The sequence below is a fragment of the Gallinula chloropus genome, assembly GCF_964237585.1.
Source record: "Gallinula chloropus genome assembly, chromosome: 23".
In the NCBI taxonomy this organism is placed as follows: Eukaryota; Metazoa; Chordata; class Aves; order Gruiformes; family Rallidae; genus Gallinula; species Gallinula chloropus.
Genome location: NC_140108.1, coordinates 7,778,920 through 7,836,163, shown reverse-complemented (window position 1 = coordinate 7,836,163; position 57,244 = coordinate 7,778,920). Strand labels below are relative to the sequence as shown.

At 45.7% G+C, this 57,244-nt stretch overlaps 3 protein-coding genes across 3 annotated transcripts; 2 read left to right on the top strand and 1 right to left on the bottom strand.

Moving 5' to 3' along the window:
• Nucleotides 1-29,523: 29,523 nt before the first annotated feature.
• On the bottom strand, nucleotides 29,524-30,867 carry B3GALT6 (beta-1,3-galactosyltransferase 6; the record flags this gene model as incomplete). The annotated part of the gene is made up of 1 exon (XM_084274750.1): nucleotides 29,524-30,867. One exon carries the CDS (start codon nucleotides 30,865-30,867, stop codon nucleotides 29,824-29,826), a length of 1,044 nt encoding a protein of 347 aa, XP_084130876.1. The 3' UTR covers nucleotides 29,524-29,823.
• Nucleotides 30,868-31,993: 1,126 nt separating this feature from the next.
• Nucleotides 31,994-47,959, top strand: SDF4 (stromal cell derived factor 4). The gene is made up of 7 exons (XM_084274726.1): nucleotides 31,994-32,085; nucleotides 32,757-33,124; nucleotides 39,975-40,111; nucleotides 40,584-40,697; nucleotides 44,308-44,466; nucleotides 45,547-45,722; nucleotides 46,460-47,959. Exons 2-7 carry the CDS (start codon nucleotides 32,817-32,819, stop codon nucleotides 46,634-46,636), a joined length of 1,071 nt encoding a protein of 356 aa, XP_084130852.1. The 5' UTR covers nucleotides 31,994-32,085; nucleotides 32,757-32,816; the 3' UTR covers nucleotides 46,637-47,959.
• A 3,486-nt stretch (nucleotides 47,960-51,445) lies between these two features.
• TNFRSF4 (TNF receptor superfamily member 4) lies at nucleotides 51,446-56,894 on the top strand (the record flags this gene model as incomplete). Its single annotated transcript, XM_084274499.1, has 6 exons — nucleotides 51,446-51,587; nucleotides 53,861-53,983; nucleotides 54,388-54,489; nucleotides 54,875-54,970; nucleotides 55,987-56,112; nucleotides 56,824-56,894. 6 exons carry the CDS (start codon nucleotides 51,446-51,448, stop codon nucleotides 56,892-56,894), a joined length of 660 nt encoding a protein of 219 aa, XP_084130625.1.
• Nucleotides 56,895-57,244: the final 350 nt, after the last annotated feature.

The following is a 57,244-nucleotide window of genomic DNA, read 5'->3' as shown; positions in this document are numbered from 1 at the left end:
GGTAAGAAAGTACAAGCTCTGTTTTAACTGTTCCCACCATCCAGCAGGCACAATCAGGTGTCAGGGCATTACCAGAGACAACTGCTCTGCAGAGCTCACCAGCCAGGGAGTTGGACCTTCCAAGGCTAGTGTGGCACCAAACCACTGGCACGAAGAAATACACTGGCAGTGCCAGAAAGGAGAGGCTGGGCAGCTGTCCCTTTAGGACTAGGAGCCCTGGTGCCATTCCACGTGAAGTATTTTCCTTGCCCACACAAACACACTGATGACATTACCACCAGCTATTAGCAGTGCCTTAATGTGCTTGGGGAGAGACTAGGGATAGGAAAGCCCAGGCTGGTGTCTTTCTCTGGAGACCACACACGTGCTGTATTTATGAACCAAAGAAACAAAAACTGAGTTGTCTCTCTCTTATAAAAAAAATAATACCTGAATAACAGAACTGTGTGGTCTGGCAGTGCCTCCCTATCCATTACTTAACTTACTGGAGAAACAAACACAACCTTCTTTAGTTTTTATCACTTTGCTCACATTTCTCTCCTGCTTCAGCTTTTGAGAGAAATCCCTGGAGTAAGCCTTCAAAAGCAGCGCTGCCTTGTGACCAGTGATTGCAACAGTCCAGGTTCAAGTGGGACTGATAAAGGGCAGGACACAGTTTCAGTGCTTCCCAGGTGGCCCTCAGCTTCTGGAGAAGTTAGGTTAGCTCCAGGTGCCTTATCCTGCCCTGGCAGGGTGTTGAAATAGATGACCCCTTGCAATAACTTCCTTCCTAACCTGCTCTGAGCCTAAAGAAACCCTTTTGAATGCAACTTGTGTGTTTCTGTGGGCCAGCCAGCCTAAAAGAATTCTTTTGAAAGCAATTTGGCTTCCTCCAAGGTGTCCTTCCCCACCCCAAGGGCATTCACTTGCAGTGGGATGAAGGGTGCCTGACTGCTGTAGTTAGCCAGCTTCCTTCTGGCAGCCTTTAACAGGAAATACCAAGGGGGTTTGAAAGGTCAGCAGGCAGGGTTTGGGGATTCACCAGCCTTTATCAAAGGGCAATGAAAACTTGGCTCTTCAGCCTGGTTCCTGCAGTGCTGGTGTTCCAGCAGTCTGGGGGGAGCAGAAGCTGAGGAAGGGGAAGTTCAGGGCTTTATGATGGTTCTGGTTCTCGGTGGGTCAGCCTCTCGGGTATCTACTCTGGCTTTGCATGTGGGGACAACAGGTGTCCACAGGGGCTGCTTTTCATTTCCAGTCTTATGTTAGTACCCTCAGCTGGGGCCTTTAGGATAGAGTCACCCCTTTAAAATTCTAGGGAGGAACTGAGCCATGAGTGGTGTGTTCAGCATCACTCGGGCAGTGAGTGACAGCTGTAGGGTTTGTCTGATCGATCTCTGTGCCATCCTTGAACAGGGTACGTTAAGAAAGCAGAGCCTGTCTGCCCAGGAGCATGTCTGAGTAGTGGTAAGCCCCAGGATGCTGGGTGCCTGCCAGCAGAGCACCAGCAACCCGCAGCTGGCAGCCTTACTAATGTGTCTTTACACAGCCTGTGCTTTGCTGCTGGCTTTGTCTCAGCAGACAGGGTGCATCCTTGCAAATAAGGTGGGTGATATGTCCAGCTTCACCCTGGAGAAGAAAGCCAAGCTCAAGGTCATCTCCAAGTGCCCAGTATGCCTCCTGCCAAGGTGTCTTCTCCATGCACGGGGGCAAAAGCCACTTCCCCAGCTTCCAGCAGCACTGGGCACTGGGAGGACTGGGAGGACTCAGCCACAGGCTCTGTCACAGGGACAATCCTAAATGCTTTTATTTTTATTTTTTAGTTGACCTTGATCAGATTTTGCAAGAGAGGTTTTAATTAGCCCTGCTCACCTCTCCAAAGCTTGTCTGGCTGTGGAAAAGCGAGCTAAAAGATTTGGGAAGCTCAGTGCAGTGCCAGCCAACGTGCTGCTCACGAAACGAGCTGCTTAGGCCAGCACTGGCACCTCTATAAAGGAAAGCTGGTCCCTTTGAGGTCCAGGTCTATCTGCTTTTATCACTCTGCAGACTCTTGGGTTTAACTCCCTGGCATTTACTTACAGCTGTTTGGTACCTCCCCAAGAGAGGCAGTCCTTTTCATCAGCCCGTACACAGATGGATGGATGCATGCAGCTATGCAATGTTCTTGAGAGCTTGGGGTCTGGAGAAGCTCCCCAAAATTTGGAGAATCTTCTGACCTGAGCTGCACATGTCTGCAAAAATAAAGTGGAAAGCTTATGAAAGCTGGAAAGATTCCTGCAACGTATCCAGTATTTCTCCTTTTGTTCCATCTGTAAAATACCTAAGAATGAACATTTCCAAGCTTAGGTCTCCAGTGTGAAGGTCTTCAGAAAAATGAGAATAAAAAACTGTGGCTGAAAGTACCTCACTTCAGAGCAGTTCTAAGAATTTCTGAGGAATTAAAACCAAAATAATCTCTGAAACCCATTGTAACTCCCAGGAAGTGTCCCAGCAAGGCTCCTCTTACTCCTTTTAGCTGCATTTAAAATCTCTCATGTCTGGTTGGTTTCTGAGAATAGCTCTTCTGAATTTTTCGAGCTGAAGTCAGTATGAACAGAAGTGAAATGAAATCTGCCATGTGGAAATCCCAGTCTGGTAGAAAGCGAAGATACACTCCAAAAGACCTCTGTCCTGCAGACATCAGCAAATTAAAGTGAATCCACAGAAAAATGTGCAACTTCAGATCAATAGTAGCTGTGTGTGAAACACTGAGCTGAAAGGTTTGTCTGGGATGTCAGATACCATGGGGGTGACATAAGAAGACGCCAGGAAGAGAGCTGATTCCTTGGAGACTGCCTGGGGCCAGCTACAATTCCCACTGAAAGAAGATTAAGAGTGCAGAGACACTGTCATTTTTGGCCCATGGCTTGTGATTCCAAGAGTGCTGAAGTCAAAGTGCCAGAAATCTGATAGTCTGGAATGTGCACTAAAATAAATATTTCCTTGTAGGTATTTCTTTTGTCTGGGGGTTCCCAGTCAGGTTGACAGGCCTACCAGCCAGCTGCCTGCTGCGGGTCTCTCCGGGTTCTCACTGCCAGTCTTCTACCATGGATTTTGAGGCTTATTTGATGAACTCTTGGTCTCCTGCTCCTTGAATAGGGAGAAAGGATGAGTAATGGGACTTGGGCTGGTCACTGGCACACTGTAGACCGTTGTCTCCAACAGACAGGACCGTTGTAGAACCACAGGATGAAGGCTGGAAGGCACCCCAGAACCTGTCGGCCCAGCCCACACACAGAGCAGGACCAGCTTCTCCTACACAGAACTCAGCTCAACCTGAGCCTGACTTCCTACGCTGTGGCAGCAGCCAGCAGTAGAAGCCATAGCTAAGTAACGTTACCCCTTTCTGGTTTAAAGCAATTTCTAGCAGCTTGGAGCTCCTGTTTGGTGGGAAGAACACCAGCCAGCCACACAGGCAGCAGACACAACACCAGAGCCATTACATGGTGCTCCAGGCCATTACTGTGCAGTCCTTGAGATGTGTTTTTGTTCTGATAATGTGAGTTCCCTTGTGCAAAGCTCCTGGCTCAGTGTTTGGCCAGTGGTCGTGGTTTCTGTATCAGTACCATCCCTAACTAAATTTTAAGGTTCATTTCAACTCGTATCTCTTTTTACATTACCCAATGACCACATAAGACTTTTCTGCTTTTTTCCCTGCTAGATGCTATAACCACTTTCTAGACATTCCTGATTACTGAATGCTGGATATGGCTATAGCCTTCCTCTTCAGAAACAGGCTGTCACTTGAGCTAAGAGGCCATCAGATTTAAGTAGCAGCAGTCAGGGTTTATGAATCCTGATGGGCAGTTCTGATGCTCTCCAGCCATGGAGTGACATGGGAATAGTTAACTCAGTGTTCAGTCCAAGTTCCTCTATTGTCATTTCCACCACTAAATGGAATGCATGTTCTGTATCTTGATTGGGAAACGATTTGTTGGGATATGAAGGCTGGAGGTCTGTGAGAGGAGAGCCAGTCACTAGCCCTGCGGTGTTTTTGGACAGGATCCACTTGGCCTTGTCCTCCAAGTTGTGGAGTGAATGTGTCACAGCTTTCATTTTTCAGAAATATTTCATGATTGGCAAGGGAGACTGGTCAGCAGATCTTGCTAAACAAATGTGTTATGAAATCCACACACATCTTGCAAACTTGGATGATGAAAAGGGAGCTCTGCACACTCAGATGCACTGAGCACTGAAAAGTTGTACTGGGAGGAGGGACAGGAGGCCTGGAAACAATGTGATGGGGAAATGGGCAACTGCAGTGATGGGCTATAGGAGGAACTGTATGGTGTGTATAACCTATGGCCTCTATACATGGTTTCTGGCTTGCATATGTGGTCCATGTTCTTCATGCTGGCTAGCTCTGCTGTCATTGTTTGGTAAGGTTTAGGAGGAATAGACCTCAGATCAATCTGCTTGTGCTAACTTCTCCTTTCCAACAGCAGTGCTACACCCCATACAGCTCTTTTGGTTAGTGGTTTCCTCAGAGGTGGTTTTAGTGCTGGGTTTTAGCTCCTTGTAATCTAAACTCTGCGATCTTGAAAGCCTTTGACTTGTTTGATTCCAAGATCCAAAGTATAGAAAAATCTCTTGCATTCCCAGAGCTCCTTTCACAGCAAGTAGTGGTAGCAGCTGAAAACTCTGACCACTGCTGGGGCTCAGCCTTTACGTGCAGCACAGCAGATCTTCTCTGTGAAGTCCAAGTACGTGTCCAGGTGCTTTACTGGCTCAGGGCTCCTCATCCTGCAGGATGGAGCTTTGAAACAAGGGAAGGGTTTATTGCCTGGGAATTTCAGTGGTATGGGTGTAATTAACACAAACAAAGGGGAAAACTTTCTTAATCAGAAGCTCTGAAACTATGTTAGTTATTGTTTAGTGTTAGTTGTGTGTGGGGCAGAACCCAGTGGGTCTGGGCAGCTGATGGCAGTCTCTGCCACATGGGACAGAGCAGTGCAGCTTTGCTTGGTAGTGCTATGCTGGAGTTGTGCACTGCCACAAAGCAGAACCTCTGACTTTTAAAAGTAAAAGCAAAACAAAGTGTTGTTCATGTTCATCCAGCTCTTGGTCTGAACACTGAGCTGAGTGCTGCAGCGCTCGCTCTGCGTGAGGGGTTCAGCCCCATCCCTCGCCTCCTGACTGGTATTTTTGGGCTGTTGCTTGTGTTGGCCAAAAGCAAAGGGGGAAGGCAGGTGTGGCTTCTGCCACACAGTGACAGCTGCAGATTTATCACGTGCTGGGTTTCCTTCTCAAACAAACAAGAAAAGCCTCCAGCAGCCTGTGGTCACGATGAGCAGGGTGACCTGTGGCAGGAGCTACTCCTTTGCCAGCTGATGTATTAGTGACAGGGGTTTTAAAGACACAAGTGGCTTTTCTGTAGAGATGGTTTCATATCCTGGAGGGGAAAGGAGATGTAGGAGGAGATAAAGATTTCAGCCTTTATTTTTCCAGCTCTAACTCTTCTTGGCACTTTGTGCAGCTGTATCTCACTGTCCCTGAGACCTGTAGAGGTGTCAGTCCTCTGGAGGTTTCTGTGGCATCTTAGTACAAGCTGATGTCTTGAAAAGAGCAGGGGTCTTCATCAGATTTTGAGATGGTGGCAGCTAAATCCCAGACAGATAATTTCTTCTGGATACACCCCAGTGGGTTGCTTTTATTTGGTAGGGTTTTCTTTTCCCCAGCAATGAAAAAGAGGGATGTGTGCTATTCCCAGCTCGCAGTCCCATCTATAAAAGTGAATGATACCTGAATCTCATTTACACAGGACTAAGGAAGGCTAATCAAAAGGAAAGAGATGTGTCTGTAGCAGCTCTTTGAGCAGTACAGCTCTGTTGGTGTCAGTCCTTTGCAGCCTACAGGTGCTCTCAGCTTTTACAAACAGAACAGATGGAATATGACCAAATTTTTGAACAAACTTGTGGTTTTATACAAGTGTTCCTTGGCAGACCTCTTGCAGAAAGTAAACAGTTGATATTCGTGCTAGATTATCACCATGCTTTGAAGCAAGCAGGTTAGGGAGCAATTTTAGTAAAATTTCAAGGGGTGAATGCACCCAACTTCAGCCAGTGATTCCTCAATGGAACAGCAGAGAACTCCTCCCACCCATTCCAGACCTGGTTTGTGTAAGAGATGGGAATTCTTGAATCTCTTTTTGAAGATCATGTGAAATTTCCAAGTTTTACATTGTGAGGAAAAGAAGAGGTGATGAATATAACCTATCTGCACTTTGTCAGCATTAGCTTTTATTCAGAGACCAAGGGAAAAAAAAAAACCCTGTGAAATGGAAAATAAACTGGGAGGAGAGTTCAGTGAAGTTTTTGAAACTGCTAAAATAAATAATTCTAGAAGACTTTTCTTTGGAAAACATTACACACACACTGATATATGTCTGTCTTCATCCCTTCTTTGGTAGAAAACTGCTTCATGGGGTGTGACCATGGTTCCTAATATTTATTTGCATCTGTGGATTTACTGAATGGCAGGCACAGAGAAACAATAACGTTTTCTTGTTAGCACTGGCTGCTGTCGTGTGTGCAGCTATGAGCTGTATTTGGTGGCAGCTAAAGGAGTGCAGAGCTCCACTTTCCATCCTGCAGCAGGACTCAGTCCCTGTACGTGGAGCTCAGGTGTCCAGGCACTGCTGCTTGTTGACACACAGAACAGTGTTTGAAACTTGGATTGCTCCCTTGATGATAGAAGGCTTGTCAGTCACTGTTGGGAAGCGGAATTGTGGAGGTTGGTATGGCCTGGGGATACCTCAAAGCAAGCAACAGACACCTCTACTCCACCTAGAACTGGTGCTCCTGTTTGCCTGCCTTTGTGTGAGCTGGTGGTGGCATTGAAAGGAGCTCAGACCATAGTGCAGGCAGTTCCATGGGTGCAGGGGGGCATTCCAGGGGCTGCCTCTTGGTGACGTGAGAACAGGGAGAAATGGAAAAGTGCCCGTTTACCAGGGGCTATTTCATTTGGGAAGTGAATTTAGAGTTGGGGCTGGTGGTGCAGACATCAGTGACAGTCAGAGGAGTAGGAACGCACTCCCTGAGGGTGCATATCACACTGCCAAGGTGAGATGAGAACAGACAAACCTGCTGCACCACAGGCTGGCTGGTTTTAAGGGCAGGGATGCAGCACCAACCACAGCAGTAACACAAAGGGTGTAGAAATGCAATCAGCCTTCTGTTGTGGTGGGAGTCTGGAGGAGGCACTGTGCTTGCAGGCTTAGTGCTTTGGTCTAGCAGGGATCAGACGTGGCTTCTACCCTTCCCCTGTCTTAACTCACACAATGTCTTTGTACATGCTTTCCTCAGTTCCAGGATGTGAATAACCCTTGCTGGCTGATGTGCTTTGAGATCCTGGGAAAAAAGGCACCATAGAAGGATCTGCAGTCCTTATAAAGATGAAGGATGTAGGTAATCAACTGCTAGAAGGGGTAACTCTTCCTATCGTTCTTCTGGTAGTGATTTCCAGCTTTCATGCACCCAATCCAGTTTGTATTTAAGGATAATGCAGCTGTGGCTGGAGTCAAACCAGGTCAAAGCCAAAGCTACAAGCCAACAAATACTGTTTGGGAGCTTGTGTGCTAAAGTGAGCTTGTGCCTTTGCCCATGAGTTTGCATGCTGCCTGTGTGGTTCTGTGGTGGCCTGAGTTATGACTTCAGAAAGGACAGAGAATAAGTAGCTGAGGATGAATAGTGTTATTTTTCCACAGCTCATTAAGTCTCTAATAAGTGACTTGCTGTGTTGCTTTTGGGAGGATGTTCTGTGGTTGCTGAGGAGAAGATGGCTAATGTGTTTATTTGTATGTTGCAGTTTGGAAAATTCCTTAAGTTGTATTTCTTTCTGTTTCAGCTGGAGCTGACTCTGTAGAGCTTGCCAAGGCTGGTGAAAGGGAAGGCAGGCAGCAGGGGGAAAGGGCTTTCCCCTCTCTGTTATCAGGGATATGATCCTTACCTCACCTTGTGTGGTATTCTTACTGCTTTGTACACCACAGACCTCGTCTTTGTCTTCTGACAGGGGAGATAGGAGGGCAGCAGCCTGGCTGGGTTGAAGCCAGCTTCCCTTACTGGTGCTTTCTGGCTGAACTGTTGGACTCCCTTTCTGATAGGGGTGCTACCTGTCAGTCATTGAGAGGGGAACCCTGTCCTGGGGCAGCCACTGCACACGAGTGGGGCAAACCCCACTTTCCTCTTGGACTTACCCAATTGTTACTGTGATCCAGAACGTGGCACTTGTCATTTGGGTCTGACGGTGTTCAGTCTGCCCTCAGGAAAGGAAAGAGTGTAGGAAAGAGCTCTTGAGGTGCTGCTCAGCTTTGTTGTCTTGCCTCCAAGAAAGGTCTGTGCATAGCAAAGTGAGGACAACGTTGCACTGGTAGCAGCAGTCTGTGCTAACTCTGCAAACACAGGAGCACAGCTACCCAGCTGACTGCATCGAGAGGGATGGGGGTTAAAGGATCAGCTCCTGGGCATCTTACTGCTCCTGTGTGTGCTGGATGCCAGTGGGGTAAGTGGGTATGAATCTCTTGCTTGTGAAGAATCTGCACCCTCTCAAAGTGTGAACTTGGGTCCCTGATGAGTTCATTTCCATGTCCTGCTTCTACCAAGTCCTGCCCTGCATGAGAAGCGTAGCCAAACGCAGAGGAAAAAGGAGAGCAGAGGACCCAGGGACACTCAGGTCTCAGCCTGCCTTGGGAAACATTTCACTCAGGGGATCCACTAAGGTTTAGAACAGCACAGCTATGTGTAGGGCTTCCAGTCTCAGGAGTTAGATAAAAACTAACCAGAATGTTCAGGTCCTAAAAGTCTCATGGTTTAAAAGAACTTTGTGTTTAGAGTAGGAACCGTAGGACACAGTCCTGGGCAGCCAGCCCTTGGTAGCTCTGCTTGAGCAGGAGGGTTGTACCAGATGAGCTCCAGAGGTTCTTCCAGTCTCACCCATGCTGTGATCTGTATGTGAAGACCAATGTAAGTCCTGGAGAACACCCACCATCAGTCACTGCAGCACAGAAGAGGAATGATAGCTCCTTCCACAGACACATAATCATCAACAAGCTGACCATAGCCTGAAGATCCAGGTGGAACACTTACAGCTATCTGAGTTCATGCATTTGAGCTAGCAGCCAGAGTAGAAATCATGTAGATGTAGAGAAAGTAGACAGTGTATGACCTCTGAGGCTGCATCCTAGAAAACCCTGCTCCTGTTCAACTGGGAAGAGACACCCTGCTGCTTCTGCCTTATTATTCAGAGCACGGTGCAAATCTCCTTTCTGACAGGACAATGGGAGTTGGGTGATAAAACGATGAACTGCGAGTTTGCTTAGAGGATGCAGTTTTCCAGCACATAAGGGAATGTGATGGTGTTTACCATCAAGGAGGAGATGATCATAGGCCAGTTGGACACAGAGTTTGGTGTCAAAAGATGATGGAGAACTGAGCACCATTTACAGAGGCTTTGAAAGGAATAAACAGGAAAGCAAACGTCAGAGAGGGAAGGAATTTGCCTTCAGAATGGATGGCCTCCAAAGCCATCTGCTCACGGTCTAACCATGATAATGATTTATTGTCTCCTTTGGGCTGACTTGAACATCACTTGACTGCCAAATGCAGCGTATAGACCTGCCTTGCCCCAGGGAACACAGCGTACAAAATACAGACTCACAGGGGATGGGACAACCAGGGAACAGGCACAGGAACGGAGCTGCTTTTGCCAGGGGTGGATCTTTGTCTGCCCCAGGAGGAACCTTCCCCACTTCCACCCGAAGTGGCTTGTAAACCTTCAGCAAGTTATGGGCAAACTGCTGTCAAAACCAAATGGGGGTGCTCATGTGAAAGGCTGCATCCCTCCATCGCTGGGAACTTAAAGCCACATTTAAAGGCACTAAAGACAATTCATTAACTTGCTTGTAACTAATGTTGAAGTTCTAGCAATTTCCCCCATGTGTGTGGCTCTATCAGCAGTAAAAGTCAATTACTGGACACTCATAAACCACGTAGGCACTTCTGACAGGTACCAGGGTATGTTCCTTGGAAGGGAAATGTGGCAGAATAGCAAGGTATTGGGGATTCAGTCTCAACAGAACAGTATTTCCAATTTCTTATTTAACTCTGTGCTTATTACTATAGCTGCCTTCCTAACAGGGAGACAGAAGTTTCTAGAAATGTCTGAGTAAGGGGGCAAGGCATGCATTGAACTGTCATCTTGAGTTCTGTAAATAAGAAGAGACTTTGTACCCCAGTTGTACTCACCTTAACTGGGGAAGCCAACCAGTATCTCATGTTTAGTAGAAACTGGAAAGGTCCAGCAAAGGCTAAGAGGTACAGTCAGAAGCACAGCATTGTATTGTTTAAAGAGAGGTTAAATAAACTATGTTCTGCTTGGGGGGAAAAAACCCAGATTAATGAAGGAAACACAAGGTGTAAAATCATGTAAAGCAGAGAAGGGGAAGAAGGTAGACCCGGTTTCTTGTAAGCTGTGGCAAAGGACTATGCAGACCCCAGTACTAGGCTATTTCCCTGCATTGTCATGTGTTGACAAGAAGATTTCAGAAATGCAGCCAACACCCTCAGAGAACAGAGCGGGACAGGCACGTAAGCCTGGCTTTGCCCAAAGTGAATCAAGATGATATTCATTCCAGGAAATTTGTTTTCATTCACTGGAGAATTTAATTAGCCATGGAAGGAACTCTAATTACGCTTAAGAAAAAAAGTCTGGGGCTACATGTGACTGAGAGCCAGTCTCTTTCTATTGTTTCAAAAGTAAACACTGGAGGCCTGGGCAATTTTTAGACCATCTGAGTTACAACGAAAATAACAAAGATGGGTGAAGTTGATTCAAACTTTCAAAAAAGGCAGCAAGGTATTTCCCATGCACATGGTGCCTGTGTCTCCCAGCAAGGACATGCTAGCCAAGCTACAGCCTCACTGTGTCTGAAAGAAACTGTGATCAGATCATACACTAGTGATTCCTTTGGGACAGCCCCTCAGAACGAGGGTTAAACGTTTCCTGCCTCTATTGAAAGCAGGTATTCCTTGGCTAGCAAATGAGCTGGACCCACAAAATGAGCAGGCAGTGGAGAATTGAGGATGCTGAGAGAGTGCAGCTTGTTACACATTAAAGTGCCTCTTTTGAGTCTTTATAAGGAGATTAAAATACTTTAAATAGAGAAATCAAAGTTTAGGTTCCTCGTCTGTTTTCTTGGCCTCACAACAGTCTTGTCTCATCGCCTACTGTAACCCTTTGAGAATTAATACCTGAGACCCCAGCAGAACAATATTGCATTAGTAATACAGCACAGCACTCCAGCTTGTACCATAAGGCTCACCAACCCTGCCCAGGGCAAGTCGCTTTGCTTTCCTATGCCTTGGTGTTTCCTTCTGTACCTGAGGCAGAAGAAATCCTTGCTTGCCTTACAGATGTGCATGTGAGGCTTAATGGGGCTTGATTAACATTATCAAAGCACTTTGAGATCTTTGATAGGGTAAGAACCTTCCCAAATGCCAAACAGGGCTCTTTCCAGATGAGTTGGGTCTAACTCAATCCCTGTGAGAGCACACAGATGGTATTTCCCTCAGTAATATTGTTGAATTTTGGCTATGAGGAGAGAGAGCTCTTTGGTTCTTGGCTACAGAATCGTGTAAGACAAACATCCTGAGGCTGGTGACCATCTGGAAGACTCTGATTAGTGGTAACATCTGCCTTTAGTCTCTGGTCACCAGATGGCAGAAAACAACTTGGTATACTGTCCAGGAAACCCAGGCTAGCCCAGAAGATCTGTTCTTCTGCTAATAGCTGAAGCAACACTGTGAAGTACACTGCTCTGCAGTGTATGCTGCAGGGAGCTGTGAACGGCCACGGCATCACCCAAGGTGAACAGCCTTGGCATGGGAGAGATGGAAGCTGACCTCAGGGAGACATGGCATAACCTAGAGGGTAGCCCAGCACCCTGAATTTGTCTCTGTATGGTCTGTATCATCATCTTTGTGCTCAGAGTAGTATGGTGTAGTGCAGAGAGGAGGTATACAGGACAATGAGTTCACTGGTAGCAGTGAAACGTGCTTATGCAACGTGCAAACACCACGGGAGGGAAGGACCTCTTACACCTCCTCTTCTCTTCAGGCTGCTGAGTTTCCAGTTAGAGCTCTATAAAGCACTGAGTGCATTAACCTCTGGAGCGAGAGGACATTTGAAAAGCTCTGAGGAGTTAAGAGCGAAGAACAAAAAATAAATGGGAGTGGCTGGGGAAAGTTGAGGTTCAGGCAGAAAGCAAAGGTACTGGGGCATCCTGTGAGGAGATAAATGATGATGAACTCAGGTGCTAGTTTTTGTACCCTGGCTACATTGTGGTTTATTTTACATCCTGTATTCCATTTGGATTAATCACCTTCTTTAGCCAAATGACTAAATGTCAGTAGGAGGTGAAGGGATTTCTCCCTCAGGCTTGGATTTACCAGGCAATGTGTTAGTTATAGATTCCTAAATGACTCTTTTTTTGAGTGCAGGTGGCTTTATACCACTGACATTGTTTGGCTTTGAGAGAACTATTACCAACAGCCGGAGAGCAGAGTTTGGCTTCGATGCCTGACCTCTGGAGCAGCTCAGGTAGGTGTGCAGGGGGGTGTGTGCTTCGTCCTCACCAGACCACACCAGTGAGCTGGGACAACCCACAGCTCCAGCTCCCGCTCCGGCTGGTACCTCTTAGAGCATTTCAGAATCAAATCCAACCTTTCCTGTTTATGGGTTCTCACGCTGAACAGATGCCCCTGTTGGGGGGTAGGTTTCTTCCTAGCTTGATGTGAGTTGTTATGAATCTCTGGGATGTTGTTTCTGAAGTGGCCTGGAGGTTGGTTTGAAATCTGTTCAGGCTGAAGAGCTGCTGAGGAAAGGAAAGCCTTGCTGACCTCTTAGAATTCTCCATGAGAACCCTGCTTAGCAGAGATGCTTCCATCTTAGCTGCAGTTGTGGGACGTGGTGTGCTGAGGTGACTTCCAGGCATGCTGACCAAAAGGGTTGGACTGTTTAATTTTTCTTCACTTGTGGGTTACCTTTATCTTACCTCAGTTTCCAGACCTTGAGTGGGAAAGACACAGGTTTTTTCTCTGGATCTGTTCAGCACCTAATGCAGCAGTGGCTATAATAATAATTAACAGTAACAGACAATACTAAAAGGGAGACAGAGTGGACAAATTAAAGGAATTCTATCAAACTCATGAGATGAAACGTGCCTATTCACAACCTGCCTTCACACAGCCCTTTCTTCTGTCTCAGGTCTTGGAGACCCAGTCCCAAGCTGCGTTCATCAGGTGCCACCTTTGGATCAATTAATGAACACTTGGTTGCATTAATTATCAATTCCATTGGATCAGGCCTTCCAGAGGCAGGTGACAACAACTACAGAGAAATCTGTGTGCCTGTTGAAGGCGGCAGCGTGCGCTGGCAGCTGTGCACTGGCTGCGTAGTTGAGCCGGCCTCAGATCAGGCCAACGCGGCTGGAGTTTTTCCAGGCCCAGAAAACTGATGCGTTATAGCAGACTGGATGGGAGCTGACCACCCACTCTCACTATGCTTTATTTACACAGGAGCAGTGATCCGGATTGCCTCAGCAAGGATACGTGGAGGGAGAGATGCGTACGTTGGCCTCTGACTGTGCTTAGTTAACCTCTTTGTGGCCATTGCTGGGACTTACCCTGCATCTCCGTGTTGGAAGCCCAGGGAAATAACTGCTATGGCAACGCTGATGGGGGAGAAGTGCAACAGATCTGGAGGTTTCATTCTCCTGGACCTGAGCAGCCAGACCTGGGGGTCTCACTGTCTCAGTATGAGACCTGCAGGTGTCAGTGCCACTGGACTTGGACTCTGAACCAGATTTGAACACGAACCCAAAGCCCTGAAGCTAACCTCAGAGCCTGTCTGGGTCTCAGTCAAGAGGAGCGTATTTTGGGGGTGGTTTCTGCTTAGTGCAGTGACCAACCTTCAGTCCTCAGCAACCCTGGTGTGAGCTCTGAAATAAGGCCTCTGACTGCTGGCTCCAGGTGATGCAGCAGGCACTGAAGTCAGGATCTGGTAGCTGCTCCTCGGTGTTCAATCACCACAGCCACCCTGCACATTGAGGGATGTCTTTGGAGACAGAATTGTTGTACTGTGGCCAAAGTCAAACCTCCACATTTTTTTATTCCCCTGCATGTGCTTGTGAGCTGGAACTGAGAGTAAACCTGTTCCCAATTAAAACAGACCTGTGTCCTCACAGGTGAGAAGTGTGCACTACTGGCTGCACAGGGAAACACCTGAGAGGTTTCGTGGCCTTGTTGATCAGGCTGCTGGTTCAGTGCTCAGATCCCTGTCCCCTTACGTTCTTCTTTCTCTTATATTTTGAAATGAGAAGAGTTTATTTCTGTGCTCGCTGCAGAGATGAATCCTATCTAAAAGGAGCTGAATGCTTGATGGTTTACCTGTGGGAAAGTCTTCATTGGCAGCTGTGGGCTTCCCCTGCTTTGCTGCGGTTGGACTGATGCTATCCTGTCCCCTCTTCAATGACAACTCTTCCCACTGCAACACCACCGAAAAAGTGGTTGTTCTCGAGTTGTGTGTGGTGTTGTGGCTCTGGGGTTTTTCTTTGTGGGTTCTTAAAAACCAGCTTGCACATATCAATGTTATTCCATCCTCCTCCTGCCTGCCCGTGTCCCTGTGCAGAGCACACTGCCACAGAGCTGGGGACTCAAAACCACAGATGGGAGTAGGAAATGAATGTATAAATCAGAGAATTACCACGGCGCCCGCTAGCAGTGCCACACCAGACAGAGGACACTGCCTGTCATTGTCTCACCCATAAACCCCACTGGAAAGGGTTTAGGTTTCTGCTGGAAGGTTCTCTGGCTTGGCCCAATCCACCTCTGCAGAAGGTTTGGCTGAGTGGCACTGCAGAATTTGAGAGGGAAAAGGCATGCTAGGCTTGGTGACTGCAAGATGATCCTCTTCCATGCTCGCTGTTATTTTACAGCTCTTGCAAGTAAGTACACAGGAGAAAAAAAATCAATTGGTTTCATTTAATATAGGGGAGCTGCTCAAAATATCAGTCAGGCTGCAAGGTGGATCAATCGCTTCTGCTTCTTGGCAGAGGAAATTCTGAATCAGATACTGGTCTGTTCCCTCAGCACGCAGAACTCCCTCTGTTAACAGATTATTTCTTATCAAAGATAGCCCCCTGGACTAAGCACATGCATGCTTGCCAAATCAATTTTTGCCCAGCATATGGAGTGACAAAATTGGTTGTCTTTTGGTCCTGATTATGAAATTTCATGCATCTCTGGGAGGTTTCGATCCAGCTAAGAAAGCCCTGGAGTCAGCCCTGGTGCCAGCTGCAGCGCGTGGAGAGAGCACAGGGTGAGCTTGATTAAACAGCACGTGATGCAACAGACCATGAAGCCTCTTCTGACAGTACCTAGAGAGCTCAGATCCTTGCTGGGCCAGTACAGGAGTACTGGGAAGCCATTGGAAAAGGAGTTTGTGGGTTCAGACCAGCCTGCAGAGAGCAAATATTTCTTGCTTGCTGGTGGCCTTGGCAAAGCTGCCCTGTTTGGAATGGGCTTTAAGCAGAGGATTATGTCGGCGTTCTTGCGAGGGGCCCTTCCAGCCCCAGAGGGAGAGCAGGGCAGCACCAGAGCTTTGTGCAGGGGTGCCATGTCAGCATGTTGCTGGGAAAAGGGACGGAGGAGAGACAGCAGATGACATCTGCTCCCTCGCTGGCCTGTGCCCTGGGCCAGCAAGGCACAAGTCTTTCAGTCCCCTCAGAAGCTGAGCGATGGGTCAGTTTACCAGCGCTGGTCAGGATGTGCTAAGTCACTTACTGTGGCACTGGGATGTGGGAGGGAGGGAGATGGTGGGGGGGGCTCAGTCCTGCAGGGAGCAGAGCGAGGACCTGAACACTGTCATGTTCACTGAAGCTTTAAATCCTGGAGAGTGCTCAGCCCGTTGCCGGATTAGGCCAGCACACAGACACACAGCATCAGTGCTGACCTGGGATGCGATTCCCTGCTCCGTGATGAATGTCCCAGCCTTCTGTGGGTTGGGCTCAGACTGAGCATTGCTCTAACGTTGTCTTTGTTGGTTTAATTTTCTAATAACATATTTCATCCAGCAATGCAGCCAGACTGGAGCCATAACCCAGCGCAGCAGTTGGCATGAAAACCTCTACTGTATTTCTGACACTGGGGTCTTTTATAGCCAGGGTATGATGGTTTCAGCACCAGCACAATTCCAACTGAGTATTAAATATCCCAATTAGTGCAATTCACAGTTATCGACAACACTGTTTTCTTTCCAGCATTCCCCAAGGACAAGAAAATGTGAACCTGAAGGATTCAGCAAGAGGAGGTGTTCCTCAGCTGGATGCTCCAGAGCTGACTTGGGGCTGGGCAGAAGTAACATGTTGTCTCTCTTAGGCAGCCATGGTAAAACAGACTCAACAGCCCTAAACCCCCATGGAAGAGGGGAACCCGTGTAGCAACAGGCAGTGTAGCAAACAGCAGTAGTTGGCCCTGTGCTTGCAAAGAGCAGAGCTGAGAAGTGAGCAGGCAGCGAGCCCCAACTCCAGCTCATCTGCTCAGCAAAGTCCCTGTTGGCAGCTTTAGCATCCGCACAAGGCCCCCCACAGGCATATATTTTGCCTTTGAGGAAATGAGAGGAAAACTCTGCAAAACAGTCTTTGTAGTCACAGAACGTTTAAGGGAAAAGAAGAAAAAAACCCCATTTTTTTCCAGCCCTGGGTATGAAGCACACGCTGCCAGCAAAACACAAGGCTGACTCCCAAGGGTCAACGATCACCAAATTATTGGTGTATCCCAGTTCCTAGGTTTAATTATTTCTGCTTTCCCCACCTTCTGTTCCTTGCTTGGTAAAGCTGGAGCTGGGAAATGCCTCAGCTGTGGAAAGATGCTGGGTTTCAAGAGTTAAAAAAAGAGACAGTTAAAAAAAATAATCATAACTGCTTTTTAAATAAGCATCACTGTTAGTGCTCCAGTTGTTTACAACTCTCTGTTCCAGCCCATTTCACTGACAAAAGCCAAGCGAAATTAGGGTTTGATGCCTGAAAAGAAATGGAAAGCCATAGGCCTCACATGAAAGGGGAAGCAGGGGAATAAACAACCTCTGATTACATGGAAGGGCTTGTGTGTTTGCTTAAAAAGAAATCAGTGAGTCCCAGGTTGCTTTCAGTCAGGAGGAGAAAGAACACGTTCTGAATAATACCAGGGATGGGGGAGGGCTGCAAAACGTGGCTCTGGTCTTTCCTTTTGCTCCTGAGTAGCAATGTCAGCACCTTCCTTGTGCTCTGGTCAGTTGTGGGGCTGGGAGGCTGAGCTGATGAGCCTGAGGTCACCATCATGCTAACATGGTTATGTCTTCCTGAGACGGCTGGCGTGTGTCAAGCTTGTAGAGACTGAGCCTGGATCTGAAGGATGGGGTGTAACTGTCATCTGGGTGTCCCCACGCCTCAGCTCCCCTCCGAAGCTGCTCCCTAGCACCCACCCTTTCAGTAGAGACACTGCAAGCGTAGGTCAAGCCTGGGAAGTTCTCCAGTAACAGGAGCCCCATTTAGTATCCGAGCTGAATAGAAGCAGGTCTCTTGGGCTCCTGGTGTCCTACCACCTCTAATCCTGCCTGCAAGGACCAGGCTTTCCAACTACCTTTGTACCTGTTGGGTAATATTGCTTGTTGGGTAATATTGCTGAACCTGTCTGTTTTCTGGGCTCTGAATGTCCCTGTTCCCATGTGCTGTGAACTCAGCCTCCTACAATTCCCCAGGGAAGGAATCTGAGCACCTCCAGCCCACTCCTCATGCCTTTTGCTAGGGCTTCTTCAAAACCCTACTTCCCATCCATGAAGGAATCTCTGGTCAATACAAACCCTTGCCTGGGCGTGGAAGGGGAATGCAGTGGGAGGAAAGGAAATTAGGGCCTTTGATCTCCTATTTCATCTGCATGGCTTTGAGAGCCAAGTGCTTTTGAATAAACAAGCTGTCAGAGGTAGGGAGTGAACAGAGCCACATGGGTTGGGTGGGGTGCTCTCTGCACGAGCCGACATGGAACCGATATAAGGCAAGAGATGGGATGTTTCCCAAGTATTCCCCTGCCTTGTGATGTAATCTCTCATTTGTCATGTGCCCTGGCTAAGGCTGATCTCTATGCAGGCCAAGGGTGAGTGGAGGCAGACTTGCTGTCAATCCTAGGATAATTAATGATGGAGGAGACCTCTGGAGGTCTCCAGTCCAGCCTACTGCTCAAAGTGGGGTCAGCTTTGGGGGCAGACTAGGTTACTCCAGGCTTTATCCAGTCTCCATAGCTGGAGACTGCACAACTTCTCCAGACAATCCCTTCCAATGACCATTTGCATGATGAAAAAAAATGCCCAACACCAAATGGAGCAGAGAGCTGATGCTGGTGTGCTATAACCAGCATGAAGTTCCTCTTGTCACAACTGGAATTAAAATCAAGGTCATTTAATTCCATTTAATTTACCCCTACAAGTTCCTCCTCTTCATCTCAGCCCTTCCCCAAACAGGCATCTGTCTCCTCGTGAGTGACCCCAGCGCTTGGGACAAGGGGGACAGGACATCCTTGCCTGGCGGCTGCTTCCAGCCCGTAGCCATACTGATGTGTCTCTTGCCGTCTCTCGCTCTCTGGGCCCGTGCAGCTTCTTCATCACTGCACTTCATTTGTCTCAGGTTTTAGAATTCATTTCGGTGACTCCAGCCCTGATGTCTGAGTCTGGCTGAAAATAGTAACTCAGTCCGATCTTATCTGCAGCTATTAGAGGCTTCAATTATATCCTCCCGGGATGAGCTGTTACTCCCAAGAAATCAGATCTCTGTTATTGTTTTCTTACTCCTCTCCCTGTCCTCATAAACCTTCCAACTATGGGTTTTGCTTTGATGAAGCTTTTCAGGAGCCAGACTGGACTTTGTAGGGGTGTAAGATAATCAGGCATGTCCCTAAGTCCAGCCATGCCTGGATCTCTGAGGCCTCTGATGGCTTTGCTTCACAGCACCCCAAGAAGGGGTAATGTTGTTGTCCATTTACTGAAGGGGAAACTGAGGCACGGAGTGGTTATTGGTTTTATTTTAATAAATGAGTCAGTCAGTCCTTCCTTTATAATGAAAAGTGACCTTCTGCAGACCTTGCAGACCTTAATACAGACCCTGCAGGCTGTATTATCCAACGTTCAGCACCATCTTACTGCTCCTTTGCCCTCCTGGAAGATGGGGTGGGTCTCAGGGTTAAGCAGCTGTCTCTTGCAATCTGAAGGTGTGGAGAGCAGGTGGTCCTCTCCATCACCAGCAGCTCTCCTCCCTTCTGCCAGTGCCTCTTGCTGAGACACCCTTTTGCCATTCAGTCACATCTCCTCAAGGGAATCTCTCCTTTCTCTCTCTCTCTCTTCAGCCTTCCACAGCCACATTAAGCCTCCCATTGTGCTCTGCTGCAGCAGCTGAGTGACCCACCACCCTGAAAATGGTAGAAGAAGGATAAAACCTCATGGAACATCTTACCAGCCAGGAGGTCCTATGAACCCAGAGTTCAGTAGTGGTGAAGACAGCCAGGGTAACTGCCACTCTTCTCATTTAGTGTGCACAGCACCTTCTCTCTGAGAAAATGCCTTCGTGGCCGAAGATTGCCCTGATGTTCTCTGCAGCCCAACTCTGTTTTTAGGCAGGGACACAGCGCAGCATTCACTGAGAAGCCATGTGATGGGGACTGGGAGAGACTAGCTGCAAATTTGGGCAGAGACAGTGGAGAAAGCTGGACACACAAGTGCATGGTGTGTAAACATCTAAGGAACTACAAAAGACACCAAAATCGTCTGGGTTAGTTCCTTGATCTTAGCAGAGCCTGGAGCTCAGCACAGCACATCTCTAGGGGCGGTTTTCCAGCACGAAGAACGTTTGTTTTATTGAGGTCAAGGCATGGAAAGACAGACAAATATATTAGAGGAGATAAGATCAGAATCATTAGACCCAAAACTCCAGTTCTTAGCACCTCGATGGCTGGTATGTTTGCAATCAAGATCTACTATCTCTGGCTGGAGTCCTTCCCTAAAGTAAATACCTAAAGTAAATATTTGTAACTCTTGTGGCTAGGATCTGTTCTGGATAAATGTTGTTGCAGTGTCTTGTGCTATGATGCTTCAAAGCCAACCGGAGCCATTTGGCACTCTTCCAAATCAATTGATCACCAGCAACACCATCAGCCTTTCCCTTTATTTAAGGCAGACAGTGTTATTCATTTTCCAGTCCCCTCTGTTGCCTGTGTACCGTGCACTTTGCACTAGAGGCTCTTTGTGTGGAACTCCTCTGCTTGTCCAGCACCTTAGGTTTCCATACTGCCCATCAGCCCCCTGCCTGGAAAATAAACAGATGCTCTAACAGGACTCATGTTCCCTGGAGCTTGGCTGTCAAGCACAGCAGGGGATGACATGGACCACCAGAAGGTGGGGCTTGTGCCCTTAAATGACTGGATGTTCTCCAGTCTCCTTGCTAAAGCACAGGACAGAGGTGAGTGCCTTGGTGTCCCCAGAGATCAGGGCCAGAGGGCTCATCAAGCAGTGGGCCCAGGGGGGTGGATGTGTGGGGCTTGTGGCTTTTCGAGTTTTCATCAGAACATGATTCAGCATCTCGATTTTTCCACATTTTTTTCCATGTTTCCACTGAAGTTGATAATAAAGTAATAAAAAGATAGAGAGAAGGAGAGGAAGATGTGGGAAGTAGGAGGCGAAGTGTGGGTTTTATGCAACGTTTGTGACCTGGGTATAAAAGCCTCGGGCTAGGACAGCTCAGCAAGCACAGGACCAAGGCAGGGCTGAATCACTCCGTACCCTGAGGATACAGAAATCCTGGCTGATCTGAGCGGGGCCCCAGGCGGTGCTGGAACCACCTCGGGTTGCTGGCTGGACCCGCATCAGGGCTCCGCTCTGCCTGGTGCCTCCAGCGCTCCCGGGGCTGAGCTGCAGTCGGGGCACGGCTGCAGACAGGGTGATCCACAGGGCTTCCCTGGGGATTGGTATACTGAGTGGGTTGCTGTTCTGAGTTAATGAGGGCTTTGGAACCAGACTCGGTGTTCACCTCCCCTGTGGTAACACAGAAGCATTGAGAGCTCATTTATTTTTCCAGAATTTTTAACGCTCCCTAAACTTCAGCATCAAATGCCAGGTGAATGTTTTAATTAAAGATAATGACTAATTAGTTCTGATCTCAGCAAAGACTCACCTGAGAAGCTCCTAGATTCAATCAACGTTGATAACTTTTAATAGGTCTCAGCTTCTATGAATTCTTTAATCAACCCAGAAGTTCAAGGAGGAGTCATACACAGACTCTTATCTTTAAACTGAATTCTTCTTTGAATATTTTGGGGGAGGGTTTCCTGTAGGAAAACTAAATTTGACAACTCAAATAAATTGTATTTTCAGCTGATGAAACCACAGAAAAACTTGATTGAAGTGGGGGCAGGGGCACAGGGATTGGGGAAGGAGGGAGGGAATGTTCGTTTAGTTTTGCTTGTTCTATTAAAAAATGTCCACTTCATTGAAAAGCTATTTCTCTTCCACCTGCCAACCCTTCCCCCATCAACAACAAATCCCTTTGATGTAAAACTTTTGGCCATTTTTACCACAAACAGAGAGAGACAAGACAAAGTCATGCAAAGATTTTGGCACATCGTAGCTGCGGGGTTTTTCCATAACAGGCAGAGCCAGTTGTCTTTCCATAATCCCCATTATTAGCCCCCAAATGGTGTCTAAACTCCCCTATTACACTGATCAAAATGTGGCTCATCATTTTGATGTGCTTTCTCCATTTTTGGGGGCTTCCACAAAGCTTTGTCTAGATGTGTGTTGTGGGGCATTAATTACACACACCATTTGCTGGCTCCATCCTCAGTCATTCCTTCAGAATCACAATTCTGAATTGGAAAACTATTTTTCCCCCCCTTTTCTCCCCGATCGTCCCTTTGAGTCAGTGTTAAACAGCAGATCCTCAGGAGAGAATACAGCCAGACTCCAGCCATAAACAACCGGCTGTCGACTCTGCTGAGCTTGGTGCTTTGAGCCTCGGTTGAAACAAGGAAGAATCCCTTTCTGTGGCACAGACTGACATCTAGTGAGTGGATTGCATAGGGCAAGGAAAGAGGAAAACTGGAGCCATCCAAACGGATCACCTTGCTCCAGAGGTCTGAGCCAATGCCCAACCTGAAAGTTATTGTGAATTATTTGGGGAGGGAAAGTCTTAAACTGTCATAGGAAAAAGGAGTGGGTGCATTATGGGTTTGTGGAAGATTTTTGACTTGGATAAAGAATTATTTAAAAAAAAAATCAAACAAAACCCCCCAGTTTAACTGTCTCAGGGACAGCAGATGGATGATACCCACACAGAGCTGCCCTGTCCCTTTAAAAGGCCTGGGGCTGATCTTCATTTGTAGCTGATTTCCTGCTTTCCAGCTGGTGTCCTGAGGTCAGTGATAAGGTGAGGACCAACCAGCTTTATAAGAGCAGCAAAAGGAGCTCTCTAGGCTTGGTTTTTTTCAGTGTGGAGTGTTTGGGCTGTGGTAATGGGAATCATCCTCTGGAAGCTGTGGGGGGTCAATGGCTTTTGTTCGTGATTTTCCTGGGAGAAAGGTAAGGTGGGTGAGGTGGAGGGCTTGCATTGGCTCCCAGGCAGAGGGGCTCTTGGAAGCTATTAGCCATGCCTTGTTTTTCAAACGAGGAACTGCAAAAAACTGATGGCAGCAACTTCAGCATGAAGGTGCCACATATATGAAAGTGATAAGGGATCTGCTGCCTTAATATTTGTTGGTCTCTGTGGTGTCCCCAAGGGTGCTGAAGGGGGTGGGTTCATCTCTGCTGGAGTGTTTTTAATGTCTAACCACACCATTTGTACCTGACAAGCTCTTTAACTTGATTTACTGCCGGGCTGACTGCTGCAGTGAAAGAGGAGAGGGATGTGTTATTTGGCAATCATAGTGCTTTGTGAAGCTTAATTAGAGCTCAGTACTGCTGCTGCTGGAATGTATGAAACTTTTACACTTAACTAAGGCCTGTGGGCCAGGGTGCAAGCATGGGATCCAGCCCTGCTCCACATGGTCCCTTCTCTTGCCTTAAGAATTCCAGAGCACTGAAATATTCCCTTGCTCTGGTCTCAGCAGATGAGGAATGTCAGGCTCGTGCTTCTCTCCTGAAAACCAACGTGCAGGTCTTTACCCAGCACCAGCCCTGCTGATACAAGGCACAAATCTCACTGCTTGGCTTACCCCAGTTCTGGCTCATCCTATGGGTGTAAATCTGAGTGTTTCTTCCACCTGTAACTTCAATACTCTAGTTCAAGGGAATGAATGGTACTTCAGGATCCTTCCCCTTCTCAGATAGGTCGTTCCAGGTACGCTGTGTCTTCCTCTGTGGAAAGAGCATCAATTATGACACCTAGATACTTGAAAAAGGCTGCTGCATGTCATAGGTTTCTGCATAATGGAAACACGTACATCCAGGTTCAGGGGTTACGTGCACCCCTACTGTGGGTATCTACATAGATCCCAAGATGCCTTTGATTCAAGGGAAGCACCAGCAAAAATTGTGTTGCAATCTTAATTCAACTAACTAACACTTCAACTAACCCTTTATCAGACCTTTGTGGTTTTGTTACCAACGCCCTGGAGAAGTGTTTTTATTCTCATTTCTCTGTGCTCTTCCTCAGCCAAAGCAGTGAGGGAAATCCTGGATGCAGATGTCGCTGAGCAGGTGAGTGAGGAGCTTGCAGAGGGCTGGGTGAGGAGTGGACTGTCCCCTCTCCACTTAGGGACTAGTTGATATGGCCAGCAAGGTATGAAATTTGCCAAAGCTTTCCATGTGTCAGAGGTTACTGATACTGCAAGAACACAGTATTGAAAGGGAAAGTTGCTCTTGATTTTCTAGTCATAGTGTGCTTCATTACAAACACCTCCAAGAAGAATCTGGCTAGGAGATTGAGGAACCCTTGGGGAGAACCAGGATGCTGCCGATCAAAACCAACAGCTTGGTCTAGTCAGAGTCATCTTGTGTTTCTGGGTTCAAATATGTTGGTTTATTTAGCTGAAATCAGAGGTGTTGCTCTGGGCTAGAGCCCAAAATGTTCTGCCAAGGTTTTGGCAGAAGCAGCAGCAGCAAGAACACATCCAAAGAGGATGGAGTAGCTACTTCATCAGCAGGGAGCCAGAGCTATTTAACCCCCTCAAAGCGCTGAAATGATTTGAACAGATGTTGTATTGAAAGTATTTTCAATTCTTTGTCAGAAAGGTGCTAGTATTTTGGGGTTTTTAAGATAAAACAGGATTATAGCCATTGTTGTTTATTGATGTCCCTCTGTTTAAACTACTTTCAGACCACAATCATAGGGGTCGGAAGGGACCTCGAGAGCTCATGGGGTCCAACCCCCTGCCAAAGCAGGTTCAATACACCTTTTAGTCAGAGAAGCATTTCTATTGACTGCATTATGGTTTAAGTCATGGCCCTGTGTTACTACAGGTGTAGAACTGGGATGAGCAGGTATGTGTATTTATGCATACACACGTGACCCAGTGGTATTCCTCCTTGGGCCACTGCTACTTCAAGGTTCTGGCATGTGGCTCAGTCATTACCACTGATGTTAACGAAGCATTTTTGTGTGACTGTGAGACTGAGCCTCTCAGTGGCCTAATAAACAGCCACACTTGTGTCGTTCCTTGTGCAGAACACGTGGTCATCTGTACAGCAAAAGTCTTTTATTAAAAATCACAGCACACAGATCCTTTGGCCCACAGAGGCGTACATGAAAGGACAGAAACACACATACAATAGGCTTAGGCAACTACCAAGAGTTCTCATCATCACTGAGAGCTTCAGGTTTCTATCAGTTTTATTCCTACACTGATGCTGAGCAAATGAACCACATCCCACCCCCAAACAGTGAGGTTATGTGGCTGCAAAGCAATGTGCAATTTCCTTCAGGTGTTTAAGAGATGCTCAGCACAGTACCCCACGCTCGTCCTGCTTCAGAAAGGCACACTTACTACATATCCTTCAGCTTCAGACAGGCTGTAAGTACCAGACTGATCCGATTCCAAGTTTTACTAGACATTACCTAAATAGTCTGTATTAGAAAGTAAAAACTGGCATTATTAGGTTGGCATAAAGTAGTTCCAGTCCCAAGGTAAAAGCGCTTCTTACACAGGTACGTGTAGCAACAGATTGGAGTCTTGCAGGCAGCCTGTGCTAAATGAAATATACAGTAGTGGAGGTGTTGACAGCTTGTCAAGCATACAGCAACACCAAGACCATATTTCAGCTCTGATGCTGGAGCTGAAGAGAAGCTAACAGAAACGCAGTGCTTAATCACCTTCCCATGCTGCTGGGCTTTGAATCAGCTCTGCAAAGCAAACACCTTGGCCCCCAAAACACCAGCGTAAACAGGTATGAAACACAGATTTAAATGCTCTGAAAAGAGGCAGTTTAACTACAGAAAATGTAGCATCTCTCAAAAGTATGACACGCAGAAGCTGTATTTGAGAAACTTGGTGTGAACAAGGCTGGATGTTCAGAAAAGAAAGTGTTCAGCCACAGGAACTGTAATTTCCAAGTTGGGTTTTGTCTTTTCTTTTAAAGCCTTGAACTGGCTATAGAAATCCTTGGCAGCTTGAGGGTTTTTAAATTAGCTTAAAAACTATTAGGAACTGTTAGCTTATTTAGCATGGATCAGTGTTTTAGCTGCTTGCTTTTACACAGTGCAGTGATGGAGTCATCTTGCACACAACCTTAAAAAAAAAATCACTGCGAAATAAAATCAACTTTCTAGTTGAGTTCAAGCCATTGTCAGCTTTAAATAGTTCAGTATCACATCTTAGAGAGGATCGTGGAGAGGACATGTCATGAATGATTCCTCTACAGTACCAGGTCTGTTTGAATGCTAAATGCCTGATTTAAGCATTAGTTTTTAAAAATAACCTGTAAGTGGTAACAAAAAGCTCCATAGTGCTACAGACTGACTCGATGGCGATCCTGCATGGATGCCAACATAAGCTTACAGCCTCCACACAGCTGCCTAACTCAGCGTGTAACACGCCAGCACCTAGAAAAGCTGAGGTGATAATCTTGCCCTGTACTAATACTACTAAAAATGCAAAGTATTCGTGAAGAGAAAAGCTGGAGAGCAGCAGAAAAACCAATTTAAAAAAATAAAAAGCCCAGCATAGCACTTGCCTCTTGCCACTAAATGGCTACAAAAAAAAAAGAAGATAAATCTGTTCCCAGATAATTTTGTTTTCACTGAGGCCACAACAAACTTTGCAGTTTAATGCAGCTGCTATGAAGACCAAAACCTGGTTCTTTCTAAGCAGATTTAAGCATTCTCCCAAATGCAGGACCCACTGAAGTCACACTCTTCCCCCTGGCTTTCAGGAGAGACAAAGATTGCATCATGCTTTTCAAGTAGAAAAAGAACTGTACTGCTTTCTGAGATGATGTTGGGAAATGTGGAACCCAGTCCTGAGAAGGTACAAGAGGTTGCCTTGACTTACTGCTTTAAAATATTCAGTTCATATGTTGTTCACAATGGGCTTTGTATTTTGCTGGAGGAAAAAAATGGGCTTAAAAAAGAATTTTGGCCCCAACCTTTAACCTTGAAAACCTTTGAGACTCGCTCATGCAATACACAGATGTTCCTTATTCAAACACCAACAGGTCTTTCACATGCAAATTCTTTCTACTAAAATATATTTAAAAAAAAAACAGTTAATGTTTTGCTGTGGTTTTCCATACAGGGGGGATGTTTGCTCTCTCCCAAGTGATCCATTTGCTTTTAACATACCAAAATAGAGCCTAGAAACGGCACCACTTGCTTCTGTGGACTTTCCCAGGGAACTGGGACTGGCAGTTAAGTGCTGAATTTGCAGTAAGGGGGGGGGGGGTCTACTAAGAAAACTAAAGCCCCTCACCAAAGGACAAGATCCTGGCAAGCCTTTCACATTGATTTGATTTGCAATTGGAGCAGAAAACGGGTAACTTTAACCAGGGAGGGGTCTAAAGAAGCTGTGTCAGGCTGAGATCCAGCTATCAGGACTGCAAGAGTGGCTGCTGTTGTTTCCAGGCTTCGTGGTGTGGGCAGTGCAGCCAGGCAGGTGATGGGCTGTTGCTGGGTCCTTCTGCACACCATGGTCCTCCTGCTCGTGTAAGAGCCTCTTCAGGGGGATTTCTTAACCTTTCAGTACTGGTATGTGCAATGTCCTCCATGGGGTCAAGTATCAGGTGGAGATCCAGCATTTCCCTGCCATTCATTTTGCCAGCAATGACAAAAGACTCTTCTTTTTTTGGGGGGTGGGGAGGATGGGGGCTGTGGGCAGGGAGAGTCAGTCAGTGATGTAAACAGCTTCCATGAGGACAGTAATTGGTAGAAACGGATAAACTGGACGTTCTTACCAGCTCGAGAGACATGCAGCAGAGTTTTGATCTGCACTTCAGATCCCAGTACTCTAAATAATGGCTTGTACACTGATAAATTCAAGCACTGCTTGGTATGTAATTCTCCTGGACGTTACAGTACCTCCTTAAACAAATTTAAAATGACACTTAGCTATCTTATTTTTCCTATACATAATACATTTTCAATAATTATAAATAAATACTCACATTACAAGCATTTAATCACATATATACACACAATACTAGTGAACCCCAAATGGCAAATAGACATTATTTTTTTTTTTCAAATACCAAACCCAATTTAAATTCCCTTCAACTGTTAGACTCTTGTTTTGGAGTAGCATCCCTTGTTGAAAAGCACACCTGCCTATCTGTCAACCCATAAGCATGCATTAGAATGGACACATGCTGAAATAGCTTCTTCCTTTTCACAGTATCTTATTTTGTTTTAGAAGCAAGTAAAAGATTTGTTCAAATTTTCCAAGTAGAAGATCATCAGTCTCTGCAGAAGACTTTTAATCCTCAGTAATTTAATCAAAACAAGAGTGACAGAAGAAACATACTTGGTTCCTTTGGTATGAATTGCTAGCTACTGGTGAATTTAAAAGCAAAAAGAGAGATGTTGGCAGCTTTTTTTTTAAGAAAAATCTTTAAGATTTGTCTCTTTGCAGGTGGGAAGAGACACTGACCTAAGAAGAAGAAATGCAACTGTATGAAAGTGCAGTGTGCAGCAAACAGTAAAACTGTTAGTAACGCCCTTCAGGCATAAGAGTAAACAGCCTGCTTACACGGAAAGATCTGCAGCTGACAGAGGTTACTGGGAGTCAGCAGCTCTGTGCTAGTACTGGAAAAAACAGTATTTCTGTGTTTTAGAGCACCTGCCACTCAAAAATGTTTGGATTACAGGCTTACCTAAAGGTTGGGAGATAAGCAACGTGGTGAAATTGTGTAAGTGATCTGTTCTGCAGCCAAGAGAGCCCTGTCTGCGTTTACTGCTCAGTGCTGCCTCTGATGCTGACAGGCTCTGTCAGTACGAGGGTTATTTGTAGTGTAGACAGGACTGAGGGACATAAAGCCACTTACTGACATACCACTCCAGCAATTAACTCAGAGCTGCTGTAAAATTATTTTTAGTTCCAATAAAAGGTGCTGTTGGAGAGGAGGAGGGAATGTGCAGAGTCTTGCTTCAGGCACCTAAACGTGACTGCTGGGGGATGAGTCTCAGACTGCAATGTAGCTCCTGAAGAGAGACAAGATTCTCCTCAAACAGGCGTTTGATGGGGGGGGGAAAGGAACAACAAACCCATTTCTCTTCACTACATCCAGAGTTTTCTTTCATAGCTGAGGTACCCATGCTAGGGCAATCTTGTTTGAACCCCAAATTCTTTCCACTGCTCTAATCCTGTTAAATTTATGCTTTACAGAAGTAAATCAGAACAATACAAATCTGAAGCCTGCAACAACTGACCTTGTAGTGAGGTTACTTACTGTTGGGAGGAAATGTTTCTTCATACACAGTGTCTCTGGAGGAAAAGCTAAGAACACCTATGTCTAACTGTAGGCTAGCTTTGTAGTATAACTATTTGCCCCCAAAAGAAAAGATACCTGCCAAATACCATAGCTCATCCACCTTTCTATATATAGACTTACCCCATACCTGCCAGATAAGTTATGTACAAGATGTCTTTAAAACAACAAAAAGCTCAGAGACAAGTTACACAGGTCTAATAATTCCATTCTTCTAAATCAGAGTGCTTGCCAAAGAACACTCGCTCACCCTCCCCTAACACAAACATCCCAGGTAAAACCCTTCCCTTTACTTGATTCCTTGTGTCAGTAACCAGCCCCCTGTTCCCACTGGCAATAGCGACTGATTTGGGGCCCCATTAGACTCTTCAAGCCTTGTCACACCAACACTTGCTCCTTGCCAAGAAATAAAACAGCAGGTGCTAGTTTCACAATCTTAGAGACAGCGTAAAGGCCTGTCATGATCTTTAGCAAATAAATCTTAGGGTCTGTTAAACATCTTCCAGCAACTTCTCATCCACGTTATCTCCCCCAAGTTTTCTGTGCTATCCATATTTTCAATCTATTATTTGCCTTCCATCCTGTCGGATGAGCCTTTCCGTGCTCTTTGTCATCTACTTCCCTTTTTTTTCTATTTTTTTAAAACATTTCAGCATCATGCCACATCAGTAGCTCTTAGGAGTTTCAAGGTTTCATTGATTGTGACATAACGAATCGTGCGCAAGCTTTTGAGTAATTTTCCAGCCCTAGTTACTGGGGATCTCCCCAGGGAACGGTAACCAAGCTCGCAGAGTCCATCACCAATCTGCCTTTTCCTTCCTCAGACTCTCATGGGATGCCATCCTTCCTCTGGCAACACTGCGAAGGAGGCACTCCCCAATCATACATGTAGGAAAGCCTGAGCTTAACCTCCTCCTTACAGAGCTTTCCTTCTTTAGCCAGGGTCTGGTGCTTCTCCAGCATGTCCTCGATGCTTTGCTTATGAGTTACTATGTACTTATTGTTGCAACCCCGTGACTTATACTCAGTGTCAAAGCGAGGGTCGTGCACTCTCTTCACATCGATGGGCGCTAGCCACACCCCCAGGGACACATCTTCACTCTGCCACATGTTCAGGTAGTCCCTGCTAAGGCGCAAGTAGCGCACCAGGTCCGCAGAAATCACATAGCCACCACCCAGGGCGTAGGGCAGGTAGTAGTCACACAGCACCCAGGCGCTCTCCTTCCATTTGCCCCCAGATTTGACTCTACCACGGCCAGAAAAAAAGCCCCAGTAGAGGCGGCGTGGCTCCTTGGCTCTCAGCTCTTCCACGAGCACATCCAGGCGCACGAAGGTGTCGTCGTCGGCCTTCAGGGCGAACTGGAAGTCCAGGTGCAGATCCAGCCAGACGTAGGCGGCCAGGACTTTGGCAGTCAGGTTCTCGTAGGAGTCCCGCAGCTCGGGCAGCAGGAGGAGGTCCCTGTGCCGGCTCTGCTCCAGCTCCAGGCTCCGCAGCTCCTCCGCCCCCAGCCCGCTGGTGCCGATCACGAAGCGGCTCCAGATGTCGTGGTGGGGGGGGCGCCCGGCGGCCGAGAGCCACGTGCTGCGGATGATGCTGCGGCGCTCGCTGTACTTGGGGCCGCTGGTGATGAGCACGGCCAGGAAGGCGGCCTCCTCAGGCGGAGGGGCAGCGGGGCCATGCGGCCCCCTGGCACCCCGGGGCGGCGGCGGGGCGGCGGCAGGCTGGTTGTGCGGGAGCCCGCGGGGGGCCGGCAGAGGCCGCAGGCCCTCGGAGGTGCACTTGGCCAGGTAAAGCAGGACTACGGCGAAGAGGGACAGGCCGCCCAGGCCCAGGGCCGTCTTGTGGCGGCACAGCAGCCGCAGCAGCTTCATGGCCTCGCCGGGCCCAGCTGCCTCACGGCCGGGCCCCGCCTCCGCGGAGGTTTAGGCGGGAACGGTGCCCCGCCCTCCTCGGGGAAGGGGGGGCGGTGGAACAGCCTACGGCCGCCGAGAGGAGACAAGATTCCTGTGGCTCACCGCGCCTCGCCGTCCCTCAGAGGTGGTTTCATGTCTCCTTCCTGCCTTTTCCCCTTCTCCTTGGGGAAGCGGCGCCTCACACCGGGAGGAGGGGCGGCTCCGGCCCTGCCTTCCCGCCGGGCCTCCGGCGCGGGCTCGGAGCGAGCAGCGGCCGCCGCTCCGCTCGCCGCTTGCCGTGTGGGGGGGAGGGGCAGGGGGAGTGGCCGCGCCCCGCACCACCTGACCGCGCACGGCGGCGCCTTGCGGCGGCCATCTTGCAGCAGGGCATGTGAAGCCGAGGCGCCGCCATTTTGGCTCCGGGCGCGCCGCATCGCACCGGGTGTGTTTTGTGTCACGGCGGGGGAAGCCCCCGGCCGGTGCCTCTCCGGCCCGGGGCCGGGCCGCGCCTCGGCTGGCGGTGCCGGGAGCCTGTGGCAGAGTAGGACACGCTGTAGCGCGTTAGCTGGCTGGCTGCTCTGGCGCTCGAAAAGCGGCGTTCTGCGGGCCGCCAGGAAAGGCAGGCGAGGGGCCAGCGCACAGCTGGGGGCGGGCGCACAGCCAGGACCTGACAGGGAAGTAACAACCGCCCCTCGCGCTTGGGGGAGATCTGCTCAATTATTGACCTAGAGACGGAAAAGCACATGAGCAAACACAGCGTCCCACTCCTCCGCACCGGAGGTTCGCCTTCCCCCTTCTCCGGGGCAGCCGGAAGGTCCTGATGGGAACGGTGGGCTGGGCAGGACCTAACAGGGCGGAGGGGGGCGCGGGGGGGGCGGAGCGGGCAGCTCGCCTGCCCTACTCCAAGATGGCGGCGCCGCCACTCAGGCACGCACGGCGTGCTGACGAAGTTCCTACTTAGCGCCGGCCCGGCCTGCGCTCCTCCCTCCCTCCGGCCGCGCCTGCGGGGCGGCAGCGGGCCCGGGGCCTCTCGCACCGCCTGACGCTCTTCCGCGAGGAGCCGCCGCGGCACCGCGCCGGGACGGGGCCAAGGGGCAGCGGGGCCGGGCCCGGCCTCCCCGCGGCCTGTCGCGGTTCTCGCGGGCCGCCTGTCCCGTCCTGTGGGGAAGGGGCGCCGCGGGCGCCCCGCCGCTCCCGGTGAGTGCGTGGGGCCCTTCCTGGAGCGGGGCCGGGCCGGGCAGCCCCGCCCGCGCTTCCCCCGTCCCCGGCAGGCAGTTAGCCGCGGCCGCTCGGTGTGTGGCTGCGGGGCTCGGCTCTGCGCTCCCGTCCGCTGCTCCCCGTGCGCCCCCGGCCCCGCTTTGGGCGTCTGCAGCCGTGTTGGCCTCGGCCGCGGCGCTTCCCGAACCAGAGCTCCCCGGCTTTCCTCTCCTGGGGTCCCCGGGGACCCGCCGTGCCGGCGTGGCCGCTCTGCGCAGCTCGCTGAGCGCGCCGGTGCTGGGGTGGCCGCACAGCCTGGGGCGGGGGTGCTGCCCTTCCCTCCCAGGCCGCTGGGCTGACCTCCCGGGAGGCGTTTGGGCTGCAGCTCTCCGGGCAGCTCCTGCCGTGACACCCGAAGGTGGTTCCTGGAGCAGAACTAGGCAGCTTAAAGGATGCTGCTACCTTCCAAAGCCCCCTGACAGGGCTTGCAGTTGTGCAGATCGAAAAGATTAATCTCTTGTCGTGTGTTTAACGTTTAATGGGATTGTTGAGTTCATTCCCAACGAGTATTTGTGTGTGTAGGAAGTTTAGGCAGTGTTTTGTTAGTGACATGATATTCCAGAGTGTAACTTGTCTGATCTGTGGGTTTTGGTTTTCCTTTTTGTTTTTAGATCATTCAGCCCCTTCACAATAATTCAATCAGACAGTACCTCGAGTCAAAAGGGAAGAAAATGATGTCAAGACAGGCCTTCTTCTGCAGTTTGGGATCTCTCTATTTGTCCCTGTTGTTTGTATTTCTTCTGATGGATGTGTATGCCAGGCCTGCAAATAACTCTGTCCTCAAAGAAAAGCCTGCTGACAGTAAAGATGAGAACGAGATCTTGCCCCCAGATCACTTGAACGGGATCAAAATGGAGATGGATGGACATCTTAACAAAGAATTTCATCAAGAAGTTTTTCTAGGAAAAGAGATGGAAGAGTTTGAGGAAGATTCTGAACCCAGGAAAAATAGGAAGAAGCTCATGGTCATCTTTTCAAAGTAAGTCACGTGCATTGCCAAGAGCAGGGCAGACTTGCTCTGATCTTCAGAGTAGAATTGGGAATTTTCCTGTAATATTTAAAAACTGTGATGATGAGGAGGAGTGCATCATACAGAAAGCACTGTGTTCATGTTGTTAAGGTGTTAACACAGCTGGCTAAACCATTCTCTGGGGTGAGAATGGGTGTGTTGAGAGTCACGATTGGTTTACAGGACTGGTGCTGTGGTCTAGTAAAATCTGTGAGAAAACAGAGTTTCTATTTGGAAACTCCCCTCCCCCCAAGCAAACAACTACTTATCCTCTTGAGATACAACAATTAGTATTAATTACTGTTTCCTGGCTCAGTGAGTAATCAATCACATTTTTATCTTTGATCAAAGAACTAGTGAGGAAGGGCTTCCTTAGTGGTAGGATGCCTGTGCAATGGATTGGGAGGGTGGGAATTTGTTTCCATTGTTTTCTGGCAGTAGTTTGTTCTGTGGCTTTGCTGTAAGTTTAGTTTTGATTGACAGTCATAAGTTTATAGGTATTGTTTGGTCTCACGTTCAGTATGGATTTTGGTTTTGTTTCTGTTGTGATTTCTCCACATAACTGCCAAGGAAAAGCACTGGAAAGACAATAGTGAAGCCAGAAGGGAAGAAAAGGCACAGATGGGTAACAGGGTATGACTGTGGGGAATAAGCAGTTGTTTTCACTTCATAAAACTTGCTAGTAGGTGGCAAGTGTCTAAAATGCGTTTCAAATTAAATGCATGGAAGTTAAAAACAGCCCTGGTCAGGCCCCACCTGGAGTGTTGCGTCCAGTTCTGGGCTCCCTGGGATAAAAAAGACAGGGATCTCCTGGAGAGAGTCCAGAGGAGGGACAGAGATGCTGAAGGGCCTGGAGCATCTCCCCTGTGAGGAAAGGCTGAGGGAGCTGGGGCTGTTCAGCCTGGAGAGAAGGTGTAAAATACTAACTGCACTGCCAGGCACTGGAGCCTTTTCCCTTTTCGAAAGCGCTTGTGCTAGTTAAGGCTCGTGTCAGCTGATGAGCTGTCAGGTGTTTGGAGGCGGGTAAGCAGAGATGAGATGGCAATCAAGACCGGTGTGTGCTCGTAGGCACTAGGTGGCAGAACTGGCTTTGTTTGCAGCTTTGCACTGGAGGGTTAATTTCATCAGGCAGCTTAAATTACATCCGTGCTCTTAATGCTGGCGTGGGGCTGCATGAGTACTTGAGCTGAAATGAGGAGGCTTAACAAAGCTCTTTATTTTCTTCAAACGTTTAATAATAACGTTGGATCCTACAGATGAGGAGGCAAAGGTCAGCTCAGTGCCAGCCCCACCCATGGATGTGCCCGGAGCCCTGGGTAACACTGGGACAAAGGCAGCAAGGACAGGAGGGGAAACACCAAGAAATTCCTCACTGCTCCAGCGAAGGCTGGAAGGACAAGGACAGACAGACAGGCACTCAGTAGTTTTTCCTTCACTGGAGGTCAGGCTGCCAAGGAGAAGATTCAGCCTGAAACCCCACGACCCTGGGGACAGAGTCTGTGCTGGGTGGCAGAAACCAGGGAGTTGCTGTGGGAAAGTGTCTGCAGATGTGTGGGGATGTCAGGGAGGTACAGAATCCCCACTCCCACCTTGTTCAGTGGTCTCAAGTTGTGCCAGGAGAGGTTCAGATTGGGCATTAGGAAAAATTTCTTCACTGAAAGAGTGGTGAGGCATTGGAACAGGCTGCCCAGGGAGGTGGTGGAGTTGCTGTCCCTGGGGGTATTCAAAAAACAGGTAGGCATGGGGCTTCAGGAGGTGGTTTAGTGGTTACAGTGGTGTAGGGATGATGGTTGGACTTGATGATTTTGAAGGTCTTTTCCAACCTTGGTGTTCTGTTTATCTTTTTTCTGGTCATCTTCTGAGTAAAGCTGAAGGAAACAGGCACAGCAGAGTGCCTTTTTGATCTAGAGAACCCTTTACTACTACATCTGCTATTCAGACCACTCACTTCTTTGGTGGGATATATGCAGATACTAAGGTTGTGCTTAGATGCTTTCATTTTCTTTATTGCTCTGTGTTTATTGGAAACATTCAGCTGGTTGTGAGTCAGTTGTCACACACAAATTGCAAAGCCCATGTGTTTCTGCTGGTTTGTTATGAAAGAGGTTGTCTTAGGAAGCTTAAAGCAATTGGATTCAAGATCAGCTTCACTGATACTCTCTGCAAATTGCTTTCTGTCAGATGATCAGATTAGGAATAGAGAAGCATTCTGAGGAATTTTGGTGCTCTCCAAGGCTGAGTGGGAAGAGACACGCTGTGAACTTCTGTGACCAGTTAGTAAAGTCTCAGGCTTCCAGAAGCTTTGGAATTCCTCTGAAGGCATAAAGAGAACATGGTATGTTTTAATGAAGGACAGCTGAGGTTCAGTGGGTGCCAGTATGAGACACTTCAAATTGTGTGTTATTGTCTAGTAGGGTTACTGAAAATAATGTTGAAATGTGGAAGAAAAGCTCCCTGAGCTGAAAGAAAAAGTGTCGCTTTGTAATTCAGTCACTTTTTGCTGGGAGGGCAAGCCTTACTTACTCACAGTGGTACAAGTTAACTGTTACTTCCACTCTGGCCTGTGAAATTAGGCTATGGTGCAGAAAATCCTAGGTGCATCTTTTTAGTTGTCTTTCCCTGCCAGGGGTAAGTGTTCAGGTATCTTCAGGTCAAGAGACTCTGTGAGAGGCGCTTACTTAACATCCTTTCTTCTTGTAACTGCAGAGAAAATCCCCACTTGCTGCAGTTTCCATTTAAATTAGCCTGGAATCTATAGAAAATTCTTTTGCTTTATGGTGGAGTTTACCTTGTGTAGGTGGGTGATGGTGGGAGGGAAGGAAGAAAGATACCGAAAGCAGCCGAGCTCTGATCAGTGCTGGCACTGATTTCACTGCATCAGTGGCTTTGGGTACCAGAATTCAGTGGTGAGCCTTGCTTCAAAGGGCCAGCTGGCTTTTCATTTAAAGGATCTGTACTGAACAAAACTGATGAAGTACTGGAGAATGTCGTGTGTGTGGCTCTCTGTCTGGGTGTTTTTGTGGAGATGGAGTTACCTCTGAGTGTCTGAACTCTGAGTATCCTTGTAACTCGTGCATTTTGGATGGCAGCCCTGGTTGTGATTTGAAGCTTAAAATCTTTGTGTGAGCCAAGTGCCTACCTTGATGGTCATTCATCGGGTCACAGGTTAAACTACAGAGGGGCTTTTAATTGATCTATTCCCTTTGTTTAAAAGTCCTGAATTCAGCTTTTCCTAAAGCAGAACTCATTCTGAATCCCACAGTGTCTCTCAGTGTAGCTCTCCTGGACTTTCCAGCTGGGATTGTTTGTGTTCAGATTGCCCACAGGGCAAGATCCCTGCCCCTTTGGTAGTTTCAGGTTTGTCTCATTTCTTAAACCAGTAGAAATAAACTATGTTTTGTGTTCTGTCTGTGGTGGGAAGATGCTGGTAAGGTCAGCTGATGTTGGACAGCAGCAGGTCGAACAGAGAGTGAGGAGAGGGGGCACTTGAAGCTTTCCTGTTTTGGTATCTTTGGTTTAGATTAGAGACTTGTATTATTCAGTTAAACTTGGTGGTGGTGTATGCCACTGGGAGACTTCAAGTAGTGTGTGAACCATGACTTGTATTTTTCCTAACCTGTACATTTAAATATACATCTAATGAATTTTACATACCTCCAACCACATAAAGTAAAGCTTTGCTGTAGTACCTGTGATTAAAAATGACTTTCTAGATCTGCTTTTTATTATTTAGATGAAACAGAAACCAGCAGGAAAGGGATATGCATTACATGCCTGAGAAAATTGTTTGCTTTAGGCAAGAACACTCCCTTCCCTGCACCCTCTGATACCTCTGGTGGCACTGCAGTGTTGTCATTTAGGAATCTGAAAACCTGAGTGGCTAATGTATCTTGCTAATACTTTCCAATGTGGACGCTTTGAAAGATGACCACAAAAATCTGATTTTTTTTTTAATGGTTTGTGGTTGAGAAACTGGGCTGAAGTGTTTAAAAACCTGTTCTTCCAGGCTTGACACCTATATTTAGTGTAGCTCTTGCTGTAGGCTCTTGTTAAAGAAAAACCTACAATTACCTTACAAAGCAGTGTACTCACTTGTTTCTCACCCAGAGGTAGTACTTAGGCTGTGAAAGGATAACGAAACATAGTTTGGACAGTCAGTGAAGTGTTAACCTTGAACTTGGACATTACAAGGAGCTGGTACCTCTGGTGCTGCCCCTTACTGAGCTGTGTTAATCTAATGGCACTTATCACGTTGCATCGACTATCTCTGGGCTGTATCTGTAACTTTCTCTGGGACAAGACAGATAAGCAGTAAGGTAAGTTGCTCTCTGTAGCTTTTTTCTTTCATATTCAGATTTATGCTAACACTTTTCCCTGCTTTTACAAAAAAAACTTTCTTTGCTGTCAATTCAGGAAGTAGTGCATCACATACCCAAGTTTCTATGAGTGTGAGAAAGCCCTGTCAAGCAGAAAGTTACACTTCTTGGAGAAAAGAGAGTCTCAAAAAGGGTTGGTTTTTTTGAGCTGGTCTAACATGAACTTTGAGAATTTCTGTACACAAATTGCCAAGGAAGGTTTGGGCAAAGTTACAGACTGGACACAGTATTCTTGCTTGGATTTGTCTTGGTTTTGTGCTCTTAAATCCTTTCTTACCAGTACTTGCTCTTTGGCATTGTTTGTGTGGAGTGCAGTAGAATGTACCACTCCTTACTAACACCTGGTGAGTGTCCAGGCCTGTCTGCCTCAGAAAACTGCCCATCACTGAGTTAGAAAATCCATTTTCTATGACTTAGCAGTATTAGGTTGTTCAGCAACATGTAATTAATTATCAGTGCTCATCATTAGTAGTAAAATGTTCTCAGTAGCCCATTAGGGATGAGATAGGAAGCACGGGCAGCCTTGGTTAATTGCCTTGGATGGTGACCCTGCAGCAGGGTCCTATCTTAATGCTTCCTGCAGTTGTAAATCCTCCCCTCAGCAGAGGTGCTGTTGATGGACACTGGAAGGGTTTCAGCTCATCTGGTGCAGTGAATGCCTCTTGGCTTCTGAAAATCTGAGTCACTGGAGAGATTTTTCATGAACTGTGGTAGCAGAACAAAGGTGTACTTTAATGAGATAGATAAATGGGATGTTTGTTACCTTTCTCCCTCCTTACAACGTGATTTAGTTGGAAAGTACAGCTTGGAAGTAGTAAGTTTGGTAGCTTTGATCTGAGGAAACTAGAATGTTAAGTGGTGAGGGGAAAATACTTCGTTTCCTCTTCTCATTTGTGATAGTGCCTATTCCACCTCAAAACCCACGGTGGTTCACCTGGTAGGTGCTGGGTGGTGAGTCGAATGTGAGCATTTTATGTACCTTGCCATTGATACTGAAAAGTTGCTAATACTGAGCCTGTGTGCATGTGTGTTACAGTACTTCAAACCACTGATACTGCCCTTATTCATAATACAGTCAAGTGCTGTAGAAGATTAGGTGCTAGGATTGTTATTTGGCTTAAGCTTTTAACATTTACTTGACATTTAAAGGCAAATCACATATTAAATGACTTGAGTTTCAGTGATAACACTTCAGTTCAGACAGTGATACAAACAGATAAAAAAAGCCAGAATCAAGCTGGGGCTTTTTGTTGTGTTTTTTCTTTCTTTTTTTTTCAATTGAACACAAGTTGTTTTGATGTGCTTTAAATAGAATCTCACCTCCTAAATGTTAGTGATCTCTTTTCAGTTTTAAATGTACAGTTTTTTGAATAAATACTTGATAAACCCCACCCCTTAATGTAACATATCACTGCTTTTGTATTTGTTCTTCAACTGTAATTTTTATATTAACTTCTTTTTAATGAAATAAGTGTTAAATGGAACTGATGGTATGGCAGTATATCTTGGTAGTACATGAAGGAGAAGAGTGGATTGTCCAATTGGATGTGTACTGATAATTTTAGCCAGGTAGAAAACGTTTAGTTCTGTGGCTCAGTAGCACTGAGTACAAGCACATCCTTTGAGAGGGCAGAGTGAATCTGGTAACTTAGAAATCTAATGGAGAGCAAACGCATGCTGGGACCTTTGAAATGTGTGAAGAAGTAAAATCACATCAGTGGTGATGTGTGACCAGACATCAGGGTGTAATGGAGGAAACTTGGCTTGTTTGGGGTGGTTTTTCTGCTTACAAGCACGACAGCCAAAGTATTAAACAGTTTGAAAGTCCTTGCATCCACGTTATGCATGCTGTGGTTTTATTCCTTTTGGTGGTCACAGTAGTTGTGATCTGACCTGGGCAGACACAGGGAGACAGCCCTTCGGTAAACTTCATCGATCTTGGAAGATAAAGGGAAAAGGGGCTTGGAAAGATACATTGAGAGGGACCTGAAGGTTTGAGAGAATGTTAGGGAATAGATTTTTCAAAGTAGTGAGTCTGCTCCAGCTGTGGGGTTGATAATTCTGAGCCAATAAGAAATGAGCTAATATGCCATGAGTGATGTATTCGTGGTTTCTTCCACTTAAATTTACTCAAAACCATAATATAGGAATGAGTTAATTTACAGCAAACTGAAGTATGGCTGAATGTTTTTCACTGAGTAGTAACCCAGATACTGTAGTTGCTTTAATTATGAAATGAATGGCTAACTTCCTACTTGTTTACTCCGGAATTCAAAGAATGGGCAACTTTTCAGAGAGGGTTATAAATAGACTTCTGTTTCCCGTAGCAACCTGTTTGTTACTGCTGAATAAAATAACTACTCTAGAAACCAAAATTAATCACACACTAATCACACCTCCCCCCACCATCCCCGAATCTAAATTTGTGTGCTGTTCATTCCTAGGGTGGATATAAATAATGATAAGAAAATAGGGGCAAAAGAGATGCAGCGCTGGATCATGGAAAAGACAGATGAACATTTCCAGGAGGCTGTGGAAGAGAATAAAATGCACTTCCGAGCTGTGGACCCTGATGGTGATGGTGAGATGAAATGCTTCTTCCAGCTCCTGGTGACGCGTTCAGTCAGTTGAGCAGCTGGCAGGGCTGGCTACGAGCTTCAGATGTGCTGTGGCAGAACCCACCTGTACATGGACTGTGTGTGATCGCAGCAGTTTTGATCCATACAGGATGTAACAGACCAAAGGAGTAACGTGCTGCAGTTGGTGTTCTAGTTCTGTGCTGACTGCTCTGTTCGTTCTCTTGCGGCCCTAGGAAATCGTAACCAGTGAAGTGGCTCTGCCAGGAATGGGGTGAGGATGGTGATGTAAATAGGTTACTTTCACAAGCCCTGTCTAGTCTAAAGAAATATAAAATTGAATCAGAGGGTGGTTGTCATATTGCTATTCATAAAGCTTACTGTGATGGTTACAGCCCTGAACAGAAAGATTCTAGCAAGTACTGTTTTGTGCAATGACCGTGCTGTGTCATGTCTGAGATCTGTGTCTTCTTACAGGCCATGTGTCCTGGGATGAATATAGAATTAAATTTCTGGCAAGCAAGGGCTTTAATGAAAAAGAGGTTGCAGAGAAGATCAAAAACAACGAAGAATTGAAAATAGATGAAGAAAGTAAGTGCAGGCCGTTGGGGTGTGTGTCGGGTTTTCTTTTACTTCCCTAAAACCTGAAAGTCAAAACAGTTCTTAATACAAGGTGGATGTTTTAATTGTTGTTCTGCTTCTGCACAAATGTGGAATGTGTCATAAGGCAAAAATACTCAATTCCTTTCCAACTCAGATCTGCCTCCCAACACTCTTGGTGTAAATCCTGAACACTGAAAAATTGTGGTTGCTTCTCTGTTACTGCCTGTTTGAATATTTTCCAGTTATCTGTTTTGTCTCACCTGTGGTGCCTGTGGACCCTGGGGTGTTTGTTCCTGGGGGAACAAAATGAAAAGGAGCTGCTATACGGGATTCCTGCTGTAAACCAGCGGGGGGGCGAGGGGGTGTATGTGCTACCAGTGTTGTGCTTCAATAAGCACATGCTCAGGCACTGCAAAGCACGGGAGCAATTAACAGCAGGATGTTGCCTAACAATTGTTTCGGGTTTCATCTGTGCTCTCTGTAGAAAGAGATTGATTCTTCAGGTTAGTGAGATTGATCATTTCTTTCTCACCACTTTTGAAACTTTCATTTGAATCTGGCTTGGTGTAAGTCTTAGCAGAGCAACCTCCCTGCTCCCTGCCACCCCATGTAGAAGTGTGTGAATTTACTGTTAGTTAAAGCGCAGAGCCTTAGCCTTTCCTTGCAGGAATTAGTCATTTTAAAGTGGGTTATGTTATATTTTCCGTTTATCAAAAAGCAACTAAAATGCAAATGGGCCTTTAGTATTTTAGGGCAGGGAAAACACCTGTGCAGCGTGTTCACTGGCAGTGTGGTTAACTGCAGTTTACAGGAATGCTCATCAGATAAAAGATGTACTGAATAAGGGAAGTGTATACATAATCATTTTTCTACCTAGGTAACAAGCCCTGTTTGGGAAAATCAACCCAGTTATCTACCGCTTCCTGAGGATGACAGGCAAAGCTTATTTTTACACCCTAGTGCAGTGCCAAAGTACTCTTTTTCAGTCTGTATAATAAAAAATAACTGAAGATGTGGGTTTTGAGGCACGCTCTGAGCCTTGCGCAGCAGCACGCTACGGTCTGGATGCCAGGAGTGGGAACACCACTTTATTTAACTTATGCAAATAGCAACACTTTGAACTGATGACTGACAGTTGAGTTTCATTTAAGACTGAGTAAGAATGGTGGGCAGAGGGAGATTGACTTGTGACTTCTGAGGTTTGAGCTTGGCTTCGCTGGGAAACCATAAGCGATCTGCTTATTCTTTGTTTACTTTTGTCCTTGGCATAACTAAACCTTGTAGCTTACAAACTGCTCTAAGATTCATATTAAGATTTTGAAGGATTTCTTTTCTGTGGTCATTTTTTGGGAAGAGTAGACTTAACTCTTAATTGCAACCAAGATTGTAGATGAGGCTGTTGTTGGTTTTTTTTTTCTCTTTCCCCTCTTGAGCTCAACCACCAAAGGCACGCAGCAGCTATTTACTATTTAAGACTGTTTATTAAATTAGAAAAAAAAAAGTTTATCTGAAGACTTTAGTCTTTCAGAATGTTTTTAAAACTTGTGAGAAGCAAATGCTTCAGGTTTGTGTTTGTTAGTGTGTTTTGCAGAGAGCGGGGTGTGCTACACACAGTATTTTTTCCAGTGTGTCATATAGAAAATGCCTACACCAGAAAAAGCATACACTATACAGGTATCTCTTTTCCTGTTTGGTTATGCTCAGGACCACTAGCTGCACATAATATTCATATTGTGTGTGGCAGGGTGGTTTTTCTTCAAGTCAGATGCGTGATTTTAGTGGAAACTCGTGTGCAGATTCTGAGTCTCAGTTGAGTTTAGGAAAACTGAACTTAAGTGCTTGTTTGTGAGGTGTAAGATGAAATGAAAAGCGATTTTTATGCCAGTATATGTATTTGTACATGTGTCCTTCACCTTGCAGCAAAATTTTTTTCCCTTAGAAAAATATAGTGCCAACTAAAACAAATGCCAGGTTTAGGTCTGAAGTCAGAATGGCTTCTGGTATAGAATAGACAGGGTAGCTAAAAGGAGTAATAAGTACTTGTATCCTGGAGTAACTGAAAAGTGACAGCTTATCTTGGTGCTTAGTTTGCTATCTGTTTGTGATGTTTCCAAACTTTCTTTTGTAGAGCTACACTCCTAAATGTCTCCTAGTTCCAACAAAACACATTATTTTTAGCCTGAAATATACTGGATGATGTTATCTGAATTTAAGGATGCAAATTCTCTCTGTGTTGGTGATTCTTTTAAATTTTTAGCTTTTCACATGATGAAAGGAGAGGAGCAGGGGTAAGGCAGAAGTGTCTTCACAGCTTTCCTAGTCCTCTTCTAGCCTTTCCAGCTAGATGCTCTGTAAAGAATAGCCGTACATTAAAGTGTATTGTTGTTTTCTGTAAAAGCCAGGCTTTGATTTTTCTTTTTTATATTATTTGTTTAATACTGTTCTTGAACTTGTTCAACTCGCATAGTTCTGTGGAGGAGGAGTGTGCTGTGTAGAATTGCAGCATGGCTGGAGGGGAAAAAACCCTCTGCACTTAAAGTTGTGTGCAGTTGGAATAATTCCATCATCGCTTTGTGGTCACTGTACCATGGTGTTTACTCAAATCCTGTGAGCTTGAACATACCTATCAAGAGTTCCAAGTGACAATACAACGGGTTTTGCTTTAGGTAACGTTACATTAAGAAATGGCAAGTTGAAATATGAAAAGTTGAGTGTTGTAACGTTGAAGTAATAAAACGTGTCCCTTTGATCACGCTTGGAACTGCTCTGTTGGCAACGAGTATTTTCTTACCTGTGGTAGACTTAAGTGCTCTAAGTAGCATAAGCCCCTGTGCTGTGATTAACCAGCGTGCTGACTAGTACAGTGGTGCTTCACAGATCAGAAACATCTTTCTAGATTTGGTAGTCATGTTATTTGGCCTTGGAAGAAAGCACACAAAACAGTAAAGGGTTTATTGTTCTGCAATGATTATTTGGATAGAAAAATCATCAGCTGACATCTTCTTTTCCAGTAGATATTAACTAGGTGTGAGATGTGACAGTTGCAGTACATGGAGACACTGAATCTGAAGGGTATTCTGAATTTTTGAAGAGTGTCTTGGTTATTTCAGTGTGCAGGACTGGTTTGAAGTAGAAAACAAATACGATTCGTTCAGAAGAAAAGTACTGCTGGTATTCAGGCAGGTGAGAGATTTGTGTTGGTATTTTCAAAATCTGAAAATAAAGGAGAAAAACAAGTACAGAACAAAGATGGATTGTTCACACCTCCTCCCAGAAGCAGCTAATACTGCTGGTAGCACAGTACATTTCACTTGATACCTTGAAGTTTTCATACAGGTGTAGCTAAATCTTTATTTTCATCGCCAAGTTTCAGTTCACTTGTTTGGTTACAGGATCTTTCCTTGTGTTTCAGCATGAACTAGAATGAACTAATTGCTCTTTGTTTCCTCTCAGAACCTGCTGCCCCGGGAGCAGAACAGTAAAATAACTGTTTCATAACTTTTCCTTGTTTAAAGAGCTGAGTAACAGGCTAAGGTATATTTTAAAGCCTGTAAACAGACTGAACGTGTCAGCTTAAAACCTTTTCTTAAATTTCTAGCACAGGAAGTTTTAGATAACCTGAAGGATCGGTGGTACCAAGCTGACAACCCACCTCCTGATCTGTTGTTGAATGAAGAAGAATTCTTGTCCTTTCTTCATCCAGAGCATAGTAGGGGAATGCTGAAGTTCATGGTGAAAGAGATCATCCGAGACTTGGGTATGCTATTCCAAAACGTGCTTTTGGGGGAGTTGTTTACTTGCAAGGCCTTTTATTGGGTGGTTGTTAGGTCACTGAGCTTCTGTGGGTCAATCTGAAAGTTTTGCACGCTTTGTTTACTCTGTTCTACACATTTTCTAACGTGATGAGTAAGAAAAACAACCTGTTAGCACATGTCTAAGACCAAATTTGGTTTCTGGTTCTTAAAGAACAGGACGTTACATGTGAGAGAGAGCTGAGTACTTCATACAACAGTCAGCCCACACTACTTCTCACTGAAGTGCTGCTGCGTTGTAGGGTTGCTAGAGCAAAGGAGTAGAAGAGGTTCACTGAGTGTACTGATGTGAATGTTCCATGAGGAGGGCCCTGACTGCTTCCCCATTCCCCCCTACACCAGCTGTGTAAGAATTGTGACGTACAGTCCTGAAAGTGGAAATAAAGGGGTGAGGTTTCTGAGAAAACAAGGCTTTTGTAAAATTCATAAGTATTGGTGCATGTGTTGTTTTTTTTTCTATTGAGTCAATACTGATGCATATTTAAAACTGTTATAACACCTGGATTAAAAAAAAGAGAACTATGACTGTGCTAGTTGTTAGCTCAGTAACTATGAAGAGTTTCCAGTGATACTCAACCGTGAGAGGTGCAGAGTTAGGACAGCTCCAGTGCAGTTTTTGAGGGTTACTTTACCTGTATGCTATTACAAGGGCAGGCTAGATATAGCTGGGAGAAGTTCTGTTGCAGCAGATTGTTGAAAAAATAAGCAATAGCAATGAAATAAAGAAATAAAAAAGCCCAGCTTGCCAACTGGTGTGTCCTTCAGGTCTAGTAAAGTTCTTTTTGTTTAGTGTATTGATGAGTGTCTGGTTTTAGCCTTCTGAAACACTGTGTGTGTGCTGTAATCAGAGAGGCTTTTGTCTAACCAGAGATACAAATGGTAATTAGTCTTCTCTACCAGAATGGGGATTGTGAGCTACTGAAACCAGGCAGCTGTACCAATGTATGCCTCTGACATGAAGGAATTTCTCATTTTTCATGGCCATTAAGCAAATAATTTTCAGTTCCAATGTGCTCTGGTTGTAGATCAAGACGGCGATAAGAAACTTACCCTTTCAGAGTTCATCTCATTACCTGTTGGGACTGTAGAGAACCAGCAAGCTCAAGATATTGATGATGACTGGGTAAAAGACAGAAAGAAGGAATTTGAGGAGGTCATTGATGCCAACCACGATGGCATTGTCACAATGGAAGAGCTGGAGGTAAGTCCTCCTCAAATATTGTGTGTTTTTAAAAGCAGTAGTGTGGGGTTTCTTAATACAGGATTGAAACTGCTTTAGTGAGTATGAAGCCCAGAAATACTTGAATGAACAATATGCTATGTGTGTCTACATGACAAAACTTTGGATTGTAAGTGTTCTGTAGTACTTGCTGATAGTGTCCTCATGCTTTTTGCTGGAGGAGGGGAAGTATTTTGAGTTAGGTGGAGCAAAATGCTTTGTTTCTGCAACTTTGGACCTCTGTGGTGTCTGCCTGAGGGTTTAAAATGGAACAAGAAAGTTCTAAATTGAACATGTTCACAAAAGATTTTCTCCAGAAACAAGAAAATTTAGGTCACCAGGTTGGCAGTGTGCCACTTCAATTTTAAATCGATATTTCCTCACTAAACACACCAAATCTGATAGTTTGGTTTGCAACCAAAATGTCAACACTGTTTCTATTGTGGACACTGGCATAAACTGGGCAAAGCTGGATTTCTATTAGATCAGCTGAGGAAGCAGTGAATGGAAAATTAGTTAGGAGATAGATGTAAGCCTGTCACAAAGATGTGCTGACACCTTTTTAGATGACACATGCCTTTTTCCATGACCTCTGTTTACTTTGGGACAGCTTATGTTGGTCTTGAAATTGCTGAAGCTTACACAGAGCTAACGTCCTTCATCCTGATTTCTGGAAATGTGTATTTAATGATTGGCAATGATTTTCTTCCTTGTTTTAGGAATACATGGATCCCATGAATGAATACAATGCCCTAAATGAAGCGAAGCAAATGATAGCAGTAGCAGATGAAAATCAAAACCATCACTTGGAGCTGGAGGAGATCCTGAAATACAGTGAATACTTCACAGGCAGCAAGCTTATGGACTATGCACGGAATGTCCATGAGGAGTTTTGATCCTGCTCACTTTTCCAGAGCTCTGAAGCACTTTCTTGCTTTCAAAGAAAAAAAAAAAACAAAAGGAAAAAAAGAAAATCCAGCCCCCAAACAGACAGAAAGTTACTTTGCTGCTACCTGTGTTATATGCCTACAGTGTGTTGTCCTAGACTATAGAAAAAAGCTTCCGTCCATACGTAAGATCTACAGCTCTGTTGCCTTTGGTATGAGAGGGATAAAAAGGGCCCATCAGTAGTGAGGCAGCTCCAGGACTGCGTCGGTTCACCTGGGTTTGTACAGTTAATCCAGCTGAATTTTCAGCTGCTTTTGGCTAATTGTGTTTGGTGGGGACTTCTTAAATGTTTAACTCTTCTTGTTGCCCTTATAGCTGCTGATCCATGGAAATCACAAAGGACACTGAAAGATGTTGGCTTCTGTAAAGGGGATTGTGGTTCAGATACGTGTGTTCTAACCTGATGAGAGTATCCCCACATAGACCATTTGGCTCATCTTCCAGTATTTTTCTCAGTGCATCTCAACCTACTTATGTATTGTTGAGAATTTAATACAATTTTTCCCTCTATTGCTGAGCTATCTTTAGGAGCTGTGGGTAAGAACTTCTATTTTAAACGTTGCAGAGAAACTCCTTTGCATCTCCTTTAAAAAGAAAACTGATTATAGTGGGATAGGTTTTGTGTTTGCAACTGCACTGGGAATGGGGAAGACTTGAGACTGCTTAAGATGTCTTAAAAAATCATTTTAGAATGAAATTTGAAACAGGGAGGTTTCTTTGTGAGCTTAAAGATGTTGGACAGAATAATGGAGTTGACTTAGGTGTGTGATTGCTACTTAACTGTAATTCATTGTTAAAACCAGGATAATTACTTGCCTCTGTGCAAATTAATGATGCTGATGAACTCATGAATGAAGAAGCTGGGGGAAATACAGGCTTTGCTTTTGAACTGCTTTTGCCAGAGCAATGCGCAGTCAGCACTTGAAGCTTTTTAATCAGTCTGGTTTTGGGTAATCTCTGAAAGCATCTTGCAACACAAGGGTCATATCCACTACTGTCTGAAACAGAAAAGTTATTTTTACTCTGGTTCCATCTTTACTGTAAAAAACCCCTCTTTCTGAAGGGTTACCTGAAAATCCAAGTGAGATGTTATATTTGATTAAATTTATTCTCTTAATATAATGTAAATATAAGCATCACTGTCTCTTTTTGTTTCAGTTTTGCCCCTCTCCTTTTTTTCTTTGTTTTGTTTCTGTTAAATGGCTTGTGTCAGAATGTTTTTATATGCATATACCTTTTCCTTTTTTCATTAAATACTTTTCTCCATGCTGTGGAAACGGTGCTGGCTTTAGGTTTGTCAGTGAGCGTGGAAAAAATGAAACACTTCAGAGAACAGACAAATTATAACGTGATTTTGAAAGAGGGGGATAAATTCAGTCCATAGTCTTGTGTTAAAATATGAGTTTAAGATTTTTCTGCCACAGTAGTCAGCTCCTGCTCCTTTCCACCTGCTTCCAGTGCCTCACATGTATTTGGCTGCAGGGTAGCAAGATTTTAGTGTGTCTAGAATAGAGATGTTCAGAATACCTTGTCTAAAAATATGGTGCTTGGAGATGTCAGAGGTATGGGTGGTTTAGGTGGATGTGCAAAAGGTCTGGGTTTCCTTTTGCTGCTGTTTTAACTAAGGCTTCATATATATGCAATTTTGAACCAACACAAAATTACAGATGTGAACACACAGGTTTGCAAGGTTCACAATTTATTTTAAACAAGTTTTAGCAATACTAGTTGGTTGTTGCATAAGTGTCCTGACTGCATCCTTGTACCACTCCAGGGTGGTTCGCACAATTCAGTTACTATGGTTAGAGTGGATGAGTTCTAATTGTCACGTGTGATGCTTGGAAAGCAACTGCTAGTTTGCAGAGGGATTCTGCTGAGATATGATGATGGAATTTGGTAATTTATCTGTAAGTACAGGTGAAGAATGTACGTGCACAGGCTTAGTTTAATCTTCTGATAGTATGAGCATGGAATCTCTTGCAAAATATGCGTTAGTGCAGCTGGCATCTGTGGAAATGCTGAAGTGTGTACTGCTGTGCTGATTGCCATGTGATAAATCTGGAACTTAAGGAACTGTGGTGACTTTAATGAACATGTGGAGTTTTGCACCTTAACAAGCTTTGCTTTTCTCTGCCAGAAATCAGGATTTTATGTTGGCTAAGAGCTCTAAGGATAAAGCGGAGTGCATGGTGAGTTTTGGAGATACATGAGACTATTCCTGTCTTGGAATATTAGAAGCTCAGTTTTTACAAATTTTTCAAGTATTTTACACGTGTTCAATCTTTCTCAGGTTCTTGTAGGCCCATTCCCATAGGAGAACCCTTGCTTGCCTGTAATCCCTAAGGAATCTAGTGGCTTCTTTAAATCCTTTGATTAATCACGAATTTTGAGTCCCATGTTAGTTTTTTTTACGTACACAAGCAATTTGCCTGCTGTGAATAGGACTTGGAATCTGAGAGCTGCCGTCTCGTGGATATGTTTTGTCTTCAGAATTCAAAAGCTGGCACAGGATATTTAGGATAAGGACTTACAGTCAAAACGATGTGTGTATGTTAATTAAAAGCAGAACAGGGGGTTTATTTCTGACCTGTAGCATGGCTCAGCTCACCACTCTGATCATCATAGCTGCATCAAGGCTGGTGTTTTTGGGGGCAGCCTGTGGCGTGTGAGATCCCCAAGGCAATGCCAAGTGGAATTTGGGAGAGGTTAGTTTGCATTGGTAGAAATCCAGCCAAGGAGTGGCTAGATGGGGTAATCCCTGAGTTCTCCTCCTGTTGTAATTATTTGCATTACACAGCCACGTAGAGGAGTCTGGCCTTAGCCAGCCTGGGAACACTTAAGGGTGCTTAAGGTGGTGTAGGAAGTTTGTGCCCTAACTACTTACATTAAAGGAGCTTTAATTTGTACTAAAGTATCTATAAAAACAATGTCAATGCTTCATCATCGCTGCTGTAGTATTTTAGGAGCTTTCAGTTTATACAGCAGAATTTTAACGATACCTTGTTAGTGAGCATCACAGGAGCTTGTGTTTTCACTTTCTTACTGAATAATAATTGAGTTATTGAATAGGTGATGTCTGCTACTGTATTTGAAAGAGAATGGCAGGGGGAATCTAGCCAAACATTGCTGAGGGAATGACTGAGTCATGAGGCAGACACTTAAATGGCATGGAGTGTGAGAGAACGGTGGGAAGAGATTTGGATGTTCCCTGTGTGCGGGCTCAGAGCGTGGAGGGAGGTAGGTTCAGGTGTATGACTTACCTGCTCTGTCAGCTTTGCTCCCTTTTGGAAAGAATGGCTTTAAGGCATCACTTCTTTTCCATAGCAGTTGTTTTCCAAAGCTCTTGGAAAACAGGAGAAGTAGAACAATAGTTTCTCTTTTGCTAACTTTTGTTTCCCCTCCCTTGCCTAATGTTTGTTTCCCCTTCCACTCTTAAACAGTCTCACCAAAATTTGAGAAGTGAAGGGCAGCAGTGGTGCTGCCCTGCTGTGGGTGCCGAGTCCTCCCCGTGCCACAGGCTCAGTGGGATTCCGAATCTGACTGCTGTTCCAATCGAATCTCCTTTGCGCCGAGATGTAATTTGACTGTAGATCTGCTTTGGGAAGTCTGGCTGTGTTTTATAACTAATAAAACATCTTTGATTACTGTAGGATGTCTTGTTTACTTGGGCCTTTGCATAAGACTTGCTCAAGTCTCTTTAGAACTGAAAGATCTGTAATTTAGATCCTAGATAAACAGGCAAAATTCCAACAGTGAACCTGAAAAGTTAAGTCAGGTAATTCCTGGAGTGATTGCTCTTTTCTCCACTCTACGTGCTTGTGTGAGGTGAGGGCAGGACTGCAATGCCAGGGTGCTGTTCTGCCTCCTGCATTACTGTCCTGTGGTTGCTGGCTCACCAGGCTGCATGGAGAAGGCTTCTGGGCGTTGGTGGTCCAGACTTAACGTGCCTCGATGGAACAAAATAGGCACCAAAAGATCACGTCCTTTGCTGTCGTAGAGCACACCGCTGCTGGAAGCTTTTATTTCCATGGGAGGCAGTGGGAGGGGTGACCCCAAGTCTCTGGTTTGGAGTGGGGAGCTTGTTTCTCTTCAGTGGCAGTGCAGGGACTCTGATACGAAGAGTCAAAATGGAGCCTGCACACGCTCCCCATCTGCAGCTTTTGCTGCCTCCCGAGGGCAATACCAAGATGATTGATGCTTTGTGATTCTGCCCTGTCCCTGAGAAACATATTAACAGGGCTGGGGTTTGTGTAGCGATAAAACTCACCAGTCTGCCCTTACTGGGAGAGAATCTGTCTGTACTTTGCCTTTTAAGGAGCAAGCTTATGTGGGCTACGTTTCACTTTACCCACGAGACTCCTCTATGCAGGTTTTCAGACATTACTTCTGTATTGTTTTAATACTCCTCTTTACAATAACAGGGATCATCTCTTCTAGTTTTCCTGGCATGTTTGAGGCCTGTCCTTTAATACAACACAGAGGGGTACGTACCTGCCTGGGGGCACCCTGTTTTAAAGCTACGAATAGAAATCTTTTCATAGCCCTATGCACCATGCTGTCTTTCTGCCTATGAAAATCTTAACTGAGCCACAAAGAAAAAGGGGTTGTGGGGTGTCAGGAAAAGGATGGGGGCGTGGAGCACATGCTGGGAATTTCCCAGCAACTGACATATGTATTCGTTCTGCACCAGTGGTTGAGTGTCACTTCTCCAAACCTTTGCCACCTTCAGAATTTTGCTGGGACACCAGGGCTGCATTATGGTCGCAGAAGGTTTTTACTCACGTTTTTCTACTCTCCTCTTCTTGCTACTCACAGTTGCTATTAGCCATTGCTTGGGGTTGAAGTGCAAAGAACATCAGTACCCTTTTGGTGACAAATGCTGCAAGGACTGTGCCCCTGGTAAGTAATTTTCCCTGGGTGTTGGCTTTACTTGCTCGATGTTGTATGTATTGGTTAATGCCCGTAGGCAGTAGAGGACAGCGTGATGGAAATAGAATTCCAGTGTAGGAAGCATAACATGGAGAAAAAGTATTTGATAAGGACACTTTTCTGTCAGCCTGGACTGACACAGGCTATTTCTAGAACGTACTAAATTTAGGAATCCTCCTTTCAGAAGGAACGGCGTGTTCTTTAACTACTTTTGTGTGGCTCAGTTTCCTTCATGTGTCGGTGAAAGGATGGTAACATTTACTCTACTGTCCTTTACCTGTCACATAAAGAAGCTCAGAAACATTGTCTTGTAATGGAAAACCTCAGGTAATTCTGTCCCTAAAGATTATTTTTAAGCTTGCTTTTGTAGCAAGTAAGCTTTGTACTACTTGATGTTTGGTGGTTTTTGTTAAGGAAAAAGACACTTGATTCATAGAGGGCGATTAACTTGACAGGAAATGTATGTTTCCTCCTTTTTTTATTGTAGAAACTGAATGAATCTGAATTTAGGGGTTTGCATGTACATGTGTGGTTTTTTCCACTATCTGAGTATCGCTGAAAGCAGTGCAGCAAGGAGAAGCAAAAAAACCCAAAATATCAAACCTCAAATACTTTAATAGTTGGGATTTATTTATAGAAATGACTTAGTGATGCAGAGTAACAAGTAAGAGGTGATACTGCTGTTCAAGGGGCAGTCCCCATAGCAGAAATTATTCTTTTTAAAGCAGTCAATATTGACTGTACTAAATGTCTGTAAATGCAATTGCAACTTCAAATCTTGCATATGGTTTTATGTACATCTTTCAGAATAGTCCCTTTTCATAATTTCTACTACACAAAATGGATGTGGTGTGAACTGATGCCATAGTATTATCCTCAAAGATACTAATTGGAATAAATTCAACCTTTAATCTATGACTTGAGGCAGCATGTTGCATTATTCTCACAACTGCTTCTGAACTCAGCTTTGGGAAAGGCATCCATATGCAGATACAGATAATCCTTTATCTCTCAAGTTTTTTTTGTTAAAATAACTTTTATCATGCTTGTTAGCAAATATGCTGCCATTGGGAAAGCATTTCTTCTTAATCTCTTGCTGATTGTGTAAACGTTAAAACCCCAGCAGCAAATTGCTGATACAGTGGTTAAACGTTGCTGTGTTTTGCCACTCAATAAAATGCAGAGAAAGTAAGAGTGAGAGAGATGATGCTCACTGTTCCCCTCCCGAATGCAAAGTGGAGAGCCAACGTGAACAAGTCAGTGAGGAGAAGGATGTATTTAAGCTCAGCTGTAAAACCCCTGGGCATTAAAGGTGTCTGTGCTGCACAGTGAGAAGCTCGGGAGATGGAAGGAGTGCTGTTTCAGATTGGGGAAACCCCTCTGCTCACAAACCTGGGCAAACCCCTCTGCTTACAGACCTTGGCATCTTAGTGCATCAGTCTGAGCTGCTGTGTAAGCACTGTGTGTGGTGCAGCTTGGTGCTGGTGGGTGCAAGCCCTCAGAGCCTGTTTGTAAATGTGATGTGTGATAACGTGGTGCTTGGAAGAGTAGCAGATGCCTGCTGTACAGCCTGTGCTGTCTCCCACTGGTTATGGGATAGAGCTAGCAAGATCTTTGATGCTGGGGGCCAATATAGATGCATTTTGAAATAACAGCCATGGTCTTTCATGCCCAGTGGGCTTTCAGGATGCCAACAGAAAGATAGAGTAGCTCTTCATTGATTCACGAAGGGATGTGCTGCAAACCTGAGCAGTCTATTGCCATCTTCTGTCCCTGTTTGGAATTACTTTGGGTTGAATTGTATGATTTATTTCATAAAGGAAGGCAGGATCTGCCATAAAGCCATTGTGTTGCACTGGAGATCAGAGCTATTGCTATGCTAAAAACCTGCTTTTTTTTCCTAACTGATGCTACTAGCTGTGGTCTGTTTTGCTTAAACCCTATGAAAAGGTGGTCTGGAGAAGTGGTACTTGGAATCCACCAGGACAATCACTGGGGGCATTGCCTCAACTCTCAGCAAGTCATCAGGCCCCTGCTAGCCCATTTATCTGCTAATTTTTCAGTGATGCTGTGGGTCAAAGCTTTTAGGGCTTCTGGCATGTGGAAACCTGCTGAATGTTTTCAGTCACAGTTGTAAGTGGAACTGTCACTTTCTGGGCAGCCTTTGATTCTATTGCATAAAAATGAAGAGGGTTTCCCTCTGATAAGGATCAGTTCTTACTTCTGTGTGGTCTTTGTTTTAGGTGAAAGAATGAAACACCGCTGCACAGCAACAGCAGACACAGTCTGTGTCCCCTGTCAAGATGAATACTTCAGTAATGAGCACAACCACAACTTCTGCAACAGTTGTACAATCTGCAACGCTAGTAAGTCACCTGTATAGTGGGCATTTCTTTGGGGACTGGACTCGATGATCTCTTGATGTTACTTCCAACCCCTACTATTCTGTGATACAAATCTGGGAGGCAGTCAGCCTTCATATGCTTTCTTATCTTATGTGCTCATGAAAGTTGATGGCATAAAGCCTGTCCCTTCAGAAGACCAAGTCCAAAAGCTGTGTTATCCCTTCAGTAGCTGGTATCTCCTGGTTGGTATGGTGGTAGAGCCTTCAAAAGGAAGCAGACTTGCACTGCATGAAAACTGGTGTCTTGAGAACTGTTAATAAACTGCTCTCAGTAGCTGTTTCTACCACAACTGATAGGCACTGAGTAATTAATTTTCTGTAACTTATTTCTTGTCTCTCACTTGCCCTTTATTCTGTTGTTGCTAGGGAGGGGAAGCATGGAACTGAAGAAGTGTGAGAAGACCTCTGACAGGATTTGTGTGTGTCTGCCAGGTTACATGCCAGATGCCAAATACACACTGGGAAGTGGTGAGTTAGAGATGTGCCAGGGTTTGCAAACCCTTGCCTGCACTTCAGATGGTGGTTATTCCTAGTTTAAAACCTGTTGCCATTTATCTCATTGATACCTTCATACAAGTGTTACAGCAGGGTAGCTTTGCAATTACTGAGCTGTCAGAGATCTCAGTGCTCTCCTTGTCTTCTCTGCCAGCTGGGTATTAAACAGGAAGCCTTGCCAGTTGCAGGCTAAAATGAGCCTGTTGTGTTACTTCTGACCCAGTGAGTATGGTTTTTAGAGGCTGTGTGGGTTTTGTTGGGTCTGCTCTATGAGCTAGAGTAGCGTGATTAGTGTGATCGCTGTGTAGCTGACATGGTGCTAACTGGAATCAAGTGCTGCCTCTCTCTGTTTCCCCAGCATGTTTGCCGTGTCCCGAAGGGTCTTACTCCCCAGGACAAAATGAAAACTGCCGACCTTGGACCAAGTATGTATCACTGATGCAGATGTGTTCATGTACTTCTGTAGCAGCTGTTGCCCAGATCATTGTGTGAGGAGTAAAACTGCAATAACTGCAATGAAACAATGTTCCTCCTGATTCTCGGGAGCCTTGAGCAGACTGTGTACTAATTCAAAGCATCTGTCTGCCTTCTGCCCTTTCTCTCCTCACCTGTGGCAACAACAGTATTCTCAGCTTTTTGTTGTTGTTTTTTAAAGGTCTGGGTGTTTTGTGTCTGTAGCAGATGGCTCCCTTGCCAGAGACATGCTTCGAGGCATGTTATATGCATATGCTATATACACAGATGCTGGGAAAACCAGAGTGTCAGGGAGTTTGCCAGCAATAACTTCAATTAAGAGAGCTGTTCATGTACCTGTAGTGTCTAGGAAAGGTGAAGCCTGAGTTTGTATTGATAAAACAGGGATTGTAATGTTCACTCACTCGTTCCATGGAGATCACATGAAGTCATTACTAGAACTGTTTGAAAAGCTACACTAATGTATTTTACATCTCCAGCTGCAGCATTCTTGGGAAGAGTACTCTTCAACAAGGGACAAAAACAGGTGATGCTGTTTGCAGCAGCCATGTCACACAGCCCACAACCTCTCAGAGTGTGACACCTGCCTCGAATCTTTCCACCACTGACCACAAGAACAACGTGTCGACTGCCATGCTGTCACCATCCAGACCCAGTGTGATTCCTTTCATTTGCCCAGATATGAACAACTCCACAGAAACTAAGTGGGGTAAGGAGAGGGAATGACCAAGACTGATCTCTCTATTTGCTATTATTTTCTATTTACATTAGAAATTAAATCATGCTCGTTCTCAGAAGCCATATCTGTATTTTACAGTCTTGCATGAGCACAGGATTCCAGGCTTCTTGCTGATTTGCTGGGCAGTGGGACTGTGAGCTTTGTGGTTTGTGGGTACTCCTGGAGTTCTAGGTTCCCTCTTTTCAAGCTGGAAAGCAATGGAAACTCCAGCTAAAACCATGCATCTCCTTTAGTGTATTCTTCTGTGTTTCTTCCAGGGTCTTTATCACTTATCCTTGTTTGTCTGATACTGCTTATGGTGAGTGGAATGTCCATCATCCTGTTGATTATCCAAGCAGCCAAAAAAGACACCAAGAAGAGGCCTGGTAGAAAAAACAATGAGGGTGAGTTTCTTTTTATGGGGAAAAACATATAGGAAAGAATAATTAGGGCTGCCTGTTTGAACTTTGATCAAGCATCTGACTCATAACAAAGTCTACCTGGCAAAGCAGCACAGTGACATCTGCAGTTCATACCAGTGGTTGATTCTCTGTGTAGCCCTGATGCAGGTCACAGCAGCTCAAGTTTGCATTCTTAGAGAGCCCAGATTCCCCCTCTTGTTGTCATGCAGGATTCATTCTCTGATTTTAACTCTTTCTAGCTTTTTCCATCCCTTACTCCCTGCAAATATGATGTAATAATGATTTTGTGCAGGGAATTCTGCGTAGTACAGAGAGGATCCAGCACTGACAGCCTTTTAAAGGAGCATATTGTGCACTTTTATCCTTACACATAAGTTAACCGTCTTGAAGTGACTCCTGCAAGCCCAGGGAAGGTTTGGCTGAGGAGGGCTGAACCCAGTATTCAGAGCTGAGTGGCAGCTTGGCTCTTGGTCAGCCCCCAGCTGCCTTGCGCTGCATTCATGGGGCAGGGGCAAAGTGGCCTTTCACTGTTCCCTACACTTGGTGTGTCCTAGTGCTGACAGGACAGATGGGCACAGACCCACATGTTACTCAAAGTGCCAAGTCATCTCTGAAACTAGAAAAGTCCCTGGCTTCCCTTTTCCTGCCCTTTTTACTCTGTACAGCTTTTTTTTTTGTTTAATTATGTTTCAGAAGGAAGGAGCGTTCGAATTCCTGTCCAGGAAGAACAAATTGACTCCAACTCTACTCTCATCAAAAACTGACTGTTACAGTACTGTTTCCTGCATTTCTGAGCCGACCAAGTGTAACAAGTGATGTGACAGAGCATTTTGTGGCTCTATGTGTGGATGTGTGTAACTGTTTAATTGTGCTTTGGTTCCTTTGGGTCTCATTGAGCATCCTCTTTGGCATTAGGACCCATGGGAGGAGCTGTTCTTGGTGGAACTGTGTGATTCTTTCTCTTAGGCAGATCCTGTACGCAGCATCCCTGCTGCCAGGACTGAGCTGATGTAGTTCTCTGGGCATTTCTCACCAATTCTGCACGTAGTGATGGGCTGTTGTCTTTGGGCTGAAGAAGGTGTTTATGAAACTGTAAGAGCTGATCAGGGAGCAG

What these genes read in the sequence shown, in the direction of transcription:
- SDF4 (XM_084274726.1), top strand. Translation starts at nt 32,817, where the DNA reads ATGATGTCAAGACAGGCCTTCTTCTGCAGTTTGGGATCTCTCTATTTG. An exon ending in ATTGAAAATAGATGAAGAAA is followed by an intron (nt 40,698 to 44,307) that starts GTAAGTGCAGGC and finishes TTAAATTTCTAG; the next exon opens with CACAGGAAGTTTTAGATAAC. An exon ending in TCACAATGGAAGAGCTGGAG is followed by an intron (nt 45,723 to 46,459) that starts GTAAGTCCTCCT and finishes TCCTTGTTTTAG; the next exon opens with GAATACATGGATCCCATGAA.